General features: G+C 53.4%; 3 protein-coding genes across 3 annotated transcripts; 1 reads left to right on the forward strand and 2 right to left on the reverse strand.

Moving 5' to 3' along the window:
* Window positions 1-19,425: 19,425 nt before the first annotated feature.
* On the forward strand, window positions 19,426-30,723 carry MCUB (mitochondrial calcium uniporter dominant negative subunit beta; the record flags this gene model as incomplete). The annotated part of the gene is made up of 9 exons (XM_084251989.1): window positions 19,426-19,434; window positions 19,643-19,698; window positions 20,109-20,197; window positions 21,753-21,923; window positions 25,786-25,890; window positions 27,784-27,944; window positions 28,972-29,175; window positions 29,655-29,771; window positions 30,670-30,723. The coding sequence occupies 9 exons, from the start codon at window positions 19,426-19,428 to the stop codon at window positions 30,721-30,723; spliced, it is 966 nt and encodes a 321-aa protein (XP_084108115.1).
* Window positions 30,724-31,864: 1,141 nt separating this feature from the next.
* Window positions 31,865-38,066, reverse strand: CASP6 (caspase 6; the record flags this gene model as incomplete). The annotated part of the gene is made up of 5 exons (XM_084251990.1): window positions 31,865-32,103; window positions 32,817-32,973; window positions 35,479-35,654; window positions 37,206-37,282; window positions 37,666-38,066. The coding sequence occupies 5 exons, from the start codon at window positions 38,064-38,066 to the stop codon at window positions 31,865-31,867; spliced, it is 1,050 nt and encodes a 349-aa protein (XP_084108116.1).
* A 17,663-nt stretch (window positions 38,067-55,729) lies between these two features.
* PLA2G12A (phospholipase A2 group XIIA) lies at window positions 55,730-68,426 on the reverse strand (the record flags this gene model as incomplete). The annotated part of the gene is made up of 4 exons (XM_084252077.1): window positions 68,125-68,426; window positions 59,257-59,333; window positions 58,202-58,367; window positions 55,730-55,848 (listed from the first exon to the last, which is right to left on the reverse strand). Exons 1-4 carry the CDS (start codon window positions 68,330-68,332, stop codon window positions 55,730-55,732), a joined length of 570 nt encoding a protein of 189 aa, XP_084108203.1. The 5' UTR covers window positions 68,333-68,426.
* Window positions 68,427-68,432: the final 6 nt, after the last annotated feature.

Below are 68,432 nucleotides of genomic sequence, written 5' to 3' on the forward strand. Positions count from 1 at the left end.
CAGCCATCCTGATACGTAGCTGTCTCCTGTCACTCTGTGTGGATGCAGCTCTCTCACCTCCCCAGACAAGATAATCCAGTATCTTGAGTCCTAAAGTTAACTCTTAAATATTCATCAGTCAAAACATAGCAATATTGTTCCTGAAATCTGACTTTCAACATGGGTGATGCATGATAATTCAGTAACTCATGATAATTCAGTAACTTGGGCTGAGGCTAATTTGCTATTTAACGTTTGAAAGGTACAGTCTGTGCGCACAATCTCATGTCATTTCCATCTGCCCCGTGTGAACATGACGCACAGTGTCCTGGAAAAGGGCCCCTCCCTGCTCTGGTGCTCTGCACAGCTGTGAGGTCTGAGATGGCCAGCCACAGCCTCCTGCCGGGGTGGGGGGGGGGTTACCGTCACCTTTCACCCCGACTGATGAACAGGGAGCAGAGGGGCACCCAGACTTTGCATCTCTGCTGTGCATTCTGCACAAAGAAAGACATTAAATCCTGCATGGGTTGCTCTGTCATCAGCATTGTTTAAGTGAAAGCTCTGTAGAATGGGAAGCCCCGCCCTCCGACTGGTCTAAGGCCAGGCTAGACTCCTGTTTGTTGGCACAGCTTTTGCAGAATAGAATCTGCGGCATTGTTTTCTTTTTCTTTTTAAAAAAGATTTATTTATTTATTTATTTATTTATACAAGCACTGGGTACAGTCAAAAGCACAGGAGGGTGAGAGAATTCACCAGAGCCAGAGGGGAGAGCAGAGCAGGCAGACTGACCAAGTACACTGCTGAGGGGAGCAGTGGGTGGCAGGAGAGGTCTGCGCGCCATGTGGGACCCTCGCCCGGCAGCCGGGGATTGAACCGGCGCTGCAGAGGCTGCGGGCAGCTTTGCAGCCCAGCCCTCAACCGCTGCGCCACCGGGGAGGCCCTGCGGCATTGTTTTCTGGGTCGAATCCTTCCTTAGATGGTACAAGGAACTCTTGGTCACCGAGACTTGCAGGTGACACCTGTCACACAGCTATTACTCTACAACATTGGACACTGTGACCATGAGCTCAGAAAGGCCGTCTGAGTCACCCACACAGTTCTCCGGGGAGCCAGAACTCAGTCCAGGTCCCCTGATGGCGAACCCCATACTTCAACTAAAGCGATTGCCCATTTTTTGCCTGTTTGTTTTGGAGTGCCAAATAATAGACTGGTTGAACCTCAGGGAATCCTAGAGAGGAAATTCTCTTAACTCCCAGGTGGTAAAAAAGGAGTAAGACAAGCTGCAAGAGAAAGCAGCGTGCCCTGGGCATATCCTGACTGTGCCTGGAGCCCCAACCCACACCCCAGACGCTGCACTCCCTCCCCACACCCCAGCTTCCTTGGAGGAACGTCCCCTAACTGACCGTCTTCGCTGTCGCTGACTATGTCCTACCGAGTAGGACTGTCACTCTGAGTGTGCGCTTTCTCTGCAGTTCATCTTTGGTAACAGGATTACACGCTCTCTGAGGTCAGGGACCGCGTGCGATGCCTCTGTATCTTGAAGCGCATAGGCTTGGGGTTCCTCCACAGTGTGTTTTCGTTGCTGGGGCTCTGATCAAATCTCGCATTTTGAAGCCCAGCAGAGCCCCGAGGCAGAGGTGTGCAGGCTCTAACTAAGGTGTTCTGGGGTGGGATGGTGGGGAGCTGACTGGGACGTCACCCAGAGGCATCTGTGCAGTGGGCACGGCTCTGACCCTGCCAGGCGGGGGAGACTTGTGTAACGCGGTCAACTGAAGATTTATTCAGACATTGAGTCAAACTAGCTATTTAATGCCCACTGGAAATGGGAGTTAGAACAGAGGAGAAATAACGAACCATAGCTCTGTAGGACATAAAGCTCAAAAAATTACTTTCACAGCAAGCTTGAAACAAAAACTTTGGGGAAATGAGCCTATTCTCTTAAAAGACAGAGTTCTGCATGTTAAGAGGAACCAGTGATTAAAAAACTAATTTATAAAGCAAAGTTTCAAATGCATAATTATTAAGCTCATTATCTGAACTTTTCTGCAATATGGGTACATGTAAAAATAGACATAAGCGTGTGTTCGAACTTTGTAAATGAATTGAATCAGGGAGTACTTATTTCTTCTTTCAGACATTCTAAGTAGTAATTTTGCTGCTCATATTGTACTGAAAATATCGTCATGGTAGAAATGCAACCTTGTTAGCTATTCCAATGGGTAGATTTGGAATAATCAGAAGCAAAATCCTAAGTGGTTAGTAGCTATAATATGATCTAAAATACAGACAATTAAGGAATTTTATCTGGTAATGTGAGGGACAGAACTGAAAAAGTTCATGTAAGGTGTTTGGCATCTAAGATGGTTTTGTTTCTTTATTATCTTAAGGTTGTCACTGAGGAAACATTGGTTACAGCACTGTATATAATTCAGATGTATATAACTGAATGCATGTCATGCCCCACCCCCACAGCCCCCATAACCACCCCACAGCCCGTGGCTGCCCCCCACCTTTAGCTCAACCATCACGCCTCCATGCAGGCTGAAGGCCACGTCCCCATCCTGTGTTGACACCACATCCCACTGTCCTAGCTGAAGGGCAGGATAGAAATGTGGCGGGACGGCAGGAACCCATCCTAAAGATGTGTCATCTCGTTCTCGTCTTTAAAAATATTCTTTCCAGAGGATGGCACCTCTGTGCTAGGATGATCATTTGCGCCACTGGGCACCTCCTTCCTGCGTGGTGACCTGTGCACAGTGGGAAGAGCCTGACTCCACTCGGCCGCATTTTACTGTCAGCTTAGCTGTCTCTGGAACTTGAGATGTGTATAGTCTGAAACCACGGCTCTCGGCAAAGTTTGCTATTGAAAATGGTCAGCCAAAAGAACATCTTGGGGCCTCCCCGGTGGCACAGCGATTGAGGGCTGAGTTGCGAAGCTGCCCGCGGCCTCTGCGGCGCCGGTTCGATCCCCGGCTGCTCCCCGGCCACCGGAGGAGGGTCCCACATGGCGCGCAGACCTCTCCTGCCGCCCGCTGCTCCCCTCAGCAGTGTACTTCGGTCCTTCTGCCTGCTCTGCTCCCCGCTCTGGCTCTGGTGAATTCTCTCACCCTCCCGCGCTTCTGACTGTACCCAGTGCATGTATAAACAAACAAACAAATAAATAAATAAAAATACATGCCTCTTTTAAAAAAAAACAAAACAAAACAAAAAAAAGAACATCTTGTTTGGTCCATCTCTTCCCCACCCCTTATTGAAGTTCCGATCTGCCATTTTTATCCCTTACAGAGGTTTCAGCTTCTTAGTTCAATACTAGCAAAAACCTCCCTCCTGACAAACTGGCGCCTTTCTGTTCAGTAATCAGGGAGACTGCTTTCCTGCAGTGCCAGTCACAGAGGCCCAGTGCCAAGCTCTGCCCCTCTTGGGACTTTTCCATTGCCCAGAGAGCTAGTTCCTAGCTTTTATCTTTAAAAAAAAAATCAATCAGTGTTATTAGGGTAACATTAATTTACAACACTGCTGCCAGATGTGCAGTCACCATGCACCACCCACCATCCAGCTCCCTGTCCCTGTCCACACTCCTCCTGGTAACCACCGTTGCTTTTGTTTGCTTTTTTCCTTTATTTTCCACAGATAAGAGGAGACATCTGGTGTTTGTCTTTTTCCTTCTCTTATTTCACTTAGCATCACCCCCTCAAGGTTGCAGCAGCCCCTGTGTTGTTGCAAAGGGCACGATTTCACCTTTTTATGGCTGAGTAATATTCCACTGCACATGCATACCACGTCTTCTTTATCATGCATTATTGGTAGATCATCCATTATTTCCATAGCTTGGCTATTGTGACTACTACTGTAGTGAAAATAGGGGGGCATAAATCTTTCACAATTAATGCCTTCATAGTCTTCAGATACCCAGAAGTGGGATTACTGGATCATACTGTAGTTGTGTTTTTAATTTTTTGAAGCACCTCCATGCTGTGTTCCATGGAGACTGCAGCTCAGAATGTAATCCAGTGGCTGGTCTCTATCACCCCAACGTTGTGTCAAAGTAAATAGACTTGGGCATTTGTCATTTCTGAAGAGTGTTTAATTTTTGGATAAGAAAGCATTGAGGGCCTCCCCTGGTGGCGCAGCGGTTCAGCGCTGGGCTTCAAAGCTGCCCGCAGCCTCTGCAGCGTCGGTTCGATCCCCAGCCACTGGCGAGGGTCCCACATGGAGCGCAGACCTCTCCTGCCGCCCGCTGCTCCCCTCAGCAGTGTATTTTGTCAATCTACCTGTTCTGTTCCCCGCCCTGGTGAATTCTCTCACCCTCCTGTGCTTCTGACTGTATCCAGTGCTTGTATAAAGAAATAAATAAATCTTAAAAAAAAAAAAAGAATTGAATGTGTTTGTACATTTAATCTGTTTAAAAAAAAAAACAGCCACAAAAGCAGCTGCGACTTCATTGGGGAGGCAGGTGAACATGGGGCAGTCAGTAGGTGTTGGGGTCAGCTGTGCCGTCCAGGTGAGCTGGCTGGTGGCTTGCTGTGGAAGGTGAAGCCGCGCTGGCGATTGAACATAACATTAGGAAAACGTGTTTCCCAAGGCTTCCGGTCTCTTTTCCCCAAAGTGAAGGCTCTTTAGCCTCCAAGTGTGTGTGGTAGGACTGTAAGGCTCGGGGTGACCACAGGCCCTTGCCCGTGGCTCCACCTTCAGATGTCCCCTGTTGGACCCGGACGTGGCCGCGAGCTGCAACGTCCTGGTTTTGTCCTTTCGCCACCTCCTCCCGCGGTGACGTTCCCGGGGGTGCATTCGGAAGCTGAGGCCTTTGCAGGGCAGAGCGCCCCGGGTGTCGGGGTGTCCTGGAGATAGCAGGACCTGAAGCTAGACGCGCCCGGCTTCCATGCAGACGCTGCGGGCTTTTAGTGGCGAAGGGGCAAGGTTCTTTGCTGTGGGGCAAGAGGTCACGCTTCCGCCTCTCCTTCTGCCCCTGCCTGTGCCAATTTGCCAGGCCTTGGGTGAAAGGACCTGCTCTGGGGCCCGTGGGCCTTGGCGCCCGCCCTGCAGCGATTCCCTTACCTTCTCGGGGCAGCGGCCTGCCCTGACCGTCCAGCTCCCTCCCCTCGCGGCTTTCCAGCGGGGCTGCAGCAAAGCAGTAGAGTCACGGAGGAGCAGCTGTTCTGGAGACGCGGGTCACGCATCTTGTATGAGGTGCCTGGGCAGCATCCGCCAGCCTCAGCGCTGTCACACCTCTCGGGCGGAGCACCCCTGAGTGTGTGCGGACGCCCGGGCCCTGAGGGAGGGGCGCCTGGGGGTCCTGAGAAGAGCCTCCCTCGGCGGCAGCTTTGAGAACAAGAGCCAGTCAGGCTGGGCGAGCCCTGAGGGGCCACACAGCATGTCCGGGAGGGAACTTGGGGAATCCCCGCACATTCCTGTTGGAAACTTTGTCCATCACCTGCAGGCACCCCTCTGTGCCAGGAAGCCTTTTCTGTGAGACGGATCTGAGAACACGCCCTCTGCGGGTCTCTCCTTTCCTCAGGGTTGTTCCTGTGTAACCTGGTCTCTGTCCCTGGGGTTGGCTGTTCACGCTGGTCTTATCACAAACAGAAAGGCTGAAGATGCTGGTCCCCTCTGCACTACACGATTGTGGGCACAGGTGTGCGTGTATTTGTGATGATGCGTGTGTGCGTGTGAGCCACACGTGTGTGCACACATCCCCGCAGCAGTGTGCATGCCAGATGAGCACCTGCAGCGTGGCTGCCGGGACGGGGTCCCCGACCTGCACCCACGGCAGCTGCATGTACAGGCCCCACCCCACGGACGGGAGGCCGAGCAGGATGTGTTTCCTGTTTCTGTGCAGAGGGAGGGCTGTCTCTGCGGTCTCCGCCCCCTCCCCATAATAAAAGGGGTGGAGACAGACCTTCGGAGGATCCTGACCTGGCGCTAACCTGCTGACTGAGAGTGTCTCCTGAGGGCAGGGAGACCCCCGTCTTGAGGGCTTTGTGCCATCTGGGCTTGGGTCCCCGGGGCTGATAGGGCTGGCGCTGTGGGGTCCTGGCACTTGGGGAGCTCAGCCTCGGGACCTCCTCTGAGCATGGCCTACTTCAGAGTTTTCTCATCTCCTTCGGATCTGAGCATCTAACCACACAAATAGCTGTGGGTGGGGCCCTCAGGGTATGTGAAGCTGCCCCAGCCAACACGCAGCTTGTTTTTGGAGCTTTCCTACCGCGTGTGTCTCCGGGGTGGGCTCCGACAGGACGGGAGCGCTGAGGCGGCCAGGGGCGTTTTATTTCCCCAAATGCACCAAGGGTGTTTACACAGGGCTCACTTTCCCTTTCGCTCTTGAAAGTATTGACTGAGTCGGGAAGCCAGAGGGTGATTCAGTTGCCTGGATATCATCCGAATGAGAATTTCTGGAAATTGGGGCCAGAGCTCACTGTGATTCATGGAGACCCTGCAGCCTTGGCATCGCTGCCTTTTTCTCTGTTGAAAAGACGGATGGTTTGTTTGAAGCCTGTTTCCTTTCACTGGTGTCGGCTCATGCAAGTGAAGCCAGGCAGATGGCAAACCCGGGCGTTTGAAATCCTGCTGCAGGAAGCACAGCGCTGCGACGCGGCGGCGCCGCTCAGGGATGACAGTGAAACTGGGCCATTTGTGTCCCAGGGTTTCTCTCCAGCTCCTCCACTAAGAGCCGTGGCCCGAGCACTCTAGAACCAAATTACTGTCACTTAACAGAGTGCTCGTTAATTTTGTTGCTCGTTACCTTTGTTGGTCGGCTGGCCCGTGAGTCTTCACTGGCTGCTGTAACAAAACGCCACAGACTGGGGAGCTGGAACCACAGAGAGTTTTTCTCACGGTTCCGGAGGCGGGAAAATCCTAGCCAGAGCGCCGGCGGGTTTGGGTCCTGGCCAGGGCCCTCCCTGGCTGGTGCACAGCCGCCTTCTCGGGTGCTGTGTCTCTTCCTCCCCCCTCCAGGGGGCGCCACCCTTGGGACCTCCCAGCCCTCTCCTCTAATACTGTCCCACGGGGGCTTTCACATGCTCCTGGGGCACAGACGTGCACGCCCTGATGGGAGGGTTGAGGATGACTTCCCGGAAAAGGCCAGTTCAGCAATACGTAACCGTTTCCTTCCGGGAATGCCAGACGCCCCCAGACAGACGAAATACGGAAGAGAGCCCAGCCCCAGGATGAGCTCGAGAGCAGAATTAGGTCTCATGGCGGAGGAAATACCTGGAAACTTAGCAGCTTGAAACAAGGCACGTGTGTCTCAGAGTCTGGGGCTCGGGGATCCGGGCCTTGAGCCTCACAGGCTGAAACCCTGGCGTTGGCTGGAGCTGTGCTCGCCTCCCGGCTTCCACACTCTCTCGCCCGGGCCTTGGTGGGGTCCCTCTCCTCCAAGGGGGAAAGCCTTCGTTTCTGCCTCCCTGTTTGCCGGGGATGACCCTCGTTTCTTTCCCCTCAGGCCCCGCCAGCCTGCTCGTGCAGACCCTCCAGCTGAGGGCAGGCGGGCCCTGGAAACCTGGCCCCAGACGTGACGTCCCATCGTTGTGCCACGTCCTGCTGCTCGTGAGCCCCTTGCTGGGTCCCTACCCCGCCCCACCGGGGCCAGGAAATGCCCAGGGTGACGTCTTTTTTTTAAGTTGAAATATCTATTGAGATCATTGCAGATCCGGGTGCAGCTTCTAAGAACGAATCCAGAGCGATCTGGTGTGGACTTCAGCCAATTCCCACCCTAGAAGTAATGTCCCGCACACTGGAGTCGTGTCCCAGCCAGGGTGTTGGCGCTCACTCTGCTAGAACCTTCTGTCTGCCACGCCCGGCGTTGTTTGCGCGTGCCTGAGTGTGTGCAGCTCCATCCCTGAGTGGGTCTGGGAACTCACTCTACGGGAAGCCCTGTGCTGGGGGCTGTATTTGAATGTCACAGTAACAGTTCACCGGTGACTGGCGTCCTGCCACCCGCCCCCACCCGAGCCCGTCCCCGACAGCACCAGCGCGGAGTCCAGAGTCCCTGTTTCGACCAGGGCCTGGCATGGGTGCGGCCCCTATTCCTGCGGCGTCTGCCCCAGAGGCTGCTCACCCACCCTCACACGCATCCTTCCCAACACCTGGCAGCACCTTGCAGAGACACAGCTGGGCCTGCAGCTCCGCCCCGCGGGGCCCTGTGTCCTCCGGGCCAGGACCTCGTCACCAGGGGCAGAGGCAGCGGGAACAGACTCAGATTTCAGTGCTCCTCGGGGCGCCAGGGGTCGTTGGTAGGCTTCTGTTTATTTTTCTGTGCACTTTGCACCCATCTTCCTCGCCACCTGCCTGCCCACCCTCTTCTGGTATCAGGCAGGAAAGAACAGCCTCAGAGAAACCACCTCAGCAGTGCCCGCGTCTGCACAGGCCGCAGCTCCGCAACACACGTCAGCGCGGGCCGTATCTGTCTGCGTCTCTCTTGCCCTCTCTCCCTGCTCTTTCTGCCTCTCTCTCGCCCACCTCTCTGTCTCTGTCTCTCACTCACACACGTGTGCCCGCGCACACATATGTTTGTAGTGGTCGGCTTGACTTGCAGCTGATACACAACCGAGGAAGCCCACCGTTAGGCAGCAGAGAGGAAAGCTGAGGGGTAACCTATTAACCTCGGGGTTTGATGGGACGAGCACCTCCAGAAATCAGAGAAATCAGGGGCACGTTGCGAGCTAGAAACACGGGGGCTAGTGTTGAAGGAGCCGTTGGACTCGCACTCGCCCTACTCGGCAGAGCAGGGTGATCCCAGCGCTGCCCGTCCTTCGAGTCTGGGGAATCAGCGTGGCGGGGCACTCGGGACCACAGGGCGCTGGGTGGAAGCTGCTTGCCTGACCTTGAGGCCAGTAGGGTGCTGTAGGGTGCCAGCCCCCGGGGCTAAGCCCAGAGCAGATTAGAACAGCCTCATGTGGGGGACGCAGCCAACCCCAGAGAAGAGACTCGAAGGTGCAGGCTTTGTCCAAAAGCCTCAGCAACGTGACCCTCCTGGGAAGGAGCGGGTTCTCTAGGTCGCAACACCTTGGAACTAAGGTGTGATTCAAAGAAGATGGCTTCAGGGCAGGTATAACCCTGGCAGAAGAATGATCTTCCTTGATCTGTGACAGACCGTCGACTTTTTCCTCCACGGCCCCATCTGGGACGGACGGGTCAGTATGTGCGGCGCCAGGGGCACGCGCGCCCAGGAACAGAAGAGGAAGTCGGGGTATCTGGACAGATGCTGCCAGATCCGGGGATTACTTCATGAAGCCAGTTAGGTCTCCAAAATACAGTAATTGAAGGAGAAGCAAAGCAAGTACCTCCAACATGGGGAGTAGCAGCTAATGAAGTCGACGGCCGCAGAGAGGGTGTCGAGCCCAGACGAGTTCAGAAAGGAACTGGGCCGGAGGGCGAGCGGTGGATGGCGCCCCTCGGGCTCTCACGCGGCAGACACGGTGGGGGGAAGGCATCCAGGAACCAGACCTGACAGCCGTTCCCGCTCCGCGCCGTCTCTGAGCTGCCTTTCTGGCACACTCAACCCTTCCCCTGCTAGGCAGCTTTGCTTAAACTGTAGCCCTATTCTACTAGAGAACTTTTGTCTTTTTTCCCTACTTAATCGTGGTGGTAGGATGAACTTTGGGTCTGTGTTTTGGATAGTGTGTGTATACACGGTGTGCACGATCTGTCCTTGCTCCTGCGGAGCTTGGCAGTTTTTCTTAATATTTGTTTCTAATAGGGCCTCCCCTAGTGGTGCAGCGATTGAGCGCTGGGCTGTGAAGCTGCCCGCAGCCTCTGCAGTGCCGGTTCGATCCCCGGCCACCAGCGAGGGTCCCACATGGTGCGCAGACCTCTCCTGCCGCCCACTGCTCCCCTCAGCAGTGTCCTTCGGTCCTTCTGCCTGCTCTGCTCCCCGCTCTGGCTCTGGTGAATTCTCTCACCCTCCCGCGCTTCTGACTGTACCCAGTGCATGTATAAATAAATAAATAAATCTTAAGGGAAAAAAAAATTTAAAAAAAAATTTGTTTCTAATAGAATATACACAAGGTGGGGGGCGTGTTGTCCACAGTCTGAGCTATTCATCACCCAAGGGACCACGTGAAAATAACAGCCCCCTCTGTCTTGTAATAGCTTCCGTTTTGTCCCCCCGACTTGGCTTAGTGTCCATTGGGACTAACAATGCTTGAAGCACATGTGAATTAGCCTGTTGAGTGGACTTTGGGCCTTTGAAGACAGAATTGTAGACTTGTATTTATAGACTTGTAAGCTGTTAAAATTTATGAAAGTAAATGAGTGTATCTGCTAATTCCATCACTGGGAAATCAGCATACTAATAGTACTGTTTTCTCCTCCAGTCTGTTCAAATTATATTTGCAGATGACATGTTATTTATCTACGAAAAATAAGTGCCAAAGTCTAAAAATGTACAGTGTCCTGCGAATGGATTTGTTTTCTTCCAAGAAAGCAAAAACAGGTCATAAAATGGCAGGTGACACCCCACCTTTCAGACACTGCGTGTGATTATGAATTCCTGGTAATCAGAATATAAGCTTTAATTTTGTTTTGATTTATAACTGAATAATATATACCTATTTGGTTGGGCAGAGCATAAGTCTATCACTTCAGAATTCACTTCTCTTCACACCCTTCTTCGTCCCAAGCATAGTGTTGTAACAGTGCTGCTTTGTAGCTCTGTTAATAATGTTAGCACTTGGATTTACTCATCTCCACCATCAAAAGATAATAGTGATACGTGCAAATGAATTGTCCAGTGTGACTCTGCTTTTCTTTTTTTTTAAGATTTATTTATTTATACAAGCACTGGGTACAGTCAGAAGCTCGGGAGGGTGAGAGAATTCACCAGAGCCAGAGCGGGGAGCAGAGCAGGCAGAAGGACCGAAGCACACTGCTGAGGGGAGCAGCGGGCGGCAGGAGAGGTCTGCGCGCCATGTGGGACCCTCCTCCGGTGGCCGGGGAGCAGCCGGGGATCGAACCGGGCCGCGGAGGCTGGCAGCGCAGCTTCGCAACCCAGCGCTCAACCGCTGCGCCACCAGGGGAGGCTCGTGCCTCTGCTTTTTGACTCAGATACTTGCAAAATTGAGCTGTTGTCTGGTTTCAGATCACTTTAAGTGTTTGTCCAAAAGGACCCCTCCCTGCATTTCCATATGTACTGGGGGTTGGGGGCGCTACAAGCTGGAGCAGCTTAGCTGATGCGCTGGACCCACATTTAGGTAGTTTAGACGTGAAAATGCATGTGCATGAAAGTGCTATGTGTTTTTTTGTTCCAACTACGTTTATTGAGATAAAGCTTGTTTGCACAGTTGTATCTGCTCAGGGGCTGTAGGTTCAAGCCTCTGCGAATGTACGTCTTCACACCCCACCCACCACCGGCCGTGGTGTCCCCTGGGCCGTTTCCCTCCTGTCACATCCCACCACCTCCCCTTCTTCTGGTTGCTTCACTCAGACATCAAGGGTTCTTAGTGTTCTGTTTTCATCTGTTTATTATGCTTTCTATTTCACGTGTAAGTGACACCCCCAGTATTGGTCTTTCTCCTTCTGACTTATTTCATTTAACGTAATTCCCTCCACCTCCTTCCATGCTGTGGCAAATGGCAAGAATTTGTGTGTAGATATGTATGTATGTGTGTATTTATTTATCTGTCTCTGCAGTATTCTGTTGTGTGCATCACATTCTTCTGATCCCCTGCGCTGTCCTTGGGCACTAGAGCTGTGTCCATAACTTGGCTGTTGTGCACAGTGCTGTCAGGAGCACGGGAGTGCATTTATCCCTTCACCCCGGTGTTTTTGTGTTCCTTGGGTACATATCTAGGCGTGGCGATGCGGGGTCGGGTGGTAAATCTATTTTTCATATTTTGAGAACCCTCCATACTGCTTTTCAGAGGGGCTGGGCCAGTCTGCCTGCCCATGTGCTAGTTTTGAAATGTAATAAATTAGAAGGATAACTTGTCTATACGTGTCTGTACTTTTACACAAGTGCGGTAACCATAAATAGAGTTTTAGATCTATACTTGAAAGTATCACAAATTGCGTGTCATTAAGATTTTCTCGCAAATTTTATGGAGGCGTAATAATTGCATTTTACAGATCCATTATTATTGGAGAGTTGAGTTGTTTCCAGTTTTTTCCATGGCAGGTAATGTCTCTGTTGAGGTAAATCTAGTGAGCTGTTTATATTAAGCCTACAGGAAGGAGTAGGCAGAGCTTTTACTTTCCCGCTTTGGATCTGTATTTCTACCTACGTTAGGTGAAGAGCCCCTCCCAACTCCTTGACGAAAGTCAGGTGCCCTCGGGAGCTGATTGAATGGCTGAGAAACAATTTTAGGGGAGAGAGAACCACCACTCAAGTGTCGAGAGCCTTCCCTGTATTCCTCAGGAAGGCCTGAGCGCTGTGTTTCTGTGACTTCTTGGTATTTGGGTGTGGCAGGCGCCCCGGTTCTGTGCTCTGTTACCCACCTCCGATGAGCACATGCTGGGGCCTGCTCTCCGTCATCGGTTCCGCCACAAGCCCATGCCCTGTCTGGTCTGCTGTACTCGGAGCAGTGCCTTCCCAGCCGGGCAGCAGCCCAGCCCGTCCTGCTCCAGCCTCCTGACTCCCAGAGGCACGGCACGGGGAGGCTGCTGAGTGCGTCCAGCTGCGGGGCCTCTCAGTACCACTAGAGCAGCTGCCTTGCGCCCCACGCCCCCCAGCCTCACTCCCACTTCATAGACTCTCCCCCAAATGAATGACTGTACCCGGATCCTTGCCGTAGGCTTTCTAGAGGAGAGATCCAGACTAAGACTCATGTAATAATTGTGACTTTTTGATGACTCTAGGGCTAATTAAATCCCTAAATTGCCTTTTTACCCAGCTAAATGGCAAGTGAGAAAACAGATCAAAGATGCAAAGCCAGTTTCCAGGAAATGTAGGGGAAATAAAATACCACATGGCCTGACTATTGAAAGTTTCACCCATAGATGCTTTTTAGTTATGACTGACTGACACACAGCAAAGACAATTGCGCACTTACTAATAAGCCGACTGAAGAGGCACTTAGTGCCCTCCCCAGATGGACACACAGAAGTCCCTGCCGGCGAATATCGCACCCACGTCGGCTCACCCCTCTTGGTATCAGCAAAATGGTCGGTAGCTCGGTGGGATTGGTGGAATCGTGTGGGGGCCACGGTGTCTGCCTGGATGTCACGGTAATGGGGATAACAGCGGAGTCTCGTGCGCCCTGGGCTTCACGTTAGGACGGCCTATGGGAGGTGGGGACCGCGTGCCTCTCCCCCGCTTGTATAGCCGAGGGCCATGAGGCCACAGAGCTGAATGCGCAGACCACATAGCTGTCGGGTGTGGCTCGGAGGCCCACTTGCCCGGCCTGGCTCAGAGCCGCCCACTCGCCCTGCCCAGGATCCATGGTGAATGGCAGGAGCCGTGTCCCTGCGCTGCTTTGCACGGTGAGCCGAGGCCCTGTCGCCTCTGACACCCTTGGGTGTAAGTTTGAGTTCTGGAGGCCCGAAGCGTGAGGTGAGGCCTCTGAACTCTGCTGATTCCTTCCCCATTAACCTCTGGGGACGGCAGACAGCTCACCGCTGCCAGCAGCGGTTACGATAAGTTACTGCACTAGAATTGATTGTCTTTTCTAGCCTTTCATTCCAAGTTACAACAGAGAGGGATTTTAGCTTTTTACCTTGGGCTGTAATTTATTGTGCTGTTGCCACTTGACCATACACAGAGCGCCGTCGGTGAGGAAACTGCTTGTTACCTGGGGGGTGTGGTTGCCAGGCATTCTCCTCTGTCAGGCGCAGGGCAGCATCCCGCGTTCTCCCGCAGCTGCCTCTGCAGGGCTGCTGCCTGACGGTCCCGTGTAGTCTCTCTTATGGGTCGAATTTTGGGAGTTGATGCTGCATGAAGCGCGTTCACTGTGTCCGAGCTGCCCTGCCTGCAGGATGCCCAGTCCTCTGGGCAGTCCAGGCCCGTGCCAGCTGCTGCCCACTTCTCGGTGACGAGTCTGAGGGCAGAGTAGCTAAGTGACCCGCCCTGGAGCCTGAGCTCCACTTCCTCGTGCCGCAGGAAGCCATGTCCAGAAGAGCAGTCTGAATTCTTTCTTCTTTGTGTTTCCGTAGCTGTCAATAGGCTGGGCTGGCTGGGAAGAGGAAAGATTAAAGGAGTAGACAGTGCGGTTTTGAGTCCATAACTCTTCCAGGTTCTACACCTGGTGGCCCTCCTGAGTCTGGGGGGACAGAGGGCGTCCACAGACGCGCCCTCCTTCTCCTCGGCTCTGCATATTTCAGAAAAGGGGTTGGTTAGGGTCAGGGTTAGGGTTAGTAAAAGAAAACCCACTGGGAAAGATTTTACAGGGACTTTTAGGGTTTTGAAAAGTACGTGTATGACGTGTATTTCATCTTTAAAAGAAACATCGGTCTGGCCTAAAGATCACCCGGGCATTTAAATAACCCATCACTTAAGTTTGTTACAGTCCACTCAGTCACGCGCTCACCTCTGGGGCTGGGCTTCCTGCACCCCACACAGACTTCCGGGTGTCACAGGGGACACACAAAGACTCCTTCCCTGACAGAAAGCGAGCAGAAAGGATGGTGGACTTGCTGGCAGAAGTTGGGAAGAGTCTGGTCACTCAGCGCACAGTAGGTGCTCAGTACATTTTAGCCAAACGGGTTGTCCGGGTCTGTCCCTGGGCTCTGCATTGATCACTCCCCAGGATCCTGATCTCTGGGGACAAGGGATCTGCTAACAGCTTGTGTTGCTCATGCCCGGCCCTTCCAGTCCATCACGACAGGACGCATGAGGCTGGGGATCAGGCAGCTGCTGGAGAGGTGCAGACGCCGTCCCCTTCATTGTACAAAGGCGCTTCTGCACAATACGAGTGCGTGTGAGGCCCTCGGGCATGTGCGCATCTTCTGATGGACACGCGTTCCTGCACACGTCAGGCGTCACGTACTGGCGTGCCTGTCCAGAGCACAGACAATGATTTTCTGCTGTTTGCAAAATGTCGTGACTATATTTCTGGCATCGTTTTCAGACCCTGACCCGGGTTCTTTTGAACCTCCATAGTGGTGATAGGAATTCAGCCTCATAGGGGCAACTTGAGGGTTGTGCACAGCTGAATGTTGCTCTTTCCTACCCAGGCTCTAGCTGTCTCTTACATCTTGTTAAATTCCACAATCTGGTGCCCTCTGTGGACTGCAGTTGAGCTGTCCTGCATGCGCGGTGGTGACCGAGTGCTCGCTGGGGCACACACGGGCCCTGGCACCTGCTATTGATGGAGACCTGGAGACCCCGTGTGGCGCGGCCCAGCCTGTCCTGGAGAGGCGTGTATTTACACGTGCTGGCAGTGTCCGTGTACGGCGCGTGTGTCCACTGAAAATTTAATAGCAAGTGCTCACATTTGTCCGCTGCGCCTAGCATCCTGCCACCACACCTCAAGGAGTCCCCCCTTTTAGAATCTCGCGGTAGCTTTTTCCTTTTCAGCTGAGCTGGACTTGCCACTTCTTGACACTGGACATTTTCCTCGTGCATCTGGAATTTCAGGTTGTGTCACAAAAAGTGGCTGCTCTTACTGTTATTTTAAGGAGATAAAAACTATGAAATAAAAAATAAAACTGAATTTTTCTGTCTGTCACCCCCTGATGTGTTGTTTTTAGTTTAGTTAAATGTGGTGAGGGAGGTTACTGCTACATTCTGCTAGATTTTCATTCTGAAAACAATTTAAGATTGTTGACATCCGAGAGAGGCAGTGCTGCTCCAATCCGAGTGGCCGGTGACCTGATTTACACACGAGCTGCCCTGGGACGGGAGCCCTGGCTACATTGGCGTGGACTCCTCGACGCGTGGACTCCTCGATGCGTGGGCCGTGCGAGCTCGGCAGAGTCTGTGAGTCTGTCTGTGTGGCCGTGGTCGGCTCTGCAGAGTGGTGAGTGCGCATCAGTTGATCAGATGGTTAATGATACGCCTCAAAGGAAGGGCTCTTAGCAGGAAAGCACAACAGTTTCTCTTTCAAGCTTTCCTAATGTGTCAGAAGATTGTGCTGTGCTTGCAGGTGGTTTCAAAGACTGTAATCTCTGTTCAGAAAACAACTAGTCTTCCTCTGAGTCAGCGTCGCCCACACATCACGCCAGAGAGAGCTGTGTTCAGGCCATGCCAGTCTTGATCCTGCCTCTCTTTCCCCTTGTTTTCCAGCGTTCCGTTCAAGTAACTCATTTCCTGTTGGCATGCAGGAAGTTATATTGAATGTTTGAGCCCTTGTGAAAGGGCGCTTTTTATTAAAAAGACTTATTTATTTATACAAGAACCGGGGTACAGGCCAGATGCACGGGAGGGTGAGAGGAGTCACCAGAGACAGAGCAGGGAACAGAACAGGCAGACTGACGAAATACACTGCTGAGGGGAGCAGCGGGCCCAGCAGGAGAGGTCTGCCGCACCATGTGGGTAGCTCCCCAGCCGGCTGGGAATCAAACCCGCGCTGCAGAGGCTGCGGGCAGCTTCACAGCACAGTGCTCAACTGCCTGCGCCACCGGGGAGGCCCCGAAAGGGTGCTTTTGTCTGCACAGAGCAATGTTAGGTTCATCTGAGTTGTTCATTGCAGAGTAATCTGAGGCTTACAGACAAGTTGTGAATGCAGTTTGCAGTTGTCGGAATGTTTGTTTCTTGCCTACCAAAAAGTTGCTGGGGTTTCCCCTCAGACACAGGAACAGCTTCCAACTTAACCATCAAAATCGGAAAACGACGCTGATAAATGACTGGGATCTAGTTCCGAGATCCCACTTCCCGGTCACGCTCCTCAGTGCAGAAAGCCGGGGTCACAGCTCTTGCCCGGCCCCTCTCCCCCCAGCGGGAGCGGAAGCCGTCCCCTTGGCCTTCACGATTTGCGGTCTCGGAGAGACCAGTGTCCCATTGACCGGGTCTGGGCTCATCGGGGTCCTTGTGGTTTGGTTTGGGTCACACGTCACCGTCAGGAGTGTCCCACCAGGGCCGTGCCCGGCGCTCCCCCACCACCACGGCTCGTGTGCTCTGCCCGCACCATTGGAGGGTTGTCTGCCTTTCGCGTGGAGTCATGTTAAACCAAGCAAATATCTTGTCCCCGATCGAAGTTTAAATTTATCCATTTAGTTACATGGAAAGGACTCATGGTTTTATATACTCCTCAGTGGGTTATAATCCGTTACTATCAGTACTTATTTTTTAAAGATTTATTTATTTATGGATACAAGAGCTGGGGTACAGGCCAGAGATGTGGGGGTTGAGAGGATTCACCAGAGAGAGAGCAGGAAACAGAACAGGCAGACTGACTGAAATACACTGCTGAGGGGAGCAGCGGGCGAGTCAGGAGAGGCCTGCTGTGCCCTGTGGGATGCTCCCTGGCCGGCCAGGGATCAAACTCGTGCTGCAGAGGGTGGCAACAGCTTCATAGTACGGTGCTTAACCCCTTGTGCCACCAGGGAGGCCCTATCGAACTTATTTTAAAGATCAAATTCTATCAGGACAGACCACTGAGACAACCGTCATGGACAGCTGCTTCCTTCTGGAAGTACAGACTGTGCTGCTCACAGGCCCCCTCAGAGGGCGGCAGCGCACACGCTCGTGGGCGCGGGCAGGAGATCAGAGCACGCATCACCGTGGATGTCCACGTTACATGTAAATGTCAAACTATAAATACATAAAAATCATGCGCAGGAAACATTTTCATATTTCAAAGTTTTCTTTCTATTTTGTTGATCTTGTTTACATTTGTACGGACGAAAACCAAGAATTCACACCAGCACTTTCACTTTCATCCCAACACTGCGTCACTCTGGTTTCCTCCCGTGCACGTGGCTCCTCCCTCCTGCCTTGTTTTTGCTACAACCACCAAACTGGCCCACATCCCCGCGTGCCGTCCGCCTCGCCCCACCCCGGCGCTGACAGCAGGTTCTGCGCCTCCTCCGGGCGGGCCCCTGGGCTGGGCTGCCGCACCCCAGTCCCCCTCCAGAGACACTGCATGATGGCGGCGAGCCCAGTCCCCCCGCACGCCGGCCCGCAACCACGGCAATGTCTGTGGCTCCACACCCGCAGCCGTGGGGCGCGCCCTGTGGTGGCCGCGTCGCAGGGCACGTGTCCCTGGCCCTCGATCGACGCTCCTGTTGCGAGTGTGCCCGGGACCCTGAGTGCCAACATGCTCCGCTAATGCGCCGTGGCCGGCGCCTGCCTTGAAACGAGCCCGGGAGTGTTAAGTAAGGACAGGGAATGGGGAGTCGGGGCCGGTCACGCCCAGCCGGCCGGCGCCCCCGTCCTGGGGAGGTGGACGTGCTGCCGGAGCGTCCACTTGCAGAGCTGGGAGCCCGGCCAGCCTCGAGGGAGGCCGAGATGACCTGAACTCTGGAGACCAGACAGAAGCTCGTCCCCCCCCAGCCCCACGACAGGCGCGGCCCACGCAAAGCGCCGGCGCCACGGGGTCCCCGTGCTGCTGAGATGCCTCCCGCCGCCTCCCGGCCGGCCTCCTTCCACGGGACCCCCGACTCGGGGACACCCCAGCCTGCGTGGACTCCAACTCCGCTCCCGAGCCTCCTCCTCAGAGGAGTCCGTAGGCGGAGGAGGTGCCAGGAAAAGTGAAGCTCGATCTGCCGAACCCCGGGGACAGGAGGGCGGGAGAGAATCTGAACTGTCCGGGCTAGCCTCGCGGTGTCGGCCCTGGAGGAGGCGAGTCGTGGAGCGCGGGTGTCGGGGGAGGCGCGTCGAGGTCCTGGAGGGAAAAAGCCGTCAGCTTGCGGGCACAGCTGGCATTTCTGGAGCCGGCGCGCTGCTGTCCCCACAGAAGGCCGTGTGGACGCTGCAGTACTGGTACTGCACGTCGTGGGCCTCGTCTTTATCTCCCGCCCCACGTGGGTTCTCGGGGTGTGGGTGGCATCCACGGGGAAGCCTCCGCGACCCCGTTTTCTTTGAAGCGAGCCTCAGGCTTCCTGAGTGTTCCACCCTGCGGTGCCTCGCGCGGCTCCCCCAGCTTTCGGGGTGTCTCTTTGCGTCTCTGCACAAAAATGAAACCAAACAGAAAACCCGACAGCTCCACGGAAGTTCTGTCGAGGGGCGCGCCTAACCCGAGATGCAGGCTTGCAGTCAGCCTCGCGGAGTCGGGGGTGTCCAGCCGGCGCCGGGCAGTCACCTCAGCGAGGTCTCCAGGCTGCTGGCTCCTCACGGCTCAGTTTTTCTTCACGATCCGGACGGGGCAAGAGGCGCGCAGGCCCCACGCCACGGACACAGAGCACACGGCGGCCTCCGCGCTGAGCAGCTCAGCCCCCTCCGTGGCCCCAGGCCCAGCCCACCCCGCCCTGGCTCCCGGCAGGACCCCGAGGTGACGGTGCTCGCAGATCACCGGGGATTTCCTCCGATCTTCCTTCCCTGCTCTCCCCCTTCCTGTCTTCGTCTCGGTGAGCGCGTGGTCTCGCATGGTCTCGAGAGGAAGGAAGGTGCATAGAGACCGGCCTGGCCTGTTCCCGGCCATGGCGCCAGTAGCGCCTGCAGGCTCTGGACTGAGAAATCCGTGACTAGCAAGTCACACCCCGACAGGGACCTCGCGCTGTGCGTGCACTTCCCTGAGCTCTGTCTGTACCGGAAGCTTCTGGTGTTTTCCTCTAGTTCAGATCCCTGTGCCTGACGCCTGCCTGTGCCTGGTCTCAGGGTGTGGAGCCGCTTCTGCCGCTTGCTCTTTTTTCGCAGACCCCCCTCCTTGGTCGAATTCTGGAAGCAGCATCGGCGGCTCCCCCGGGCCTCAGGCCTGTGTCAGACCCCCCGGGACACGCGGGGGAGAGCCCAGCGTCGGCAGCTGCGCCCTGGGGGCTCTTGGATGGCGACAAGCGCCCCTCTCCGGGGAGCTGTCGGGCCTGGGGCTGCCAAGGGGCTCATGAGAGTTCTGTGCTCTGCCCAGCCGTGCTGTGAAACTAAAACTCATCTGAAAATGTCGCTTAAAAAGCAGGGAAAGGGTCAGATAAATCCCAAGCAGTGGGGCGGGGGGGGGGTGCCCGCCGTGGACGCGGGTGCGGGACTGTGGCCTCCGCGGTGGGCGTGGTGCGGTCACACGCCCGGAGGGCGCCCTCTCTACTGTAAATCATCACAGGGTTGCGAGCGGGCGTCCCCTCAAAACACATAGGGCATCAGTGAAGCAGGACGTGAATCACTGGGTTAGGGCCACGGGCCGCTGCTGCCAGCTGCGGGGCTCCAGCACGTCCCGGCCTGTGACGGGCCCTGCGCTGGCGCAGCTGAGCGGGAAGGAAGGTGGGGCGCACTAGCCTGGGCCCGGCGTGCCGGCCGTGGGGTACGGGCCTGCCTGGGGGCCACTGACCTGTGCCGAGGAGGACAGAACAGTCTGTGCCGCGCCCCTGGGAGCTGTGCCCCTGCAGGCATCGAGGTGTGACCGGGAGGCAGAGCAGGGAAACAAGCGGGGGATGATGGTTCCAGAGAAAATGACTCAGGACGCCTGTTAGAGAGCAGCGGGGGGCTCTGCCTGGAGGGCTTTGCCGCTCGGGGAGCGTGGACTCACCTGCCAACACAAGAAGTGGGGCCTGTCGCCCAGGACTGCTGGGACGGGCGGGGAGGGAGATGCCGAGGGGCAGGGTGCTCTTGGGCACTGACCTACTGGGATTTTTATGGAAGGCAGAGTAACTGGGGGGGTCAGTTACTCCCTGGGAGTCCTGGGGGGTGAGGAAATTGGTCAGACCCAAGGCAAGGGCACCCAGTGAGGCGCTTAGGCTGACGGGAGGTGGGCCAGGGGGGTTTCTGCAGGGGCTCCCTTTGGGGAGGAGTATGGGGCAGTAGAGGGGGGCTTTATAAAACCCCGATATTTTTACACTTGACCTTAATAGATGGAGGATCATTACATGAAATATTTTTTTAAATGCAATTTCTTTTTTCCCCCCAAGATTTATTTATTTATACAAGTACTGGGGTACAGGCCAGAGGTGCAGGGGGTGAGAGGATTCACCAGAGACAGAGCGGGGAGCAGAACAGGCAGACGGACCGAAGTACACTGCTGAGGGGAGCAGCGGGCGAGGCGGGAGAGGTCTGCCGTGCCATGTGGGTATTTCCCTGGCCGGCCATCAAACTGGTGCTGCCAACGTCCTCTAAGCTGTCGGAGTGACTGGCAATAGCTGGATAGTGCTGCCTTTAAACCCTGCGCCACCAGGGAGGGCCATTTATTTTAGATTGTTGCCAAAAGGAAAACCCAATGCGGGATGCACAGGCCGTCCGCAGGGGTCAGAGCAGCAGGAAGGGCTCCTCCCGGCCCGGGAACCTGGAGGAACCTGAGTCTCCCTGGGAGGCTAGGAGGAATCTTCTGGTCAAGATACTTACTTCGAGTTTCCTGCTCTTTCTAAAAGAAAAAAATCATCTTCTCGCAGGTTCTGTGTGCCGCGCTGGGCCCGAGTCGGAACCACCCCCGGCCTCGTCTTGTCAGCAGCGGGGCGCCCCCCCCTGACGGTGAGCCTGCGAGTCCTTCCTCCAGCCAGGCGCCCAGTGAGGGGCCCCGGGGCTCACTTCCCCCCTTCTGTCTTCTGGCAACCCTCACCCCGCAGTCAGGGCACTTCCAGATGCTTTAGAAGCCGCGTCTGCCCTCAGACCCCAGTGGGAGGCCGCGGAGCCGTGTGGGGTCCCCGAGGGGCGTCCGGCAGAGCGCGGGAGGGAGGCCCGTGTCCCCGGGTGCAGCAGGCGGCAGGCGCAGGCCCGGGGCGGTCCCCCACTGGGAGATCTCAGGCCCGGGTCCAGTTCAGGCATCCCTTCCCGAATGTTCCTCGTGTGAAGTCACAGCCCCCTCTGGGCGCTCTCTTTCCCGCAGAAGTGACGGTCAGCTACAGGCACGGCCTGCCCCTGCTCACGCTCACCCTGCCCTCCCGGAGGGAGCGCTGCCGGTTCGTGGTCAAGCCCATGTCCGCCACGGTGGGCTCCTTCCTCCAGGACCTGCAGGACGAGGACAGGGGAGTGCGGAGTGCGGCCATCTGCTCCACAGGTACCGCGGCTCGGGCCGCGCGGGCGTCCTCTCTCTCCTCACCCGTGTTTCCTGAGCCTCCCCGGAAGGAGCTGAGGCTTTCATCCATGGGCCAGTGACGGTTGCCTTGACTGAGACCTTCCTTATTGTGCATCAATAATATATTTAATAATCAACCATTGAACACAGAGTTAATGAAATAAGGGTAGGGCAGGTTCCGGTGATGGATTTCATAAACTTAGCCTGAAAGGTTTTGAGAAAATTTTAATGCACATTTTCAGCAAAACATGAATCATAGAAAACAAAGCGCAGTTTCGCCGATTAAAATAGCCAGTGAATAATTATGATATATAACTAGTTCGTTTATGTCTGTTATAAAGCCGTTATACTCTAGACAGAATAAGTTTAGACAGAATAAGTTTCCAAAAAAGTGTGTATTTATTTATTTTTTTAAATGTTTTTTTTTAAACGATTTATTTATTTATTTATACAAGCTCTGGGTACAGTCAGAAGCGCGGGAGGGTGAGAGAATTCACCAGAGCCAGAGCAGGGAGCAGAGCAGGCAGAAGGACCGAAGTACACTGCTGAGGGGAGCAGCGGGCGGCAGGAGAGGTCTGCGCGCCATGTGGGACCCTCCTCCCGTGGCCAGGGAGCAGCCGGGGATCGAACCGGAGCTGCAGAGGCCGCGGGCAGCTTCGCAACCCGGCGCTCAACCGCTGCGCCACCGGGGAGGCCCCAAAGTGTATATTGAAATACCACCAAGAGGTAGCGATTTAGACATTTTAAATTTAGGAGGCGGCTTTCACGTCCTCACGGTCTGAAATGGTGTTGGACTCACAGAGCTCAAAACAGAATAACAGATCTTTTATCCTAACCCCTCATACAGAGACTGCCAAGGTAGAGAAACGAGTAAGTTGCCCCGGTTATGTCACTGGAGTGTGACATGCTTAGAGTCAGCTCATGCAGAAGCTACTGATTACTGCTCCAGGACATACTCTGCTTTCCAAGATGACAACCAATTAAGGGAGAGACAAGTTGGAAAAATGACGGCTACAGGATTTATTTCGTAAACATCTAGATATTCACTGAGCACCTCCCCTGAGCCGGGACAGCGGTGTAGACGCCCGAGGTAGACGCCCAGCGCTCAAACCCGGCGCCTTCTCGGTGCTTACATAAAGACACAGCGTGGCCAGCGAGGCGCGCATCCCTGAGTGTGAGCTGGGGCAGGTGCTCGCTGGGCTGGAAGCAGGCCCTGCAGGGAGCCGGCTATGTGGACGGAGGGAGGGCCCGGCCCCACGGGGCCCAGACTCCACATGCTGAGAGGGCCTGTGCGGGGAGGGGGTGCAGGCTCGGGGAGGTAATTGAAAGGATCTCGGATTGAAACTGGAAGGGAAGCTTTCTTCCTGGGAAAACTAGGTCAGAGAACAAGGTTTTCAGTCCTGTGGCCTTTTAAGGGTGGGGGGACATCCCCCCAGCACCCCTGGCTTCTTCTCAGCTGACTGAGCAAATGAAGATCAGGCAGATTCGTAGGAGAAGAAGAGATTTCAGTATAGACCCACGGAGACTCTACGTGCCTGTGGATTCTGAAGCCAGTGGTGCAGAATGAGGGCACCGATGTTCTGGGCGGAGGAACGGGGTGGGGCGGGGGCTCCGGGGAGAGCGGAGGGGCTCACGCGACAGGCGGGGTGACACATACACTCATGACCCGATGCTCTGGGGTTAGACGTTGGCCCTGCCGTGTACAGATTTCGCCAATAGAAAGGTGATTTCTGATAAAAACCTGATTTCTGGGTGAAACTTCCCAATTTTCATTCTTTCACGGAGTTAAAATTCCTCTAAAAGCGCAGGGCTCGAAGGGACCTTAGCTCCCAATAACCCGCCTGCCACAGTGACCCGTCTTGCAGCCTGGCCTGGACGTCTTGGGTCAGCCCTTCTGTCACATGCCACGGTGGCCTCGCGCTTCCTGCCTGACCTAGGGACCCCCCAGCCCCGAAGCACTGGGTGTCTGCGGGCCGGCCTGAGCCTCCGGGAGCCGGACACAGACCCGGTTCCGGGAGCCGGACACAGACCCGGTTCCGGAGGGCCCTGGGCAGGCCGCCTGCCGGGTGCCAGAGAAGTGCTTGTGAAGTGCATGAAATGAGAGGCTTAAACCATCACCGGAGCTCATTTCCAGAAATCATTTGAGTAGCTTTGAAACCTAAAGCTCAGGAGAACAGTCAGACTCTCGCGGGGACTCTGTGGACTGAGTGGAAACACCCAGTCGGAGCTGATAAATCAGCCCTGGCCGGGAACACGGGCACAGTCACACGATGTCTTTAGCCTCCTTCAGAGTGTCTCAGCTCAGCCTTTTGCTGTTGACACGTGCGTGGAAAGGGTAACGCGTGTGCACACGTGTGGGTGTGTACACAGGCCTGGTTGGAAATCACTTAACTGTAGGTTTTTAATGACACCTGCAAAGTCAGATAAAACGATGGGTGTGTTGCTGATCTCGGTATAAAGAGACTGTGGGTGGGATTTGTCTGCTTTTAATTTGGGCTTGAAAAGAATCTCCTCAGCTTGTCACGGTTTTGCCCATAGAGTAGGTGGAATTATTTGGCAATTCTTGGGAAAATGATCTCACCCCAGCTGATGAGCAGGAATCCAAACAGCCCGATCGTAGGCACGGGCCAGGTGCAGACTTGACTTGCTGGAAGGAGAGCCCTCTGGAGAGCAGCCAGCAGGGAGGCCGCGGCCGCAGCGGCCACTGACTGTGCCCCCGTCACACGGCGGCCAGGCCAGGCGGGATCTGAGCCCGCAGATGCGCTTGGACGTCAGAAGGCGTGAGCTAGACAGACCGCTGCCCAGCTGCACCCTGCGCTTGCATCCGGAGAGTTTGCTTTCTTCACAGCAGGGCTGCAGTGAGTGCGGAAATATGGAAACAGCAGGCAGCCCAGATGAGAAGCTGGGTAGAGCCCGCCTAGGTTAGAAAATTTTTTTTAAAGATTCATTTATGCATACAAGAGCTGGGGCGCAGGCCAGAGGTGCGGGGGGTGAGAGGATTCACCAGAGACAGAGGCAGGAACAGAAAAGGCAGAGCTACTGAAATACACTGCTGAGGGGAGCAGCAGGCGAGTCAGGAGAGGTCTGCTGCACCATGTGGGTAGCTCCCTGGCTGGGGATCGAACTCATGCTGCAGAGGCTGAAGATTGCTTCATAGTGCGGTGCTTAACCCTTTGCGCCACCAGGGAGGCCCTAGGTTAGAATTTTGTAAGAGGTTTTCATTTGTTCCTAAATGTTGTAAAGACACTTGAACTACTACGGGGATGTCTCCGCCTCCCTGGCCTGCACTAGACTGCTCACAGGCCGGCTCGCCCCGCCACCCCCACCCCCGCCCCACAGTTCTCTCTTCATCCCTCCCCAGCGGAAAGGGAGGGAGCCTCGAGAGGTGGCGCTTGGTTGTTGCCGTCCACGTGTTTAGCGCAGATCCATCACTTCAGTAATCACAAGTAAGAGAAAGGCAGGCTTAGAACAACGTCGTCACCTTGGTGCCTGCACGTAGTCAGGGATGCGGCTGGGAGGGCAGAAATGGCCTGCGCCGGGCGGAAGGGTGTCGGCAGGCGCTGAGGCGGGGCCTGACAGAAAGGCAGGGGCACGGAAAGCAGCAGGCGGGCCGGATGGCAGGTGTCAGGGCACAGTGACGCCGGCCGAGCTGCCGGAGGCTGTGAGGGAGCCTGGTCCAGTGTAGGAGGACACTGTCGGGTGTGGGGGAGGCCCCCAAAGGGCATTTACCCGGCACTGTGTAAAAACCTGGCCGAGAGTTTTTCCCGTATGTTGGAAAATGGCTTTTGCTCTTAAACAAGAGCTTGAATTTTTTTTTTTTTTTGCCTTTTGTTTCCTCTTCCAGATGGCAGTTTAATTCCAGCTTCAACCTTGATGGACATTTTGCTAAGGAATGATTTTAAACTCGTCATCAACAAAATAGCATACGACGTACGGTGTCCCCCGCAAGGTAAGGGGCGCGCGGCACAGCCACCTCCGCCGGCCCCACGGGCGTGCGGGTCATGTCAGTGGGCGGCTGGCGGCGCCGCGCAGGCTTCCCACGCGGGGCTGTCCAGGGCCAGCAGCCGGTGCCCAGCAGGCTCTGCCTCGAGTGCTCTGTGTAGACGTCGTGACCCCTCACTCTGGGGCCTGCGAGCTCCCCGCACGTCGCTGGGTAACCGAGGCAGGCCTGGAAGCTGAGTCGCGTGCAGGTTCCCTCCTAGAGGTCTCGCGAGCGCGGCTCCATCCGTGGGTGCTGATCCAGCGGGTGTGTGGGTGGTGCCGGATGCCACTGGTGTGTTGGTGGCACCGCTGTCGCTTAGCCTTGCGGGGCGGCAGCCTTGGGAGCGCAGGGGATGAGGAAAGATCTCGCAAAGCCCACGTGGAGGGTGAGGCGCCTAGAGGGCGACACCGGAAGGAAGCACCGTGCAGCCCGGCCAAGGCAGTCTCCCGGGTGTGAGCCCAGAGGGCCGGGGCGGGGCAGGTACACAGGGCGGGTCCACCCCTGGGGAGCAGTCCCTGGGGTGGAAGCTGCAGCGCTGAGCCCCAGCGCTGGCCCCCCACGGGTTGGTGTCTCCTGAAGCCGCAGCACGAACTTCGCCGATGTGCGGGCAAGAAAGCAAAGAGGCAGATTTGTTTAGAGAAAGAAACAGTTTATTAAGGAGAGCGGGAGCAGAAAGCAAGCGGGATTCCCAGGCCGGGGAAGCAGGCCAGGGAGAGGCGAGGAAGCGCCGCGGAGCCATCTCAGGGAACACGGACCTTCTGTCCCTGATGATGCTCAAGCGCCGCCAGCCCCTCGGTGATTGGACAGTTCTCAGTGTCTCCCTGTCTCAGTGCCCAGAACGCAGCGTCTGTCCCGGCCCTCATCGTAGCATCCTTCACTGCCCTTGTCCAGGGTCATCCATTGCCCCAGGCCCCGGGGCATTGGATTCACCCCCTGTGGAAAGCGGTGTCCTTCTCTCTGGAGCGGCCCTTATTCCTTGCTTCCCTGCTCTCAGAAGCCTCTGACCCCCCCAAGCCGCTGCCTGCACTGTCCCCCACTGCCTGATGACCCCTCGCCTGCCCAGGGGCTGTTGCCTGGGGGCCTCCAGGGTTCCAGCTGGTCAAAGCCAGTGATGTCTGCGCTAGGATCTGCCTGCCCTTCTCGGCCCACACTGGATTCCCAGTGAGTTCCTCACACCAGCACTTTTGTCCGTGGTGACAGGCGCCCGGCAGGAGCCTACACCTAGCTGACAAGCCGAAACTCGGGGCCCCAAGGCAGTATCCCCGGGAACGAGGGAGGCTGGGGATCCCACGCGCAGTCATTGACTTGTGTTAGTGCGTGATCGCCCCATCTCGGTCTAATTCCCGAGGCGTCTGGGAATTTTGTTTCTGGGCAGTTATTTCGGTCAGTCTGCAGAGACGGCCCTGCTGCTGTCCCTGCTGTGACTGTGCCCGCCGATCCCGGGGCTGGGATCACGTTGCTGATTTGCAGACCGGGGTTGGGGGGGGCTCCCCTTTTCCTGGGAACCACCCTGTCACTGTCTCATTGTCTTTCTCAGCGACCCTGAGTGGAGCCTACCATGTATTTGATCTTTTCAAAGAACCAACTTTTTGGTCTCATTGATTTTACACCCCTGGCGTCACTGACGTGCTCCAGTTTTGTTCCCCTGCTTGCTTTGGCTTCAGCTTGCTTCTCTCGTTCAAGTTTCCTAAACGCCCTGTTCAAGGAAAACAACGAACGCGTTCGGTAACCTCAGACTGCCTCCAGGACAGGGATGAGTGGGATCCCCCGGCCTGTCTCGCGGGCCCCTCAGCGGGCAGCACTGGGCGCCCCCGCAGGACGGAGTGGTGACCACCTGGTGCCCCCCGTGTCCTTCCTCAGAGCCGCCGAGGGGGGAGCCCACTGCTGAGACGGAGCGCGTGAAGTCCCTGGTTCACAGACTGTTCACGGCCTTGCACTTGGAAGAGCTTCAGAAAAAGAGAGAGCACCATTTGCTGCGCACGATCAGCCACCTGAAGGCCCAGCTGCAGCCCCTGGAGCAGGTGAGGAAGGACGCATCACACCTCAGTCTGCTTGGAAGTAGGACCTAACGGCCAGCGTGCTCTCCACGTGACCTTTGCCCACGTCCTTCACGTGGCCCCTTGTTGCCTTTCGCCCTCAGCGAGTGCCCAGGTCGCTGTCACCGTGTGCCGGCAAAGTGCCTCCCCAGGCGCCAGAGCTCAGGCCCGGGCCTGCCTTGCGGACTCAGCTGGGGGTCTGCGAGGGCTGCCTGGCTGGGGGAGCAGGTTGGTGGGGGAAGAAGTAACTTCTGGGGGGAAAAGAGGGAGTCTGTTCCAGGTGAAGAACTGCCGCTTTTTAGGCTGTGGTCCCACTTGGCGTATCTTTGTGGGCAGATGGTTCCACGTACAGAGCAGTTACCTCTGAAGGCAGTCGGGGCGGGCCGGCAGAGGGGGCCTTCCTGGTTGTTGGATGGTGCACGGGCTTTTTATGCTCTAAAAACTGGTCATTTATATTTACCAATATTAAAACGTGAAAAATCTGAAGAGGCCCGATGGAAACCCGTCCCCACCCATCCCGCGACCCTACCCCACGGCTGTGGGCCACAGCGCAGGCATGGGCCCCTGTTGGGAGTGCGCAGGTGCACACAGCACCCACTTGCTTCACTGACAGCGTGTCCTTGAAAGACCCCAGCTCCGTGCAGGAGCCCTGCCCCGTCACAGCTGCGGGACAGCTGGATGGCTGTCAGGGCTGGTTTCTGGCCTCGACGCTGAGGGATGCGGCTGGGTGGGGGTCGGGGGGGCGGCCCCCAGCACCGGCTGAGCTTTCAGGCAGGTTTCAGAGCAGGACTGTTGACTTTGCGTCAGAGTTGAACCTTCTAGACTAAGAGCGCTTTTCACCCACAAACACGTTATTACATTTTTAAGTAGAAACTGATGAAGGAACTCATCAGGAGGTAAGAGCCCTTACTGTATGCTTTATACGGTGTTTTTTCCCAAATCAGACGTGCAGTACTTTGCTGCAATGTTTCCTTTAAAGTCCGCGGCCTTCAACGGATTCCTGTCGTGGCAGGTGAAAGCCAGGATCGAGGCCCGCTCGGAAGCGCAGGCCAGCGGGCTGCTGTGGGCGGGGCTGGCGCTGCTGTCGGTGCAGGGCGGCGCGCTGGCCTGGCTCACCTGGTGGGTGTACTCCTGGGACCTCATGGAGCCCGTCACCTACTTCCTCACCTTCGCCAACTCCATGGTCTTCTTTGCATACTTCCTCGTCACCCGTCAGGTGAGTCCACCTTTTGCAAAGAAATTCTCCCGCGAGTCAAGTCATGGGCAGTGAGACCTTTTACTTCCTCAATTACCGTCTGGGTTTCTGATACATTTTTGGTTTTACAAGGCTGGGTGGGGCTTTTTGTGAAGCAGACAAACTAAAACACCTGGAGGGAAACAGCACCGCTCAGGAGCTCCTCCAGGGAGATAAACACACAAAATGGATGTTCTCTGTGCCCTTGTGAGCAAATGAAATTGGACCTGCAGTCCAGAAAGAACAAGTAGCTTAGCTTTAAGTTAGGTCCTGGTGATTTTACCAAAACCTGCCCTTTCCCGTCTCTCCTTGTGTGCCCGATCCTAAGGGGAGCAGCTGATGGCAAACAAGACTAAAGGTCTTCCTCGTCTTCCCCTGATGCTTTGCTGTGGTGGCCACTGCAAATGTCTGCCCACGTCTCTCCGGGGCGAGCCTCATGTTGTACTTTTTATTTTTTTTAGGATTATGTGTACTCGGCTGTTAAGAATAGGCAGTTTCTTCACTTCTTCCATAAGAAAGCAAAGAAACAGCACTTTGACGTGGTGCAGTACAACAAGTTAAAGGAAGATCTCGCTAAGGTACCTGCTGTGCATGGGCGTCTTACTCGGCCGTCACCTTGGGGGTCAGACCTTCCTGTCAGGGACATGCAGGTGGTGGCTGTGCCCACAGGTCAGGTCTTCGTCCTGCGCAGGACCAGCTTCCCTCCTCGAGTCCCTTCCCTCCTTTCTCCTCATCTACGTCGTCTCCTTTCTGGGAGCAAAACAGTGGCCCACTCTGACACATATTTCATCGCCTGGGTTTATGTTAACCTTCTCCAGGGGGCTGTGCTTCAAGTGTAATGTGAAAATGTCTTCAGTGACTGAAAGTTTTTACTAAAAATCTCATTGTTTGAGAAAAAAGTGCACTCTCAGGCTTAGCTGCGTACCTGTGACGATTGAGAACAGGACTCAGAAGTGATCCTTCTGACGTCTCAGACTCTCTAAAGCACCGTGTGTCTCCTGAAAAAGAGATGGCCATATACTCCTCCTCCTCCACTTTCCCATCTTTTGAGTGAGGCTACAGGTACCAGATGTTTCTTACTCAGGCATACACTGCTGGGAACTGGGGAAATCAGTCTGAACCCCAGAGTTGGACTCTCCAGCACTTCCGCATCAGCAGCTCTTATCTGTGGCCTCCAAGGGGCCATAAACTTTGTCCAGATGGTGATTTCTCAACAGCTAACTCTGGAACTCACCACGTGATCTTTTATTTTATAGCTGGCAATTGTCAAGGTGGTGTTACCTGTGCCTTTTCAGTGACCTGGCCCTCAAATTTAAAGAATGCTGGAGTTAAATTTGCAATAAAAAATTACACATGAAAAGACTAAAATGTTTACTGAGGCACTGTTGGAAAAATGTGAGGTTTGTATTACAGGGAAATTCTCACACTGGAGACATTTTGTGTTTTGATGTAGGTCCCGTCTGTTTCCCCCAACAGGCCAAGGCGGCCCTGGAGCAGCTGCAGCGCCCGGCGTCTGCAAAGGCACGGTGAGGAGCCCCTCCGTGAAAGGCTCTTCCATGCTTTGGAAGTGGCGGCGTCTCTCTGTAGTGTGTGCATTTTGCAACTTCTAGACTCCTGAGGGGCCATGTGAGTGTTTCTACAGTCTTTTTGGTTAATAAAATCTGCCTGCAAAACACAGGAGCTCTGACATCTCAATGAAGGTCTGGGGGAAGGAAAAAGGACACAGACGACGTAGGGGGAGCAGCACAAGACAGAAGAGGGAGCAGACACAGAGTGACGGGAGAAGAGAAAGGATCCAAGACAGGAAATGGGTATGGCTGCAGCGGTGGCGCAGCGGTTGAGCGCGGGCTTGCGAAGCTGCCCGTGCGGTGCCGGTTCAATCCCCAGCTGCTCCCCGGCCACCGAAGAAGGGGCCTGCATGGCGCGCACTCTCTTGCGCCTGCTGCTCCCCAGAGTATACCGTGTGTGTGTGTGTGTGTGTGTGTGTGTGTGTGTGTGTGCGTGCGTGTGTGTGTCTTTAAAAAGAAATGGGTAGAGGAAGAGAAGGAGACTGGAGGGAGGGGCGAGCACCTGCGTTGTGGCCCCTGAGCCTGTCACCAGGTCTTACCTTTGCTGCCCTAGGCCTTCCCCCACTGGAGGGCGACACAGGGTATCAGAGTCCTGTGTCTGGAGGGAAGGGGCCCTGCAGTCCCTGCACAGCTCCACCCCACTCCTCACACCTCCACACACAACGCCCCAGCTCAGGCGGCTGTTGCGGAGCCAGCGCTGGGCCATCCCCACGGTCGGCCTCCCTGGGCCTTGCGTCTGTCCTGGAACAGCCGCGGCACACCAGGCGGCCTGAGTGCACACGAAGGGGCTAATTTGTCAACCGTGTGGCTCAGAACACAAGGCTGAGGGAGATGAAAGACAAATTTAATAAAACATTTAGAACCACATAAGCATTTATAAAAACTGTCACAAAATGAAGTTAAATTCGCCAAAGATTTCAAGTCACCTTGGGATTTACCGTAAAAATCAAGCATTATAAACGCTTGCGGATGGTTACTGAGAGATTTCCTGAGGATTCGTCCAGATCTAGCACCCCCTCCGCCCCGCGCTTCTGCCTGGGCTCCGCACCCCGGTTCCAGGGCGGACAGTCGCGTGTCTGCACATACAGGACAGGAAGCGCCTGTCACTGAGACTTGGGGAAGAAATGCAGCTTCTTGGTGAGCATGGAGGCAAAGCAGGGTACCTGCTTCTTGCCGATGGCGCTGCGGTCCTGGCAGACGTCCACGCGGCGCCGCGACACCTTCCGGTTGACCAGCGTCAGCAGCTCCGTGAACTCCAGGGAGGCCCCGAACTCGGCCAGCGTGGCGCACAGGTCCTGGATGTACCACGAGCCGTTGACCGTCTCCCGGTGGGAGTAGTAGCCTGGACACAGACGGCGTCACGCGGGCACCCCGGGCCGCTCCCCCCAGCACGGATCACGCACTGCTCCCAGAAGCCCCCGGACACACAGCTGGATCCCTGAGGGGACTCGAGGTTCCCTGGGGACTACCTCATGTAAAATGGGGTGCATTCTGTAGGGTTGTGGGGCTGCCTCACCCCTGGAGCCGCGGCTCCCCGTGGCTGTAGGAGGCGCCTGGCGGCGACAACCGAAGCAGCAGACACCCTGTCTGGACAGATGTGGCTGAACGTCTCTGCCCCCACGTACCAGCCAGGGTGCCAGAGGCCACCCCCATGCACCTCCGAGCACAGGCGGGGGGGGGGTGCCTCCAGGAGCAAGGGGCTTTCTCCTGCACTCCAGCCGCCCTGACTCCCAGGACAGAGACATGTCCCCAAGTCTTCTAGTTCTGAAAACCCAGGGGGTTCCTATAAGGAACCCCAAAAGGCTGTGGGGAACAGTATGTTCTTGAAGGACAAAAGTACCAAGGTAAAGAACAGTGGAGTCCAGTGGTGGGGGGCCCTCAGCTACCCAGAAGGCACTTGCTGACCCTCTGGGGCCAAGCACGGCGGGTGCCCTTAGACACCCAGGAGCAGCCAGGGGTGGGTGCATCACGGACACCTGCCGTATCTCCCAGAGGCGTCACTCACGTCCGCACCCACGGCATCCGCCCCTCCAGGAGCCCACAGACGGCACCCACCTTCTGCCACCGAGTAGCACATGAGGAAGTCGGCGCCAGCGGGCAGCGTGTACACTGAGGCCGCGTCCACCTCCACCTCCGTCGTGCCGGCCACCGGCTTGGAGTCCACTTGATCCATAGGCGACACGGGGACGTCATGCTTGTCTCCCCGACACGCCTGCGGACAGGAGAAGCCGCTGCAGTGCCTGGCACCCCCGTCACATGGCAGGTCCCCGCAGGGCTGTGGAGCTGCGCCCTGGCCGCGTGCTTGGCTTCACACAGCTTCTGGGGCTTTACACGTCTCACCACAGCGTGCCGGGACGGGCACTCAGCCACGAGGGAGGACAAGACCCACTCCGGACTCCAGGAAGGACTCCCGGGGAGGACGCACTGTAAAGCCACCCAGGGAGAGTAACACTGGCGTGCACAGAGCCGAGCGCAGTGGACACCGAAGGGCAGACCGAAGAGGGCTCCCAGACTAACGGGCCGGGAGGCAGCAAGGGCCCAGGCGACCGGGGTGGGTGAGCCTGCAGACACCGGCGGGTGGGGTCAGCCCCCACAGGTGTCGGTGAGGAAGGATCGCCACCAGGGGCAGCAAAGGAGGCAGTGATGGGCAAGTTTTCCTGACGATTTACTGTAAAGATCAAGTATTCTCAATGCTGTGGATGGTTACGGAGTGGTTTCCTGAGGATCTGTCTGGATCGAACACCTCCTCCGCCCTGCGCTTCTGTCTGGGCTCTGCACCCCGCTAAGGCGGACCTTCATGACCCTGCGTGTCTGAAGGTGTATTTTAGCTAATGATAAAATTAAAATCCAAAAAAGGAATTTCTGATGGCTGAACCACACCACAAGGGAGGCCCACGTCGCCCCTTCTTCAGAATGAGGACGGGTGTGCCCCAGGGCTCCCGAGCGCTCAGGACTGGGCTCCCCGGGGGCGCCGCTTGCCTGGCAGCCCCACACCACTGCCCCCTGTGGCCTGAGATGACGCCACGGCTGTGCCTGATACACTCAGGAAGACGGGAAGTCTCAGGCGCTCCTCACTCTGACGCTGCACAAAGGGTAACAAGGTCCCCTAACTCCCAGGGTGTCCCACGTGACTCCCGGGGCCGGGGCTTCTAAGCAGTAAGGAGGCAAGAGGCCACACGGGCAGGCTGGCCACTGGGCAGAGTCCGGAGGGCAGACACGCTCCCTGCCCGGGACAGGCCGCAGGCGTGACCCACCCAGCCAACACCCTGACCCCGGGCTCTGCCCTCCAGAACGCTAAGGAACTCAATCTCTGCTCCGGGACACTCCGGCACGCGCCGTGCTCTGGCGGCCCGGGAAACACACGGTCGCCCGGCCAGACTCGGCTGGCATCGTGCAAGTGTGTCTATCGGTTCGGAAAGGGCTACGGCATCGGCAGCTTGGAAAGAAACAAAGTCCTGACTGATGTCAGAGCAGTCCAGGGTACAGAAGCCCCACGGCCCCGTCTGCAGGGAGACTGCGGTCTGGGGGGCCATCGGACTGACTTTCAGACCTCAGTCTCCACTGGCCCGCTGCACGGAGCGAAGCCTGGGAACCGTGGACCAGCGCTGCCGCCGACCGCGGCGAATCCAGAGAGGACCTGGCGGACGGCTCGTCTGCGTGTCCCTGAGGCCCCGTGAGACTCCTGGCTTGTCAGAGCAGGGCGCCGAACCTCTCGCCTGCACACGAGGCCCCACCACTTAACCCTGGTTCCCCAGACGCAGGCTCGGGCACAGAGAGATGGACCAGGAAACAGGTCCCTCCTGGTACCCGTCCCTGACGGGGCCGTCCGCACCCCGTCCCGCGAGGCAAGCGTGTCCTCCGTTTCCCTGGTTTTCTCCAGACCATTCCAGATCTTTCCTCATTGGTGTCCCTCAGTTCTGCCTTACACAGACACCCATCTCCTGACACCCCACTCACGTCTCCCACCAGGCGGTGGTCCACACCCGAAGCCACAGGGTCAACCGAGACTTTTCTGTTATAACACGGCCCCCCCAACCCCAGCATCCTCCTTCATGGCTGGGTGGCAGGCTGTGAAATGTGGTCCCGCCTCCATGGGCGCCACACTGGAACAGCGCCAGTTCCAAAGCCCTACTTAAGGGCCAAATGATGTGATTCAGGCTCAGAGATACTTGTAGCCCCTAACACAGTCTGCCCCCGTCAGAAGTGCAGTGTTACCTCGTGCCAGGTACGGCTAGGCAGTTCTTGTCGCCTTTCTCTCGGTACTAACACTAACGTTATTCCCACACCCAACAATTAGGCTACCAAGTCACCCCAAATAAAGACCTCCTGCCCTCAAAGTGAGGAAAGCTGCACCAGCTGGGCAGGGGCACCGGCATCCTGGTTTCGGGGAAATGGCGAGAATGGGGCAAGCTCCAACGAGAGCGCTTCCTGCCACGTGTGCCCGCCGGCGCGCCCCGCTCTCCTCAGCACACGTCTTCCCGGTGGCTCCGCGCCAGCGCGGGGCTGGGCCACAGCCGGCTGAGGCAAGGCACGGAATGAAAATGCAGAGGTTCTTTGTGACCCACGCCTTCTGGTAAGAATTATCACTCCCAGCAACCCTTGTTGGCCAGGACGCAAAACCTGCCTCTGCAGGGGCCGGGGCAAGGTCCTTTGACACTGGCCTTCACTCCTGAGCGCCACAGCGTGCGCTTCGCAAGAACACCGTCATCTGGCTCACCTGAATGATAAAGATTTTGGGTTTTCCCACCAGGCTCTGACACTTGTCCCCTTTGAACAGTTCGGTCAGGTAGGGGATCTCAATCTTAGCGTTGTGCGCGTAGATGTGGTTGCCTTCGCCGTGGCTCAGGAAGACGCACAGGAAGCAGTCGGCATCCGCGTGGCTAGAGGTGGACACTGCAGTCACGGAGAAATGAAAAGAAGATGATGAGCTAGAGACAACTTATAGGAGAACACAATTCCACGTGCATGGTTGGAAAAGGGCAAAATGTGTTCATCGTGTGTAAATTATTGAATGCAGCCGTTCAGTTCTTCCAACAGACATTTACACCATGCTGACTCCGTCTCTACATCCAGATGACTCAGGTTCAAACAGCGCTTGGACACATTTCACTCAGAACAGTGGGAAGCAAAGGTCGGCAGCAGCACCCCAGGTGGGTTCCCTTCCCACGGCTCAGCTGCCCACGGGCCTACGAGCGTGGACTACTGTGTGCGGGAGACAGCCGAGAGAGACCACGTTCAGAACCGTCCTACAGCATCAGCCCCGTGTGATTTCACCCAGGTGGCACAGGGAGAAAACAAATGGATAAACTAAATCAAACAGAAACGTCTAGACTGTGCGACCACTACGCGACCTCCAAGGGGGACGGGGGAGTGGGCAGCTCAGGTGAAAGGGGCCAGTGCTGCGGTGAAGGATGGACTTGTGATTCTCAAAACCAACCAACCATCCTGGACACTGAAGAAAAAATAAAATCACAAGTGATTCCACCTCACAGAGAACTGTTGCTATTCGGGTGCATTTCCCCCTTTTCTCTGTGTGCATGCTTTTAAAAAATACACTGCTTGGGGCCTCCCCTGGTGATGCAGCGGTTGAGCGCTGGGTTGCAAGGCTGCCCGCGGCCTCTGCAGCGCCAGTTCAATCCTGGCTGCTCCCTGGCCGCTCCCTGGCCACCGGAGGAGGGTCCCACATGGCGCGCAGACCTCTCCTGCCGCCCGCTGCTCCCCTCAGCAGTGTACTTCGGTCCTTCTGCCTGCTCTGCTCCCCGCTCTGGCTCTGGTGAATTCTCTCACCCTCCTGCGCTTCTGACTATGCCCAGTGCTTGTATAAATAAATAAATAAATCTTTAAAAAAAAAAAAAAAAAAAGAAATCAAGGGGTCATGTACTTAGAAGCCAGTGAGAAACTGGAGTATGGTGAGACTCAATTAAAATCTGACTGCATTTTTACCACAAGTTCCATCCCTGGTCAGGAGTTGACCCACATGACACAGCAGACGGCTCCTGACTCACCCGCTGCTCCCCTCACACACAGCAGTGTGTTTCAGTCAGTCTGCGTGTTCTGTTCCCTGCTCTGTCTCTGGTGAATCCTCTCACCCTCCCACACCTCTGGCCTGTACCCCAGTTCTCGTATGCATAAATAAAATAAATGTTTAAAAAAAACACGACTGCATTTCAGAGTGTGCATTTACATCTACATTTTCCACCTTCAGTAAAAGAAAAAAGTCGCCCGTCACTTCTAGAGCATCGGGCTGCAGTCACAGGCAAGTGTGAACTTTGGAGGCGGCTTCACATTCTGCAAGAATCTCCAAATCTAAGGGTGACGCGGAAGCAGGAGGCACAAGCAAAATCAATGAGAAAAGTGAATGATCAGGACCCGCCTCAACAGACGCGATAACAGCAGCGCAACTGTCAGGACGATGGAAAGGAAAAAACACAGGAAAGCACCTACCTTCGTAGATTTTCTCCAGGACTTCTTCCGCTTTGAGGTCGTTGAAGCATTTCACTTCGAATCCTAGATCTGAAAGCCTGGTGATAAACCGCATGTTAGCTCAGGGGCAGTTCGCCGCTGCCACCTCCAAGGAGTCCACACACATTCCCGACACAGAAATTCCCTTTTCTTTCCCGGGAAAGGAAAGCAAGCAAAGGTGACGCGGGCCAGCGTGACAGGGTGGATCGCCAGCCGCCAGCCCCGTCCTCAGAGGGTTTCCTCACAAGGAGGGTTCAAGTCGGAAAGTCGCCACCTACTATGCACGTGTGTGCGCAGCAGTGCAAGCCCGGGCGTTGGGTACAACCCAGTAGGAAAAAACTCAGGCACGTTTTTAAGGGAGGCAGCATCCCAGCGAGGCCTCCTCCCACACTCCCGCGGTCCCCACTTCACCATCCCGCCATGTGGGCGAGGTGGGCGCTACCTGCGGGTGAGGTTGTCCCTGTCCGCGCAGGTGCCCCGCCGGGATGGCAGCCCGAGGCGCCAGAAGAAGTGCTCGTGATTGAAGATGAGCGCGACGCCTCGCCTCCTGTGGTCCATCTTGTACTTTTCTTCCGGATCAAACGTTTCTCTGAGCGGGAAGTTGGCAAGATGGCCAGTTAAGTCCCCTGAAGTCACGAGGCCTCCAAACCGAGTGCAGCATGCAGGGCCGCAGAGGGCCGGGCCTCCCCTCCTGCCATGGGCCGCGCTGGCCGCGGGCACCAGGATGGTGGGGGCCAGGCTGGCCGGGCAAGTCCTGAGTACAGGCGCCGGCGCCTCTCCAGGTCTCCCGAGCCCAGCGGCCGACAGCCCCCGGCCATGCCCACTGCTCAGCGCTGCCGTCATTACTCCCGCGCCCCTGGGGCCAGGGCGGCGGGAAACCTGCCCAGGTGCAGGTCAGCCCCAAAGCCCGGCACAGGCGCCCCGCAGGCCCGCTGGCAGGGCCCGCCGCTAGTCAGGGCACCCGGGGGAGCTAGTCAGGGCCCCCGGGAAGAGGCCTGCAGGAGGAAAGGGCCTTTTACCTTGGATAGAAGCCATCCACTTCCGTCACAACTTCTTCCTTGCCTGTCACAGAAAAGTTGATTTTGCTCATTGCTTTTCGGCGACCGGCGTGGAGCACAGCAACTCCCCGACTCCCAGCTGTGGCCCCCGTGCTCCAGGCGCTTCCCCTGGGGTGTTTTCCCAGACCAAGTATGTGCAAAGCAGCAGTGAGGCCAGAGGGCGGGGAACTTAGTGGTGACAGTGAACCAGGAAGGAACTGCCAGCCCCATCCCCTCCCCGCCACTCTCACCTGCCAGCAGCCTGGGGCTCACAGCCCTGGGTCCCGGCCCCACAGACCCCTCCTAGGCTGGGATCCCGCAAGCCCAGACCACAGCCATCCGCCCGTCCCAAGGCCACACCCAGCACATAAGGCAACCGAGGACCTGCACGTCTTATTTAATGTCAATTTATTTACACAGAACAGCCACATGCACCAGCGGCCAGTGCGCCGACCAGCAGGGCGAGTCCACCACCTGGTACTGCGAGGGCCAGAGCCCCCCAAGCAGCTTCCACCAAGAACCTCACAGCTCAGGGAGAGGAGAGAATGAATAAGCAAATGCTACCCAGAAAACGTGGCCTGCTCCTCTTCCTCTTCCACTTCCCCTCATCTCTCCCCTTCCCGACAGTGAGAGGGCCTGGCGCCTTGGGGGCCCTTCCCAGCTGCAGTCAGCTTATTCCTTCGGAAGCCACTGGCTCAAACTGAGAACCAACCAAGACACACAGAGCCTCGCCCTGGCCCAGATGCCCCAAATGAGTCCTTTCATTTAAAAGATACAGAAATAGAGAACTTATCAGGTAAAGACTTCAAAACAACAACAGTAGTAATGGATAACGAGCTACTAGAAGGTCAGTCAGAGGCAGATAGGTGCAAAATCTTAGAGAAGAGATCCAGCAACAGGGCCTCCCTGGTGGCGCAAGGGGCTAAGATGCAGCACTATGAAGCTCTCACAGTCAGTGCAGCAAGAGTTCAATCCTCACCAGGGAGATACCCACATGGCGCAGCAGACCTCTCCTGCCTCGCCCCAGTGTATTTCAGTAGATCCACCTGTTCTGCTCCCCGCTGTCTCTCATCCTCCACACCTCTGGCCTGTAACCCAGTCCCTGTATGCATAAATAAATAAATCTTAAAAAAAAAAAGAGAGAGAGATCCAGGGACAAAGAGATGGAATATATAAAAAGACCATAAAAGGGAGATGCTGAATGAAAGCCAGGCACATTTAGAAAGTGCTTTAAATGGCAGAAGAAATAATTTCAGATGTAGAAGATTCAAATGAACAAATTACCCATGTAGAAGGAGGGAATGAAGACAAAGGAAAATTGAAGAAGCTATGGCAAATATCAAACCCAACTAGAAGAGAAAACAAGAATAACTAGGATTCCACAAGGTGAAGCGAGAGAAATGGGAGCAGTTTTCCTATTCAAAGAGTTAACAACTAGGAATGTCCCAAGCCTAAAAGTGATTTAAATACGGCTATCCAAGAGGCAGTAAGAATACCCAAGTTTTTATTTTTTTTTAAAGATTTATTTATTTGTTTGTTTGTTTATACATACAAGCACTGGGTACAGTCAGAAGTGCGGGAGGGTGAGAGAATTCACCAGAGCCAGAGCAGGGAGCAGAGCAGGCAGAAGGACCGAAGTACACTGCTGAGGGGAGCAGCGGGCGGCAGGAGAGGTCTGCGCGCCATGCGGGACCCTCCTCCGGTGGCTGGGGGGCAGCGGGGGATCGAACCAGCGCCACATAGGCTGCGGGCAGCTTTGCAACCCAGCGCTCAACCGCTGCGCCACCGGGGAGGCCCAAGAATACCCAAGTTTTTAAATGCAAAAAGATTTACATATAGACACACATCATTACCAAATTATCCAAAATCAAATGTAAAAAATTTTTCAGGAAACAAGAAGAAACTTTCAAAGCCTTCCAAACTAAAATCTTCCCACACTTCAGTCAAGAAGAGTGGAAGAAAGTGTTCACAATCCTAAAAGACAAAAATACTTTAGCCAATAATACTCTATCCTGCAAAATTATCATTCGGGTATGAAGGTGAAATACAGGTTTTTCCAGGCAGAGCTAACAGAATTCACCAACACCAGAGCTATGCTTCAAAAAGTGTTGAAAGTTCTTCTACCAGAAAAACAAAACCAAACCAAACCAAACAAAAAACCCACAAATTCCTAAACAAAATGACAACAGCAATACAAAACCAGAAGCATGAGCAAGAATATTATCTAGGGCCTCCCTGGTTGTACAAGGGGTTGAGCGCAGCACTATGGGGCATTCCACCGCCTCTGCAGCATGAGTTCGATCCCCCGCAGGCCAGGGAGCTACCCACATGGCGCAGCAGACCTCTCCTGACTTGCCCGCTGCTCCCCTCAGCAGTGTACTTCAGTCAGTCTGCCTGTTCTGCTCCCCACTCTGTCTCTGGTGAATCCTCTCACCCTCCCACCTCTGGTCTGTACCCCAGTTCTTGGATGCATAACTCGTGCTGCAGTGGCTGGGGGATAGCTTGATAGTGCTGTCTTTAACCCCTGCAACACCAGGGAGGCCCCCTAATCTCTCATCTTAAGGAACTAGAAGAAGAACAACAACAAAACTCAAAAGTCAATAGAGGGGCCTCCTTGGTAGTGCAAGGGGTTAAGCACAGGACTTTGAAGCTGTCCGCAGCCTCTGCAGCACAAGTTTGATCTCTGGCCGGCCAGGTAAGCTACCCACATGGCGTGGCAGACCTCTCCTGTCTCACCCGCTGCTCCCCTCAGCAGTGTATTTCAGTAGATCTGCTTGTTCTGCTGCCCACTGTCTCTGATGAATCCTCTCACCCCCGCACCTGTTGTCTGCACCCCAGTTCTTGTATGCATAAATAAAAAATCTTAAAAAAAAAAAGCCAGTAGAAGGAAATAAAAATTAACGCTTAAGTAAATGAAACAGAAGTCCAAAAGTCCAAAAGATAAATGAAACCAAAAGCTGGTTGGGGGAAAGAAAAAAAAAAAAAAAAAAGACAAACCTCTAGCTAGGCTCACAAAGAAAAAGAGGGGAAAAAAACTGGAAAAATTTTGATCACAAGTGAAAGAAAAAAAACAGACACAGCAGAAATCCAGGAGATAAGAGTTTATTATTAACATTTATATGCAAAGAAGTTCAACAATCTAGATGCCCTGGAAAAATTCTTAGAACTATATACAACCACCCAAGCCTGAATAAAGAAGAACTAGAAAACCCAAGCAAGGAAGTTTAATGAGTCATCAAAATGCTTCCAAAAAGAAAAGCCCAGGACTGGAAAGCAAGTTCAAAAGCGAGTTTGACTAAACATTCAATGAGGAACTAATATATATCCTGCTCAAACTCTTTCAAAAAATTAAGAATATGTCCAAACACATTTTATGAAGCCAACATCACATTAATCTCAAAACAGGAAAAAAAAAAAGGCGGCAACACAAAAATAGAAAACCATAAGCCAATCTCCCTAATGAGCACAAATGCTAAAATCTTCAATAAATTCTTAGCAAACCAAAATCCAACAATGCATGAAGAGGATTATAAACCGTGGCCAAGGGGGAATTTATTCCAAGTACTCCACAGGATGGCTGCCATCCAAAAATCCATCAACATAATTCACCACGTCAACAAGGAGGAAAATAAAAACCTTACGATCATATCGATGCTGAGAAAGCAATTCATAAAGTTCACCATGCATTTATGATGAAAGTCCTTGAAACACTTGGGATAAAAGGATTATATGTTAACACAATAAAAGCCATACATGATAAACCCTCATCATTGTCAATAAATAAATACCTGGGAATAAACCTAACAAAGGAAGTGAAGGGCTTATACAAGGAAAATTATGAAATATTGTTAAAAGAAATAGAAACCAGAGAAATGGAAAGTCAGTCCCTGCTCACAGATTAGAAGAATCGACATAATCCAACAGGTCATCCTACCCAAAGCAACTTACAGATTCGGTGCAATTCCAATAAAAATCTCAATGGCGTTTTTCAAAGAAATGGAATAAACATTGCGAAAATTATATAGAACCACAAAAGACACTGGACAGCCAAAAGTCTCCTGAGTAAAAAGGGGAAGAAGAGAGGTTTTTACCCTTCCAGACTTCAAGCTGCACTATGAAGCCATAAGTAAACTGCATGGTAGCGGGACAAACACAGTTACCCAGACCAATGGAACAGAATTAAAGGTCCAGAAATAAAATAAAAATAGATGATCAATTAATCTATGACAAAGGAGCAAAGAATATACACTGGAGCAAGGAAAGCTTCGTCAATAAATGGTGCTGGAACGTGGATGGAGCCAGAAGGAATGATGCTCAGTGAAATAAGCCAGAAGGAAAAAAAAAATATCGGATGGTTTCACTTATAGCAGGAATACAGGGGAACCAAGTAAGACATCAGTGTAAAAAAATAATAACAGTACAAAACACAACAAAGCAAAAACAGACAATTATAAATCAGAGACATCCTGCAGGGGAGGGGCAGGGAGAGGGATCCGAGGGAGGGAGGGAGGGAGGAGCCCAGGGACTGAGGTGATGGTGCACGGGTGCACTGGGGAAGGAAACTCTGTGGGGACTATACCTGAGGGGGTGGGAGGAAGCAAATATTGTTTAACAAAAAATTTTTTTTAAATTTTAAAAAAAGTAAAAATAAAATATAACCAATGGGATCTAAAAAAATAGTAATAATAAATGGTGCTGGAAAAACTGGACCACCACATGCCTAGGACGCTCCTAGGCCACTATGTCACACCACACACAAAACCCAGTTCTAACTGGATAAAAGAGTTGAACGTCAGACCTGAAAACATAAATACATAGCAGAAAACACGGGCAAAAACACTCCATGACATACACCTCAGAAACTTCTCTGAAGACTCATCTTCAGAAGCAAGGAAATCAGAGAAGATGAACAGCTGGGACTACATCAGACTAAAAAGCTTCTATGCAGCAAAAAAGACAGCAACCAAAGCAAAGAGACACCCCACTGAGTAGGAGAAAGCATCTGCGCGCCATACAGCTGATAAGGGGCTGATGTCAAAAATCTACAAAGAACTTGCCAAACTCACCAGAAAGAAAGCAAACCGCACAATCAAAAATTGAGCAGAAGACCTAAAAAGACCCTTCTCCCAAGAAGAAATGCAAATGGCCAACAGTCATAGGAAAAATGTTCTCATCCCTTACCATCAGGGAAATGCAAATCAAAACCACAATCAGATACCACCTCACACAGGTAAGAATGGCCCGCATCAAACAAGCCAGGAACGAGGAGAAGAAAAGGGGGGGGATGTGGAGAAAAAGGAACCCACTGCTGGCGGGAAAGTAGGCCCCTATGCAAAGCTGTGTGCAGGATCCTTCCAACACTAAAAATGGAGCTACCACTCCACCCAGGTATTCTACTCCCAGGGAATCTACCCCAAGGACACAAACACGCTGACTGAAAAGGAAACCTGCACGCCTGTGTTTACTGCAGCACCACTTACAGCGCCTGTGGAAACCACCTAAATGCCCCCAAAACATGAGTGGACCAAGAAGATGAGGTATACGCACAGTGGAATACTACTCAGCCATCAACAAAGACAAAGTCATGCCATTTGGGGCAAGACGGACGGAGCCGGAAGGGATTATACTAAGCGAAATACATCAAAAGGAGAAAGGGAAATACCAGATGGTTTCACTTATGTGTGGGATATAGAGAAACCAATGGGTCAAAGACAAACCATGGAAGGTGCCACAGGTCTGAGGGATCCAACAGGGAGGGGAGGGGGTGAAAAGAGGAGGGAGACGAGGCTACCAGGGCGGGATGTGAGAGGGCTGAGGAGAGGGTGGAGGGGCCTCTAATGCAGGATTACTGGGGCTTTGGTGGTGGGTGTGGCGAAAGAGCAGACAAGTGTAGAGGGCAGACCTACGTCCCTAAGACATACACTGTGATATCAACCAACATAACCTCAATAAATATTAAAAAAAAAAAACAGAATGAGATACCACAGCACACCCGTGAGAGTGGCCCGCATCAAAGAGACCAGAAACAAGGCATTGGTGAGGGTGTGGACGAAAAGGAACCTTCTTACACTGCTGGTGGGAAAATGCATTAAAAGGATTATTCACCATGACCAAGTAGGATTCATTCCAGGGACACAGGATGGTCCCACATACTCGACATTCTGAAAATGGACCTACCACATGACCCAGCAATCCCCGCCCAGGCGGCTACCCAAAGAACACAAAATCTAAATCAAAGGGACAGCGGCAGTTCTGCATCCACGGCAGCCTGTTTACAATCCCCAGGTTATAGAGAGAGTCTAAGTGTCCAAGGACAGAGGAACACCTCTGAAGAAAATGTGTCACATGTACATACACAAATACATGCATGGTGGAATACTACACAGCAACAAAAAAGTTTAAGCAGACGAACTTTGGCCATTTGCAACAAAATGAATGCAACTGGATAGTGCAACGCAAAGTAAGGCGGAAAGAGACAGCTACAGCCGATGTCACGAACCCATGGTCTCTGTGGAAGACAGAGAAACAAGATAAAGGATCAGACCAAACCAATAACAAACTGAACATCTGACTACAAAGCTGGTGGGGAGGGCAATGGAGCAGGTGGAGATCCTGGGGCGCTGTGGTGGGCAGACTGTGAAAGCACACATTGTAGGGGTTTGAATCTATAACCCCCGAGGCAGGTATGAAAGGTGGGAACCTACTTGACCTCTCAATAAAGGTTAGAAAAAAATTTTTAAATGACACTGAGCTTCAAAACTAACAGATATGACAATCTCAGAGCGGGAGTCTTAATAGGTCTTTTTGTAATTACTTTTAATAGTATGGATTTAGAAGCAAATGTGCTGGGAAACTGTAGTCCTCGTCCTCCCTGGCTCTAATACAAATGTACACCCTGCACACCTATAAGCAGCGATTGTGTGACATCGGAGCAGAGGTCCCGCTGCTACACCTCCCTGGAGCTGACACCCTGAACTCCAGGCAGGATAAACCGTGAGGGCCACCGTGAGCGCTGGCACCAGGCAGGCCAGCTCCTGGGAAGAGTGCACTTCAAGTCCACTTATGGGAATACAAACATACTGACTACAAGTGAAGGGGCGCTAGTTGACATGGAGAAAATAAATCCTTTTTTTTTTAAATTTATTTATTTATTTACACAAGCCCTGGGTACAGTCAGAAGTGTGGGAGGGTGAGAGAATCCACCAGAGCCAGAGCAGGGAGCGGAGCAGGCAGAAGGACCGAAGTACACGGCTGAGGGGAGCAGTGGGCGTGGCAGGAGAGGTCTGCGTGTCATGTGGGACCCTCGAACCAGCGCTGCAGAGGCTGCGGGCAGCTTCACAGCCTAGCACTCAACCGCTGCACCACTGGGGAGGCCCCGAGAAAATAAATCTTAATAAAGGAGAGAGGGCCTCCCCTGGTGGCGCAGCAGTTGAGCGCTGGGTTGCAAAGCTGCCCGCAGCCTCTGCAGTGCAGGTTCAATCCCAGGCCACCGGCAAGGGTCCCACATGGCGCACAGACCTCTCCTGCCACGCCCACTGCTCCCCTCAGCAGTGTGTTTCGTCAGTCTGCCTGTTCTGTTCCCCGCTCCGGCTCTGGTGAATTCTCTCACCCTCCCACGCTTCTGACTATATCCAGTGCTTGTAAAAATAACTAACTAACTAAATAAATCTTTTAAAAAAAATAAGAAAAAAGAAAGGAGAGCGCCTATGGAACAGCTTCGCCAATACCTGCTCATCTGCCATGGAGTCACCAGCTATGCACCTGTCACTAAGCCTGACTCTAGACCTCTTGCCTCTGATTTAAGCAGTTGTTCTTCCCAGCATGATGCACCCACCACCTCTCTCCCTTAAAGCCGCTTCTTGACTGAACCAATCGCTGGTTTTTCTCCTCGCCTTAGTTGATAATCCCTGCAGATAATCATCCTACCAGCTACTAATTGCTAATGGTGCTGGCACTTGAGGAACGGAGACCAGCCTTGGAAATGCCCTGAGCAGCAAAACGTTAGTCACACAACGTGTAATCTCGCTGCCTTTACAACAGTTACTGGACCAGCGCCACTTCTTGCCTGCACCTCTGGAGATCATAAGCAAAACGTAACTCTTTCCATTAACCAGCTCCTTATCGTTTCAGAAAATTCTGCTGCAGGTGCATTTGGAGATATTGTGGGCTGGGTTCAAGAGCACGGCAATAAAACCAAAGCAGTAAAACGAATGACAGGAACTGATTGTTCTCCAGTTTATTTACCTGTAAGGTAGGTGAGTTGATCAGGCTTTAATCACCACTAACCTTGGTGGCTATCACTTGTGGCCTTGATCGAGTTAATGCAGGAGTGTGGGTACAGGGCATGCGTGCCTGACTGTGGACAACTGAGTACGGTGTGGGCATGCGTAAGTGGGCACACCTGAGCCTGGACGCCAGGGATGTAAGGCCAGTTACCAGAGGACAAAGAGGTGAGACCATGAGAGAGTGCCAGAGAGAGCCCAAAGAGTCCAGATTCTCCAGGGGCTGGGACGCTCCATTGCTGGCCCCCCTGCCAGTCCCCCCTGCCTTGCCAGCCTGCGGGCTTGCCACTACAGCACTACATGTGTCTTAAATGGACGCTAGATTCCGGGCCCAAAAATGCAACGCATACACCTTAATTAAATATCACAGAGAAACGAAGTCAGCACAGCATATTGGAAAAAGTGATGCCAGCAGACTTTCTGGGCGCAGGGGTGGCACAACCTCCAACGTGGGTTAAATAAAAATTCCACAACGAAAACCTCACAAAGAAAAGCAGTAAAGGCAGGCCTGGGAGGCGCAGAGGGACACCTGTTGCCCCCCGGTCCGCAGCGCGGGCGGGAGGGCCTGGCCTCAGCGCCCTCACCCTGCAAGACCCCTGCGTTCTGACAGCAGAGCCCTGCGGCTCCCCCAGCCTGGCTCGCGCGTCCCCAACCACCATCTCTCTGGCCCGGCGCCTGGGGCTTCACTTGCTCCTTCCTGTTCCATCGGTTTCTCCTCCACTTGCGTCTGCACTTTGGACACATTTTGCTTGCTCGGCTCCCGCAGGCCCAGGCCGCGAGAGGCAGGGCTGGGAAGGTGCTGCGGGCACCCAGGCGCGCCCCAGCGCCCCCCTCGCCGCGCAGCCCGCACTGGCACCAGCAGCGCCCTGCACCCCGGCCTCGCGAGGGTCGCCCTCATGGTCTTCGCTGCAGCGGAACCGTGAAATGCGCCCTATTCCCTGTCAACACCCCGAAAGCCCCAGACTGCGCCCCCCATTGGGGGCACACGCGCGAAAAGGGGGGGGCGCAGACGGGAATGCCACCGTGGCCAGTGGGCGGGCATCCTGAACCCCGACTCCCATTCCTCTCCAACAGTCCAAAAGGTACCCCCTTGGTGCAGCAATTAATAAAAGCAAACAAAACCTCTGAAAAGAAGGCGTGGACCGCGCTCCAGGCCCTTTCCTGCCGCACTGGGGCCAGGCTCAAACTTTCTAAAACTCATCAGAAAACGCCCGCAACGCGGAGGACGTGCTGGAGCGCGCCCTCTGGGCCTGTTTCCATTGTGGGCCACAGCTGCGCCCCGCAGACCGCACACGGCCGGGGCGCGCGCGGCAGGACCCCGGGGCCGCAGCCGGCGCCCGGCTTTGTCTCCGGGGCGCGCGGGCCAAGCGCCCCCGCTGCGCCCTTGGAGGGGAGCGAGTCGCGGCGCCAGCGCCCCAAGCCCGCCCCCCGGAGCTCCGCGGGGCGCTCGCCAGCCCCGCCGCGCCCCCTTTCCGAACTTTCCACGGCCCGTGCGCGCAGCCAGGCCCCGCGGCACAAAGGCGGCGGCCAGGGCCGGGTGGCCGCCGGGGTCGGGTCGTGCGCCGCCGGCCGCACCCCCCGCTCTGCTCCCCCGGCCCAGCCGCCGCCGGCCACCGAGCCCCCGAGCCGCCCGCGCGCCCCGCTGACCTGCAGGGAGCGCCCCGCCAAGCCCCGACGCCGCGTCCATGGCAGCCCCGCGCACAGCTCCGACGCCCGCGGCCGCTTCCTTGAAGCGCCCCGGCCCGCCCCGCCCCGCGCCCCGGGGCCGCCCCCTCCGAGCGCCGCCCCGCGCGGGGGACGCCGTCGCCCAGGCCGCGCGCCCGCCCGCCCGCCCCGCCCCGCCGCCCCGCAGGCCCGTCGCCACCCGGGGGATCACGGCGGCGCCCCCGGGGGCTCCAGGGCCCCGGGGAGCGCAGGCTGTACCCGCCCCGGTGCGGGCGCTCCCGGCTCCCCCGGAGGTGGAGGGAGCTGCTTTCCCGCGGGCGCCCGCCCCCTTCTTCAGTGCGAGTTGTGGGACCTGGAAGGCTGCAGGTCCTGTTTGCTCGTGGAGGGGACTCGGGGAAAGCAAACTGGAGGCCCCGCCAGCATCTGCACCTCCGGCGTTCGTGGGCAGAGGTGACCCGGGGAAGGAATCCTCAGAAGGGCGCACGGGGCCCTGAGTCCGGACTAAGCAATCTTGACCTCACCTATGAAACGCTGCCCTTGGTGCATTTAACTGAGCTCCCCTGGGTGCTGGGCTGTGGTGTAAATTTGCTTCAATGAAGAAGTCTAAGATCGAATGAAACGATGATCTCATCCCTTGTCACTCCCCTGGGCTTTACCGGCTCAAAAGTAACCAACCTCACAACAGGGAAAATGTGCATAAAATAGGGCCGCCCTGGTGGCAAGGGTTCAGTTAAGCGCCGCACTACAAAGCAATCCGCAGCCTCTGCAGCAGGAGTTCAATCCCCCGCAGGTCAGGGAGCAACGCACATGGTGCAGCAGACCTCTCCTGACTCGCCTGCTGCTCCCCTCAGCAGTGCATTTCAGTAGATCTGCCTGCTCTGCTCCCCACTCTGGTGAATCTTCTCACTCCCCACATCTCTGGCCTGTGCCCCAGCTCTTGTATGCTGTAGGGTAAGGAAAAATGTCAGGCTTTTCTGCCCTCCCGCCAGCAGGATAGATGATGGATCCTTGCGGTCCTGAATGCAGGCCTGATGGCGGCACCTGGAGTGGGGTGTGGGCATAGGTAGATGGGATTCACCTGGGCTGAGGCCGGGCTTTTAAGGGCGGTGTCACGGGGACGCCAATAGAAGCCGAGCAGAAGCAGAGAAGGCCGGAGAGCCGCTGGAGGCTGGGAGGCCTGCCAGCCTCCCGGCCCACCAGCACCCCTGCCTCCATATGCCTGGTGAACCCCAATAAAATACCTGAAAAACCCCTGAGGGCTCCAGTACTCCTCCTTTACCCGGTCTGCATGGGATCCTAGAAACCTGCTCAGTGTCCTGTCCTGCCCCTTACATATGCATAAATATTTAAAAAGTGCATAAAATATTTCTGAAATCTCTATCTTAGCAACTTATTCTGCAGTTTAGACACAGGACAGCCGTGGCCCCGGCTGCGGTGGCCCCCAGGACTGTGATAAATGACTCCAGCACTCACACCCTGCTGGCCGTTAGGAGCTCAGTCGGTCCTCGCCTTCACTGCCACCACCTTCCCAGCTCACTTAAAGCACGACTGGATGCTTTTTCCTCATTTTGATTGCAGTTGTTCGGGGTGTCGGACGACATCGTGAACATCCACTGCATGAGAAGGGGTTTCGCATTTGCACTCTGGACTTCACAGTTACCTGCCCAACACCTTGGCCTAATGTTCAGGGTCTCCTCTGCTTGGGCCCTGAAAATACCCTATAGGACTGGAGCCCTAATTGGCTGCCCTTCCACTTATCTGAAAGGAACACATGAAAGTATTTTTCCTAAGTATCTTATCTCACAATATTGTATTACTGCTGTAGCACATGCGGTTATGCATTTTATTTTATTTTTAAAGATTTATTTATGCATACAAGAGCTGGGGTACAGGCCAGAGGTGTGGGGGGTGAGAGGATTCACCAGAAACAGAGTGGGGAACAGGCAGACTGACTGAAATACACTGCAGAGGGGAGCAGCGGGAGAGTCAGGAGAGGTCTCCTGCGCCATGTGGGTATCTCTCTGGCCGGGGATCGAACTCATGCTGCAGTGGCTGAGGACAGCCCCATAGGTTGGGTCTTAACTCCTTGCACCACCAGGGAGGCCCGGTTATGCATTTTAAAGGACCTTTAGTCTTCCTTAAAAAAGATAAATGCAAAGCATTTGGGATACTCACGTCAGAATTCCAAGTGTCTCATTTTTGGCTTTTAAAGCAATTGCTGTCCCCACTGAAAAGAGGCTGGGAGCAGCACTGCCCAGGTTCTAACCTTGTCCCCTTAATGACTGAGACACTGAACAAGAAATGCCACTTAACCTCTCCCAGCTTCTAATTCTTCTCTGTAAAAGGGGCACCAAACTCAATCGTTTTTGAGACAATCACTGCCCAACTCCCATACAGTACAGAGCCCACGGTAAGCTTTTAGTAGTTAGCCACCGAAGATGGCCAAGGCAGTGCTCAAACTCTCTGAGCCTGCAGTCTGGACTTCATCTGAGCATTTGCCAGAAAAACAAACTTGAGGGACCTGCTGAATCAGACCTACTGAGGACAAACTCTGGTGGGATCCACTGAAAGGTTTCAACAAGCCCTTCGGTGGTTTTGCAGCATGTTGGGAATGACTGACAAGCTAATGAGCACCTATACCTGGCTCTGTGATCATGCTAAGAAAAAAAAAAAAAAACCCATTGTTAAACCATACTTTAAAGTCATTCAGATATACTAAACAAGTCTACCTGAAAATTACCTGACAGGAGGACTCGATTGTCCCTATATGGGAATTGTCACTTTTTTTTAAAGATTTATTTTTTTATGTATACAAGCACTGGGTACAGTCAGAAGCGCGGGAGGGTGAGAGAATTTACCAGAGCCAGAGCAGGGAGCAGAGCAAGCAGAAGGACCAAAGTACACTGCTGAGGGGAGCAGCGGGCGGCAGGAGAGGTCTGCGCGCCATGTGGGACCCTCCTCCGGTGACCGGGGAGCAGCCGGGGATCAGCCGGGGATCAAACCGGTGCTGCAGAGGCCGCGGGCAGCTTTGCAACCCAGCCTCAACTGCTGTCACTGGGGAGGCCCTGAATTGTCACTTTAAAGGAATTTTCTGCAAGTCTTAACCAACCATCACCTATCCTAGATATGAAATACAGAGAAGATTAAATTCAGCTACCGTTCTAGAACTTGTGTCATTTTTCTTCAGATTTCATCCCCCTCTGCCTGCATTCCCATAGATAAATCACAAAAAATCAACTTCAAATTTCCAAATCCTGATTCCAACACTTGAGAAAATTTGAGAGCCAGGAAAGAAATGTTTGTCAAGTTGTCAGCAAGGGGACGGAACTGAGATGTGCTGAGCCTGCATAAGCCTGAATCACATAAGCGTGACCATGACTTGTCTGCAAAGACTTTACCGACCCAGCTTAATTTTATGGATGTTAACAGCAAGTTATTTTTCACAACTGGTTTCACTGATTCATTCTTACTTTTTGAAAAATGAATTGGCAGATGCTGGTTTTGGAAGGTTAAGCAGTGAGGAAAGAGCAAATAACGGTGCTAACTTCCATCACAGCCAGGGATGACACAAGGCCTGAACGCACATGTTGCAGGAAGCACCTGTGAGTGTCAAACAATGCGGGGATGATGTCTGTGGCAGGAACTTACTGTTCTGTCCCAGAATGATTACCATTTTGACCTTCTTATCATTTTGCTCGACTAAACTTAGAACCACTCTTTCCTTTTAAATGGGAGAACCAGTTATAAGCTAACAAAACAATTTTTCACATAGTATTACAAGTCTACACTAGTCTAGGGGTTCCCAACAGAAGGAAAGCGAGTTCTAAAGATGTGTTTTCTTTCTCCTCACATATCAATTCTGGTTTCATTACAGCTTCTCTGTGTGAGTTTCTCCACCTGGGAAGTGCAACCAGCCAAATCTGTCTCTGGAAGATGTCACAGATTTTATAGAGACAAGCAACACTGGAAACCAATATACTTTTATTGTTTTAAAATATCAATATCAAATTTCTTGCAAAGAGCTATTTAGAGCTTTTTGAGGGAGGAGTTGATTTTCTCTTTTTTATTTATTTTTTTTATTTTTTTAAAGATTTATTTATTTATGCATACAAGAACAGGGGTACAGGCCAGAGGTGCGGGCGGTGAGAGGATCCACCAGAGACAGAGTGGGGAACAGAAAAGGTGTATCTACTGAAATACCCTGCTGAGGGGAGCAGGGGGCAAGTCAGGAGAGGTCTGCTGCGCCATGTGGGTTGCTCCCTGGTCGGGGCTCGAACTTGTGCTGCGGTGGCTGAGATTAGCTTCATAGGTTGCATCTTAACCCCTTGCGCCACCAAGGAGGCCCTCTTTTCTTTTCTAAATGGCCTCATTCCTAGAGAAGTGGCTGATTCTAGGACTGGAGCAGGGAATACACAAAATGAGCTTAACGCAACTTAGTTTCTTGCCAGAAAGTTCAGAAATGCCCCAAAATCAAAAATATACAAGACACACAGGAGCCTACTAATACAACTGCTGTCATAACCTAAAAAGTTGGAACAATCTGAGCAACAAAATATTCCCCAACATATCAAAAATATATACAAGTCCATACTTATTTATAAATAAATGGGAGGGGGGATGAACAAATCATTCTTATGAATTACTAATATGGATACTCCCCCTTCAGACCATAGAATACAACCTCACTATACCACCCCTCCATTTCCCAGAGACTGGACTTGGTGACTGACTTTCAAAGAACTGAAGGATGGAAAGGGAGAAATCATAGGTTTCCTGTAAAGAAACAGAACAGAACACTACGAACTAACAAACAAACATAACACTACGAACTAACAGACACTCCTGCCAAGGTCCCTAGAGTTAATACATGAGTGAGTTAGCATTCCACTACTGGTAGGATTTCATGAAAAGAAGCCCTTACCTGTGTGGTTTTCTTCCCAAAAATTCCATACCCCCAGTCCAGTCCTGGGTAAACATCAGATAAAGCCAAATTGAGAGACATTCTGCAAAACAGCATTCCTCAAAAGTGTCCAAGTTATGGTAACGAGGAAAGACTAGGAGCCGTCACAGACCACAGGCTAGCTAGACATGACGGCTAAACACACTGTGGTATGTGAGAAAATCCTGGAAAAGAAAAGGACATTCATGGAAAAACTAGTGTAACACAAATAAAGTTAACACTACTTACCATGGTGCTTTCTTGAAGGATATCTCATGGATATGTAAAATGTTATTAGGTGTACAATGTACAAAATGATTCTCCATATTATCTCTTCAACTTTGCTGTAAATCTAAAATCATTCCCCAAAAAGTTGTGAGTCTGAACTTACCTGTTCCCACTGACTTCTGCATACCACTTATGATCATGAATACACATTTTGCTAAAACATTCTGAGTTTGTCCTTTTCACAGTACTAATACTGCCAAAAATATCCATAAATTTATTATAACTCCATTACCTGGTCAAGTAGTTCAAAGTAAATATTGATTAAAAATGAAGTATTGAGGGGCCTCCCTGGTGGCGCAGGTGGTTGAGCACCGCACTGTGAAGCTGTCTGCAGCCTCTGCAACGCCGGTTCGATCCCAGCTGGTCGGTGAGGGTCCTACATGGAGCAGCAGACCTCTCCTGTCTCACCCGTTGCTCCCCTCAGCAGTGTATTTCATCAGTCTGCCTGTTCTGTTCCCTGTTCTACCTCTGGTGAATCCTCTCACCCTCTGAAGCATCTGGCCTGTACCCCAGTTCTTGTATAAATAAATAAATCTTGGGAAAAAAAAGTCACTATAAAAAAAAAATGAAGTCTTGATAATAGCTTACAAACTGTACGTTTGAAAAATCTAAGCTGAAAGAAAAAGAGAAATACCGGATGGTCTCACTCACGGCAGGAATCTAGAAAACCTCAATAAGGGACCAGGAAAAAGAATAAATATAAGAAAGAAAAAATCAAAATCAACAAACAACTATAAATCAGAGACACACTATGGGAGGGGCAGGGAAAGGAGGAATTAGGGTCAAAATAAGGGGGGTGCAATGGTATGGGGAACAAAAAAATTAAAAAAAAAATTAAAACTCTGAGCTATCAATGAAGGATTCCAAATACATACGTTGGAGCCCAGTTAGCTCATTTAGTCACGAGTGACACACGTGCTGTGGACACATCCCTTAGCAGAACCACCACCATCACCTCAGTTCGGGAAGACAGCCGGTTCTCACCAACGACATGCCTTTCATGTTAGGAACCTGGCTCGTTCTCCCCAACACATTTTCCCTTCTGCCCAGTTCTTCCTGGGTTGGCTTGAAAAGAACCACCTCCCCTTGTGCTGACTTCCCAGAATAGTTTCACTTAGTAACCTTAGCCATTGGGTGCCCAAAGGATGTATGTGGCTGGGATCTGGGCTGAGGCCGCAGCCAGTGTAAGCAGAGAGCAGTAAAGGAACAGCTGAGCTGCCCTGGCGTTGAGAAATTTTCCACAGTCATTCACAAATACTTTCAAAAGCAGCTGACACTCTGGGATTTGTTCTTAAATAGCTGTTAATAATTTTCAATATAAATGAGCTCTCTACAAGACAGTTCTTTGTACCTTGCCTTTCCTTTCCTTTTCACTCCACGGTTAGAAACTTAAGAAGAAAAACCAGCAATATCAGGAACAATTTTTATTAGTATCAATAAAAGTTTACAGTCTTTTAAAGATATCCCAGAATCTACTGTGAGGAACATGTGTCAGGAAATAAACGCCACAGCATAGCAGCATACACTGCTCTGACAGGTATGCCGAATGGCTCTGCGCTGTCTCATTCAACCAGTCTTCTCTCCAAGTTAGGCAAAGGTTATAGCAAAACACGACATTTCTCGGAAGGGATCCATAAAATGGGAGCAGCTGTGCTTCTGAATTTCTTCCATGTTCCCGTCTTGTCGTACCAATAACACCTAGAGATCATGGTGTGGCACCCTAAGAGCTGATGGGTCCAGTTTTATAGGAGAGAGAAATGGAAGTCTTTGTATCTAGTCCTGTCATAACAGAGGCGTGACTTATTCATATGCTGAGCGGGCTACAGAAAAATAGCTTATCAAGTGTTAATTAAAATAGGAAAAAAGCCAGGCCCTTCCAGGCATAAACATACATTTAAAATTATACATACTCTAAAATATGCTTCTAAATGAAGATTTCCCTGCATTTCCAAGTAAGGTAACATTGAACATCATACCTTATCAAGATTTTTAAATCTGACCTCATTTGGGGGGTAAATATGGCAGTGGAAATAGAGTAACAAACTTTCTTAAATAAAGAAAAATCTCCCCTTAACATGCATGAGACTGGTCAGAACCATTTGGCACACTAAGGCAGCAAGATCCAGGGAGAAACCTGCCCCCCTTTGGGTTACTTTGAAGTTTTAATGCCAAAATGAGGTCTTAAAGCAATCCCTTCACACAAATAAGGCGGGGTTACGCTGCAAACACATTCGCTCCCTGTCAAGGGTTAAGTTCTCCCGTCCTCATTGCTGGCCACCACCTGCCACGTCTTCTTTAAAGATCTGTCTTTTCTTCATAGCGACACCTGCAGGCAGCGCGCTGGCTGTCCAGGTAGGGCTTGCAGCCTAAGTGGATCACGCTGTCGAACAAGAGCTCCACTGTCGTCTCACAGGCTGCAAAGGGAGAAGATGTGCTTACGGGGAGCACCTGCAATGTCCGCTCCTCCCACACCCTAAGCAAGCGTGCACTGAGCAGCCCCGGAGCCCTTCTCAGGCGCAGCCTCCCAAGGTCTTGCAAACCAGCAGTAGAATCAGGCTCAGCCCTTCCAGTGCCCTCTTTCTGGGCATCAACTTTCTCTCTGCATGACACCGCTCAATCTGCCTTTTGGTACTTGACAAACAAGCCCCCCTCAATAGCAAGAATTAGCTCAGCGCTGCTAGTTTTCCTTTCATCTGTCTCACTAAGAAGATGCCCGGTCACACTCTTAAGTTTTGCATTTCGAGGAAAAATCTGTAAGTGCATGAGAAATGAAAGTGAAAAAACAGAGAAGCCTCAAACCCTTCCTTTATGGTGTCTTCAAAGAACTGATCGCACATCATTTAAGATGCCTGAAGTAAAAGGAACCAAACCAATACCTGAATCCAGCTAGGGAGGAAGGACAGAGGACTCAAACACCTTTTCCCTGGAAGACTTTACCAAAATGTTTAAGACTATAATTCTTGTCTTTTACTTTGCTTATTCTTAGGAACCTGAAAGCCCAGATGACATTATCTTAATACATTACACTTAACTAGACATGGCACAGAGTGGCCTTTACCTGCCCAAATACCAAGTTTCAAATATTCATGTAAAGTTGCTTTTTGTTACGAAATCTTAACATTTTCAAAGTTCTCCAAAAGGCTATGCCTGTTAGCTGGGAGACTACTGCATGGATGCTGGTTTCATCATCAGCCACATTAGCGTGCCCGTAAGTCAGAAAAGAGGAAATGCAGCCACTCGTGCTCGGGCTGGACATGGAGCCTGCCTCAGCCAGAGGCATCAGAGGGCTGCAGAGGGCGTCACTTCAGGCTTCACCCAGAACGGGAATTTTTTTTTTTTTAAAGAACTCTTTTTTTTAATTAATTAATCAATTTATTTATTTATTTATTTATTTATTTATTTATACAAGCACTGGGTACAGTCAGAAGCGCGGGAGGGTGAGAGAATCCACCAGAGCCAGAGCAGGGAGCAGAGCAGGCAGAAGGACCAAAGTACACTGCTGAGGGGAGCAGCGGGCGGCAGGGGAGGTCTGCGCGCCATGCGGGACCCTCCTCTGGTGGCCGGGGAGCAGCCGGGGATCGAACCAGCGCTGCAGAGGCTGCGGGCAGCTTCGCAACCCAGCGCTCAACCGCTGCGCCACCCGGGAGGCCCCAGAACGGGAATTTTGTCCTTGATGGTTATTAACAGGATTTTAGAATCAGACCTACAATATGAGACTATCTGGGGAACGTTGTAGTAGAAAGAACACATGTTTTAGAGTCAGATGGCTGGAGGGGAAAGGCTAAGTATGTAAGGGGCCAAGGTACTACTTTTAGAAACTGTTTCCTTCTCTAAAAAGCAGTGATAACAGGGGCTTCGCTGGTGGCACAAGGGATTAAGTCTCAGCACTACGAAGCTATCAGCAGCCAGTGCAGCACGAGTTCCATCCCCGGCCAGGGAGCTACCCACATGGCGCAGCAGACCTGTCCTGTCTCGCTTGCTCCTCCCCTCAGCAGTGTATTTCAGTACATCTGCCTGCTTTGCTCCCCACAGTGTCTCTGGTGAATCTTCTCATACCCGCACCTCTGGCCTGTACCCCAGTTCTTGTATGCATAAATAAATAAATCTTTAAAAAAAAAAAAAAAAGGCAGTGATAACACCACCTACATCTCTGGTCATGACCCTGAACTGATGCCTGGCCTGAGGAGTGGTTTGGGCACTGGGCCAACATGACACATGCAAAATGCCAGAGTTAAGACCCCATAGGGGCCTCCCCGGTGTCCCAGTGAGTTGAGCACAGCTCTGTGAAGCTGTCTACAGCCTCTGCAGCACAGGTTCGATTCCCGGCCAGCCAGGGAGATTCCCACATGGCGCAGCAGACCTCTCCTGTCTCGCCCACTGCTCCCCCAGCAGTGCTTTCAGTCCGTCTGCCTGTTCTGCTCCCCGCTCTGCCTCTGGTGAATCCTCTCACCCTCCTGCACCTCTGGCCTATACCGCAGCTATTGCATAAACAAAAAGAAAAAAAAAGATCCAATCTTCTGAACTTGCTGCCCCAAATCCAAATCCACTGGATGCAGGGTTTTGGACTTTAGGGCAAGGACGATGAGACACACTCAAGGCACAACACCCTGTGCCTGCCACAGGTTCCGTACACTGTTTCTCCTCCACACAGAAGAGCGCAGGGTGTGCAGCTAAGGGAGCAAGCAGTGAAAGGGCTCCACAGGAAAGCCTGCACTAGCACGCACAGTGGTCAATAAAGTCAAAAGCACAGCTGCGGCAGCCGCTCACCCTGCACGTGCTGGGCCAGCCCCAGCGTCCGCTGCACGTCGCGGCAGATCTTGGACAGGCAGTACTGGAACTCCTCGTCACAGTCGTTCTTGCTCTTGCCACAGGTCTCGTAGCAGCGGTCATGCTGGTTGCAGCACTTGGTCAGGGAAGGGATGCCGATATTCAGCTGCAAGAGACCGTCAGACGATGGGCACGTTATTGCCGACGAAAACTGCAACTCACCCGCCGAAGCGCTGCATTCACACAGACTCAAAAGCCAATGACGTGGACAGTTTTCAAAAGTGATTTTGCCCCCCCCCCCCCGTGTCTCACATGGGACACCTCTCTCCATCGCGCTCCCCTGTACCCACCCGTGTCCCAGGGACCTCCTGCTCGGTGATGCCTCAAGGCTCCCTATTTGGCAAGCTGGCACATTCACAGTTACCCGCTGGTAACAAGCATTTCTTATTGTCCAGTCACAACACATCACTAACTAGACCTCCATGCAAGTATGATTTCTGCACATGGCGAAATCTACTGTGTCCTCCCTCGCCACCAACACAATCTGCTCTGTAGGAACCATCACTGAAAATCATTAAGCTCTTAGAACTTAAACTTTCCTGTTTTTGTGGTTTAATCTTCCACTATTCAGCTATTCCTTAAAGATACTGTTTCTCCAAATCTATAGCTACTTTATACACAAAACTCTTGACTAGTCATCTCTCTCCAAAACATTTTTTCCTTGTAATACATGCTTAGACCCAGCCTGTTTTATCTGTACTGTCTTACTGTTAGGTAGTATTACTTCTATAATCCAAACTTCATATGCCATGTTTCTGACATGAATCTCATTTAATTGGTATTAAGATTCAAAAATAAAACATGAATTTTACTCCTTTTACTTTCATTAGGGCTTATTAAATGTGCTTTAGCTATAAAAGAATATAATAAGCCTATCACTATTACAATAAGCAAAAGTATTTGTGAACCTGACATCACATTGATAGTCTTGCATTATCAAGAGTTTTATATAGCCTACCGATCATAAAACTTATCAAATAAAAAACAATATTTACATGAACACCAAATAGTGGAGAGCCACATCCATTCGGCGGGGAGGGTTTATAACCGTAACGTGCGAAAGGCTTAGATCCTATAAAATACAAATGGTATCATCATTAATTTTCAAATATGACAGAACACAAAGAACAAAATGTCTACAAATGCTAGACTAGCTTTGCAAGTATTTAATATTTACGTGCTAATGAGTAAATATATCTTTATTCTGATGAATCCTAAGAATGTTCATTTGTCTCCTAATGTTTCTCCTGCAGTGAAATACACACAGAAGTACATCTATATACACATATATGTCGGTTCATCACACATGGTAGCTCATAAAATGTAGTTTTATTTACAAGTCTATATTGCACAAAACATAAAAAAGTTTAGGCTCGACTGCTAGTGATTTCAGAGGGTACAGGGCAGACTGGTTCCATACGCATGAAAGATAAATCCACCCTATTTTCCTGTACATTCTAACACATATTTTCAGTTTACAATCTCTGGGGCAAGAATTGTATCTTCCCAGCCTTAGCCAATGTTCCACTGCAGACAAACCTTAAGACCATGAACTAACAAGATACTCTGCTGGAGCCTTGAGCTAAGGCAGACAAGGTCACCAACGACCATCTAATTAGCTTCGCACCTTTATAAGACATCAAGACCACACATTCTAGCCCCACTCCAGACACCTGTTTCACAATACACTCCTGCCTGCGAAGGAATAAAGTCGGTGACCTGTGATATTCCGGTTACACGGCCCCTGTGACCACCAATGGTTCAGTAACACGGAGAATGACGCTGTCCCAACGATCTTAAATGCAGGCGTCACTCCCTCCTGGAATGTGAAGTTGACCTCGTCACATCACAGTCTCCTGCTTTCTCGCCGAATGTTTCCCACATCCCCGGACAGCGCCGGGGAACAGCCCACTCTGTTGTGGAACCATCTTGTTCTTCCTCAGCGTTCTTGTGAATTCTACCTGTGAGCCGTTGTCTGAACCGGGGAGGACACAGAACAAACCAACTCCCTGTCTGAGAGGACACTCCTTTCAAATATTGGGGGTTCCCTTTGGAGACGCAAAGACACAGACCATTGTGGAGGCAATAAGAAGCAGAGTATTCCGTCAACTTTAATTCTAATATTTACTACGAGGAAACTTAAATAAATATAAATCTCATTGAAGGGTATGGGGGTGGGGGGTAACCCTTCCAGCAATTATCAGCCTCCAGAATAAGCAAACCACCCAGAGTAACGGCATGAAGCAGCCCAAGTGAATCGCTAGGATTCTCCTGCTTCACTGAGGTGCCAAGCGCAGCCTGACTCACCGTACACATGACTGACACAGAAAAGGGGGAGCCTGTGACAGAGTTGATCTTGTTTCTCCAACATTGCCTGAGGAGCTGTTTCCAAGCCCTCGAAGATGAAGGCAGATGCTTCCAGCAATCACAGACGAGTCACTGATGCTTCAACGCCTGCTTTTAGTCTGCCTTTCTTAAGAACACAGGCTCTGCTTTGGCTTTGCACTGACAAGGGCCTACAGAGGGAGGATACAGGACGTCCGACGGGCACCTGTAACGCACCTGCTGACATTCACCCCGGGACCTGCTCGCCAACAGTCCCTTCTTTCCCGCCAGCAGCAACTCCATCTTAGCCCCTTTTCACTTGCCCATTTTCTTCTATGCCACATCCAATCCAACAGCAGGTCCTGTTGACTCTACCTTCAAAATATCCAAGGCCCAACCACTTCTCCCCACCTGCACTCTGCTCCAAGCCCCCCTGGACTATCACCAGAACCTCCCAGATAATCCCCTACACTGGTTCCCCACCGCCCCCACTCCAGTCCACCGTCAACACTGGGCCTGAGCGTCTTGTTAAAAGTAACCTTAGATCACCTCTTTCCACAGCTAACACCAGCCCAGTGGCTTCTCATGCACTCAGTACCAGGCACCTGCCTCAGCGCCTCTCTCTCTCATCTCCGTACTGTTCTCTCCTCCCTGCTTCCTCCATCTGTCACACTGACTGCTGACCTACAGATGCCCCACGTCTGCTCCTGCCTTAGGGCAGCTGAACCCGCTGTTCCCTACATGGGTGCTCTCTTCCTGGCATGTACACCGTGACCGCTTTACCTGCTCGGCAAGGCACTCCCCAACCACGCCATTTAGTACACATGACCTTCCGACACACGGTCCTACTGACCACTGATTAATTTATTATGTCTCCCATGCTAAAATATAAGCTTTTTGATGGCAAAAAGCTTATCTTGTACTCTTCAGTGCCTAGAACAGTGCTTGACGTTTGGTTAGGGCCACAATAAATATCTGTTAATGAATGAGTCAGCAGATGACCTGGAAGACTAGTCCATGGCAGTTATAATTCTCATGATAAACAAACTGATGTTGCTGTTTAGCCTGCTAGGTACCTGTTTATCTCTTCTGGCTGCCCATCAGCCTCCAAAGACTGACCACCTCCAGTGTGTCACATTATTTTAAAATGTGGTGTCCCAAACTCAAACTCATGGGTTTTTTCTAAACAAGTCATACTTGCATCAACACAGCCTAGCACAGCCAGCCTACACTTAAGTTGGGTCTCAGCGCTAAGATACATCAGACAGCATGAAAGAAACACCAGGTCTTCCTAAAGTGGACTTTTTTTTTTTAAGATTTATTTTATTTATACAAGAACCTGGGTACAGGCCAGATGTGTGGGGGGTGAGAAGATGCACCAGAGACAGAGTAGGGAGCAGAACAAGGAGACTGACAAAATACACTGCTGAGGGGAGCGGCAGCAGGGGAGACAGGAGCGGTCTGCCGCACCATGTGGGTTTCCCGCACTGCAGAGGCTGCGGACAGCTTCACTGCACTCAACGACCTGCACCACCAGGGAGGCCCCGTAAAGTGAACTTTTCAGCATCTATTGCTAGAGACTCAGAACCTCTACAATTAAATTTCTGAGCCTAAATACTAATGCTATCTTGTTACTTTTATTTCACCAGTGAGGGCTGCTCAGCAGATTTAAATCTAGAGCTGTTAATCCAGTGTTGCCACAAACTTGAGACTCATATTAAGCAGGACAGAGAGCTGAAGCGCCTCCTCTCAACAAGTCCTCCCTCCAGGCAGCTACCAAGTCATGAACCCAACCCTCTGGGCAGACCACTCACCCTAAATCAAGGCTTTCCCAGTTGATGCCTCTTGTCAGAATATACATCAGGCATTTCATCGATGATTTTCTTTGTCCTACCACACTAGAACCTCTTCGCGCAAAGGGAAGGAACTGGATCAGCACTGTATTCTTGGGTAAGCCATTGTAGTTCCACGAAACAATATTACGACACTCTCTAATCTCGGGGGTTCCAACAATCAGATGTTTAACAAGTTTAGAAACTCATTTAGGGAGCCACATAAGCAATTTTTAACCTGGGAAAAAAGGGACAATAAAAGTCTCCAGCCTCCATATTCTGGCACCTCTCCCTTTTGCATGAGGTCCAAGAATGAACACCCTCAGACAACACATATGGACTTAGAATTCTAAGGGCATCTGGGTTTCTAGTGTCTTCCCAGCCTCCAGAACTATAAGAAGTAAGTCCCCCAGTCTATGGCACTGTGGGAAGCGAAGCAAAAACTCATAGCAGCAGAAACCACATCAGAATCCAGCCAAAAGCCGTGTTTTTCGGGGCCACTGTCTCCTAAACCTTGTAAGCAGACACAGAAAGTTTGTAGGAGAGATGACAGAGTTAGAAGAATTTCAAAAACAGCCCAAACCCACTGCACACAAGTGCATGGAAATGGTATTCACTACTTTCACATTGGCTGAAGCCGCTGCTCTGGAGGCTGCATTGTATCACCTCATGAACAACTGGAATCTAAAGATTCGCGCAGACTAAAGCAAAGGTAGTTCTTTTCTACCTATTTTTCGTATTTTAATGTAAATTCTTCCAAGCAGACGGATTTCCTTCACCTGAAAGACACACAGGCAGATGAGAGGGAAAAGGGGAAGTTGCAGGTTGACACAAAAATCTCACCAGTGGGTTGGTGAGACCCCAACCTGCTTTCCCAAAACCTGATAACTTCACATGCATCATCATTAATCTCCACAGGTCATGGTACTTTATTTTCCTAGTCCACTCACTTCCGTGTGTCCTTAAATCTCCAACAATGCCATCCCCTCATCTTTCTCAGCTGATGGCCTCGATTCCTACTTCAAGATGGAGGCAATGAGTGGGCCTCCCCTGGTGGCTCAGCGGTTGAGCGCTGGGCTGCGAAGCTGCCCCCAGCCTCTGCAGCACCGGTTCGATCCCCGGCCAGCGAGGGTCCCACATGGTGCGCAGACCTCTCCTGCCGCCCGCTGCTCCCCTCAGCAGTGTATATCAGTCAGTCTGCCTGTTCTGTTCCCCGCTCTGGCTCTGGTGAATTCTCTCACCCTCCTGTGCTTCTGACTGTACCCAGGACTTGTATAAATAAATAAATTAATTAAAAAAAAAAGATGGAGGCAATGAGAGGACATGAACATCTGCCCAAGTAACAGGCACCGTGCCCAGCCTCCGCCTCTGCCCTCTCAGCGGGGATGGGCTCCCTGGGCTCTTGGCCTACCTGACCAGCCCCTTCACTTCTAAGAACGTGACTTCGGCATTTCTACTCTACCAAATGATTCTCAAAAGCAGACATATGTGATTCTGCTCTCCTGAAGAACTGTTTTTCCCACCACCTTTCCCATTTCACTTAATGCCGACTGCAATCCTTCCCACTGCTCAGGCCAAAACCTTGGGCATCATTTTTGCCTCTGCTCACACCGTACTTCCTAAGATATCAGGCTCTTCCTTCAAAAATACACTGTAACACAACCGCTTCTCTCACTACCTAAACTGCACCAACCTGGATAAAGCCACCACCACCTTGTCTGAGTTCCTGCTCCCGTGGCCCTGCCTCCATCCTGGCTCTCCAATTTCCCTGACCCTGTCTATTCTCAGCACACTATGTCAACACATAAAATATGAATGAATGAATGAATGACTTATTCTTAATTTGAAAACGATGCTTCAGGTCCATTTTGTTTTTATTGTTTGAAGAAAACTAAAAAGTTTTCTTCCTAGAGGCTTCCCTGGTGGCACAGGGGTTGAGGCGTCAGCACTGTCAAGCTGTCACCAGCCACTGCAGCCTGCGTTGGATCCCTGGCCAGGGAGCTGACCCACAGGGCACAGCAGACCTCTCCTGTCTCAACCGCTGCTCCCCTTAGCAGTGTATTTCAGTAGATCTGCCTGTCCTGCTCCCCACTCTGTCTCTGGTGAATCTTCTCACCCTCCAGACCTCTGGCCTACACCCCAGGTCTTGTATGCATAAATAAATAAATCTTTAAAAAACATTTTTTTCCTCAAATCTTCTCTGCTGTCAAGGAGAACAAACTTTAGATTAAAAAAGGTACAACCACTTGTTTCCCTAAAAAACTTCACTCTCAATAAAGTCTTGTTCTCACCTCAAAGAGGTTGGCCAGAACGGAGCAACTCTGTAACGCTAGTTCTTTCCATAAAGCAAAGAAAACTAAGTGCAACGAGTCTGTGCCCTTTAGTGAGACCGCCTCTCCCCACCGTTAATCTTTAAGCTCCCTCGACCTCCACTATGAAACACCCCCTGGACCACCAGGGTCCTTCAGCTTTGGGGTTTCTCTGTCTCCATCTGGTTCTGACTTGGTGATTTGCATTCCAAAATACAGGAAAGGGTAAGACAGGTTCCGAGGTAACTTCTCTGCTAGCAACAATTACAGAACAATGGTCATTATGTTGGAGCTATCCACCTGGTGACTTGGCAGCACAGTCAATGAGCAAGCAGTTCTCACTGAGAAAAGGACTGTCACTGCATCAAACCATCTCCTCAATTCTCAGGTTCGTGTGTGCTTGTCATGTTGGAGAGGCTGCGCTCCACTCCAGATAGTAAATTTAGTGAGCTTTGTGGAAGATAAGAAGGAATAAATTTAAAATAAAAGAAATAAAGAATACAATAAGGTTGAATAAGGTTCTCCATAGGAAAAGTGACCATTCAAACGAAGAGATATTTAAAATACAAGCAAACTCTGCAACTGCTGACTCACAGGAAATTTACGAAGCCTGATTCTTGTGAGTCTTTCCTAGCTGAGTAACTGGAAAGTACACCCTTCCCTTGGCTCAGGGCCAAAACCTCCAGTGTCATCCTTGACTGGCTTTTCGCCTCGGGTCCTGACACCTGCCACGGCCACTGCCTTGCGCCTTCCGTCCCCAGATCACCAGTCACCTTCACATTGCAGCTTTCCCTGAACAGTCCAGGGACTGTGCCGACCCCAAGCCTCCCATCAGGACCATCAGCCCTTCCCCTGTGGGAACTCCTGTTCTTTCTCAGTCCCCCCAGCCCCCAGCCACCCGCCCAGGGGTGTCCCGTTCTCTTCCACACCCCCCTCCCCGGGGGCCAGCCAGGCTGGTCTTGTCAGACACGGGGCTGGTGCACCCGTGATTCTTTTTCTGGTAACTTAAACAGGCCCAGCACCGTGGTTGTACTTCATGGCAGGAGAGTCAGAGGCTGAAGCGACCAAGCACTCAGCGGAAGCAAGGCAGAATACAGAGGCGCTACCTGCCTGCCAGCGCCACCCTCTTCCCCTGCTTGCTGGTTCTCCAGGCGCCGGCCCACTTTAGGCTGACTCCACATTTGGCTTATTTTTCTTGTCATGAATGTACTGACTCCCTCTCTCCACCAGAGGTCAGTTCCACCGACAGGAATTTTGTCTGTTTTGCTCAAGGCTGGGTCTCTACTCAGCAGAACACACCTGACACACAGCCGGCACCCAAATATCTGCATGGGGAACGGAGATGACTAAGGAAAACGACCCCAGCTGATAATTACTCGCTTGTGGCTCCTAGTCCGTGCAGCAAGGCCCACAACAGCCCCGTCTGCGCACTGGCGGGAATACTTAGGCACAAACTTCCCAGGACTGACACATCCAGCACCTCACAGCACCCCAGCACCGCTCACTGTGTCACCAGCAGGCACAACCAGAGCTAGTTCTCAGAGCTCCTGGCGGCGGCATCAGCTCACGGGACCTGGGCTGCCTCAGCCACTCACCTCAGGCTGCACCACTGCGGTCCAAGCCCTGGCACTTGGAGCTGCCAAGCACTCAGGGCGGCCCAGACCTGAGTCACCTCCCCGAAGGGGTCTCCCAGGAACGTGCTGCACTTCCCAAGAGAGGCCGAGTACTTTGCGGGACGATGAGAAGATGAACCTATTTAAGCACTCAGAGGAGTCAGGGGCTCCCCAAAAAAGCCCTCTGCCTGCAACAGCGAGGTTGGGGCCGCCCGCGGTGTCCTGGGCAGCGCCCGCGCCGGAGAGAAGCCACCCCCGGGAGAGGCCGACGGGGCGGCAGCCGGCCCAGGGGCAGCTCCCGCGCCGGCCAATGGCGCACCCCGCGCCCGGCAGGCTCGGGGTGCTCGGCGCGTCCCAGCCGGCACGGGCGGTCCGCACAAAGGTCGCCACTTATTTTCTGCGGCTTTGCCTAAAAATACAGACATTGTTAACCAGTTCCTGAAACACCCGGGAAGGAGGGGCTGGGGAGCCTCGCGGGGCCCTCAGGACCGGGGGGGGGGGGGGGGGGGGGTGGGGGGCGGTGAGGGGAAGGAGGGGGTGAGGGGTGAGGGAGAGGGGAGGGGAGAGAGGGGGTAAGGAAGAGACGGGGTGAGGGAGGGAGGGGTGAGAAGAGGGAGGAGATGAAGGGAGAGAGGGGGTAAGGGGGTGAGGGAGGGGGTGAGGGGTGAGGAGAGGGGGTGAGGGTGAGGAGAGAGGGGGTGAGGGGTGAGGAGAGGGGGTGAGGAGAGAGGGGGTGAGGGGAGAGGGGGTGAGGAGAGAGGGGGTGGGGAGAGGAAGGGAGAGGGGTGAGGGGGAGGGGTGAGGGAGAGAAGGGGTGAGGGAGAGAGGGGGTGAGGGAAGAGGGGGTGAGGGAGAGAGGGGGTGAGGGGAGAGGGGGTGAGGGAGAGAGGGGGTGAGGGGAGAGGGGTGAGGAGAGAGGGGTGAGGGGAATGGGGGTGAGGGAGAGAGGGGGTGAGGAGAGAGAAGGGTGAGGGGTGAGGGGAAGGGGGTGAGGAGAGAGGGGTGTGGGGAAAGAAGGGTGAGGAGAGGGGGTGAGGGGAGAGGGGGTGAGGGAGAGAAGGGGTGAGGGGAGAGGGGGTGAGGGAGAGAGGGGTGAGGGGAGAGGGGGTGAGGGAGAGAAGGGGTAAGGGGAGAGAAGGGTGAGGGGTGAGGGGGTGAGGGAGAGAGGGGGTGAGGGAAGAGGGGGTGAGGGAGAGAGGGGGTGAGGGGAGAGGGGTGAGGGAGAGAGGGGGTGAGGAGAGAGGGGGTGAGGGGGAATGGGGGTGAGGGAGAGAGGGGGTGAGGAGAGAGAAGGGTGAGGGGTGAGGGGAGAGGGGGTGGGGAGAGAGGGGTGAGGGGAAAGAAGGGTGAGGGGAGAGGGGGTGAGGGAGAGGGGGTGAGGGGAGAGGGGGTGAGGGGAGAGGGGGTGAGGGGAGAGGGGTGGAGAGAGGGGGTGAGGGGAGAGGGGGGTGAGGGGAGAGGGGTGAGGAGAGAGGGGGTGGGGGAGAGGGGGTGAGGAGAGAGGGGTGAGGGAGAGGGGGTGAGGAGAGGGGGGTGAGGAGAGAGGGGGTGAGGGGAGAGGGGGTGAGAGAGAGGGGGGTGAGGAGAGAGGGGGTGAGGGAGAGGGGGGTGAGGGGAGAGGGGGTGAGGGGAGAGGGGGTGAGGGGAGAGGGGGTGGGGGAGAGAGGGGGTGGGGGAGAGGGGGTGGAGGAGGTGAGGGGAGGGGGGTGGGGGGAGAGGGGGTGAGGAGCCGGCGGGTGAGGAGCGGCGGGTGAGGAGCCGGGGTGGGGCCCGCGCCCGCTCACCGTCGCGGCACTTGAACTGGCAGAGCCCGTCCTCGCCGCCCAGCAGGTCGAGCGCGGCGTTGAGGTAGGTGTCGATCCTGTGCACGCCGTTGCGGATGGTCTTCAGGGTGGCCCTCCAGTCGGGCGTCCGGGGCTCCTCCTGGCCCCGCAGCGCGGCGCCCAGCAGCAGCACGAGCAGGCCGAGCGCGGGCCGCGGCAGCCGGGCCATCGGCGCAGCGCCCGCCGCGCGGGGCCTCAGGCTCCCCGGCCGCGCCCGCGCCCCCTTCCCGCCCGCGCAGCGCGCCTGCGCGGAGGCCCCGCCCGCGGCT

The sequence above is a fragment of the Talpa europaea genome (genome assembly GCF_964194135.1).
Source record: "Talpa europaea genome assembly, chromosome: 13".
Lineage (NCBI taxonomy): Eukaryota > Metazoa > Chordata > Mammalia > Eulipotyphla > Talpidae > Talpa > Talpa europaea.